Raw genomic sequence first — 72,089 nt, 5'->3', positions numbered from 1 at the left:
GGGACATATTAGAATCATTCTTATGGGTTGAAGGGGGTCATAGGTCAAAGGGGGACCTTCGACCCATTACATGATGGCATATGTCCCTAGGGGTCTTAGGACCCCTAGGGACATATTAGAATCATTCTTATGGGTCAAAGGGGGTCATAGGTTGACCTATGACACCATTCGACCCATTACATGACGACAAATATCCCTAGGGGTCCTAGGACCCCTAGGGACATATTAGAATCATTCTTATGGGTCGAAGGGGGTCATAGGGTGACCTATGATATCCTTCGACCCATTACATGATGACATTTGTCCCTAGGGGTCCTAAGGCCCCAAGGGACATATTAGAATCATTCTTATGGATCAAAGGGGGTCATAAGGTGACCTATGACCCCCTTCGACCCATTACATGATAACATTTGTCCCTAGGGGTCCTAGGACCCCTAGGGACATATTAGAATTGTTCTTATGGGTCGAAGGGGGTCATAGGGTGACCTATGGCCCTTTTCGACCCATTACATGATGACATTTGTCCCTAGGGGTCCTAGCACCCCTAGGGATATATTAGAATCGTTCATATGGGTTGAAGGGGGTCATAGGGTGACCTATGACCCCCTTCAACCCATTACATGTCGACATTTGTCCCTAGGGGTCCTAGGACCCCTAAGGACATATTAGAATCGTTCTTATGGGTTGAAGGGGGTCATAAGTTGACCTATGACCCCCTTCGACCCATTACATGATGACATATGTCCCTAGGGGTCCTGGGACCCCTAAGGACATATTAAAATCATTCTTATGGGTTGAAGGGGTTCATAGGGTGACCTATGACCCACTTCAACGCATTACATGAAGACATATGTCCCTAGGGGTCCTAGGACCCCTAGGGACATATTAGAATCATTCTTATGGGTCAAAGGGGGTCATAGGTTGACCTATGACCCCGTTCGACCCATTACATGATGACATAAGTCCCTACAGGTCCTAGGACCCCTAGGGACATATTAGAATCGTTCTTATGGGTTGAAGGGGGTCATAGGGTGACCTATGACCCACTTCGACCCATTACATGACGACATATGTCCCTAGGACCCCTAGGGACATATTAAAATCGTTCTTATGGGTCAAAGGGGGTCATAGGTTGACCTATGATTCTTTTCGACCCATTACATGATGACATATGTCCCTAGTGGCCCTAGGGCCCCTAGGAACATATTAGAATAATTCTTACGGTTCAAACCTATGACCCCCTTCGACCCATTACATGATGACATTTGTCCCTAGGGGTCTTATGACCCCTAGGGACATATTAAAATCATTCTTATCGGTTGAAGGGGGTCATAAGTTGACCTATGACCCCGTTCGACCCATTACATGATGATATATGTCCCTAGGGGTGGTATTAGAATTGCTCTTATGGGTCGAAGGCGGTCATAGGGTGACCTGTGACCCCGTTTGACCCATTACATGACAACATATGTCCCTAGGGGTCCTAGGACCCCTAGGGACATATTATAATCATTCTTACGGGTCGAAGGGAGTCATAGGTTGACCTATAACCACCTTCGACCCATTGCATGATGACATATGTCCCTAGGGGTCCTACGACCCCTAGGGACATATTAGAATCATTCTTATGGGTCGAAAGGGGTCATAGGGTGACCTACGACCCCTTTCGACCCATTACATGATGAAATTTGTCCTTAGGGGTCCTAAGGCCCCTAGGGACATATTAGAATCATTCTTATGGGTGGAAGAAGGTCATAGGGTGACCTATGACCCCCTTCAATCCATTACATAACGACATTTGTCCCTAGGGGTCTTAGGACCCCTAGGGACATATTAGAATTGTTCTTGTGGGTCGAAGGGGGTCATAGGGTGACCTATGACCCCCTTCACTCATTACATGATGACATTTTTCCCTAGGGGTCCTAACATATTAGAATTTTTCTTATGGGTCGAAGGGGGTCATAGGTTGACCTATGACCCCCTTTGACCCATTACATAACGACATATGTCCCTAGGGGTCCTAGGGCCCCTAGAGACATATTAGAATCATTCTTATGGGTCAAAGGGGGTCATAGGTTGACTTATGACCCCCTTCGACCCATTACATGATGATATATGTCCCTAGGGGTCTTAGGACACCTAGGGACATATTAGAATCATTCTTATGGGTCGAAGGGGGTCATAGGTTGACCTATGACCCCCTTCGATCCATTACATGACGACATATGTCCCTAGTGGTCCTAGGACCCTTAGGGACATATTAGAATTGTTCTTATGGGTCAAAGGGGGTCATAGGGTGACCTATGACCCCCTTTGACCCATTACATAATGACATATGTCCCTAGGGGTCCTAGGACCCCTAAGGACATATTAGAATCGTTCTTATGGGTCGAAGGGGGTCATAGGGTGACCTATGACCCCCTTCAACTCATTACATGATGACATTTGTCCCTAGGGGTCCTAGGACCTCAAGGGACATATTAAAATCGTTCTTATGGGTCAAATGGGGTCATAGGGTGACCTATGACCCCCTTCAACCCATTACATGACGACATATGTCCCTAGAGTTCTTAGGAATCCTAGAGACATATAAGAATCATTCTTATGGGTTGAAGGAGGTCATAGGTTGACCTATGACCCCCTTCGACCCATTACATGACGACATATGTCCCTAGGGGTCCTAGGACCGCTAGGGACATATTAGAATCGTTCTTAATGGTCATAAGGGGTCATAGGATGACCTATAACCTCCTTCGACCCATTACATGATGACATTTGTCCATAGGGGTCCTAAGGCCCCTAGAGACATATTAGAATCGTTCTTTCGACCCATTACATGACAACATTCGTCCATAGGGGTCCTAAGGCCCCTAGAGACATATTAGAATCGTTCTTTCGACCCATTACATGAAAACATTTTTCCCTAGGGGTCCTAAGACCCCTAGGGACATATTAGAATCATTCTTATGAGTCGAAGGGGGTCAAAGGGGACCTATGACCCCCTTTGACCCATTACATGATGATAGATGTCCTAGCTAGGACCTCTAGGGACATATTAAAATTATTCTTATGGGTGGAAGGGGGTCATAGGGTGACCTATGACCCCCTTCGACCCATTACATGATGACATTTGTCTCTAGGGGTCCTAAGGCCCCTAAGGACATATTAGAATCGTTCTTATGGGTCGAAGGGGGTCATAGGGTGACCTATGACCCCCTTCCACCCATTACATGATGACATTTATCCCTAGGGGTCCTAAGGCCCCTAGGGACATATTAGAATCGTTCTTATGGGTCAAAGAGGGTCATAGGTTGACCTATGACTCTCTTCGACCCATTATATGACGACATATGTCCCTAAGGGTCCTAGGGCCCCTAAAGACATATTAGAATCATTCTTATGGGTCGAAGGGGCCTATGACCCCCTTCGACCCATTACATTACGACATTTGTCCCTAGGGGTTCTAAGGACCCTAAGGACATATTAGAATCGTTCTTATGGGTCAAAGGGGGTCATAGGTTGACCTATGACCCTGTTTGACCCATTACATGATGACATATGTCCCTAAGGGTCCTAGGACCCCTAAGAACATATTAGAATCATTCTTATGGGTTGAAGGGGGTCATAGGGTGACCTATGACCCCCTTTGACCCATTACATGATGACATATGTCCCTAGGGATCTTAGGACCCCTAAGGACATATTAGAATCATTCTTATGGGTCGAAGGGGGTCATAGGTTGACCTATGACCTCGTTCAACCTATTAGATGATGACATATGTCCTTAGGGGTCCTAAGACCCCTAGGGACATATTAGAATCGTTCTTTTTGGTTGAAGGGGGTCTTAGGTTGACCTATGACCCCCTTCGACCCATTACATGACAACATTTGTCCCATCATATTAGAATTGTTCTTATGGATTGAAGGGGGTCATAGGTTGACTTATGACCCCCTTCGACCCATTACATAATGACATATGGACCCCTAGGGACATATTAGAATCATTCTTATGGGTCGAATGGGTCGAAGGGGGTCATAGGTTGACCTATCATCCCATTCAACCCATTACATGATGACATATGTCCCTAGGGGTCCTAAGACCCTTAGGGACATATTAGAATTGTTCTTGTGGGTCGAAGGGGGTCATAGGGTGACCTATGACCCCCTTCGACCCATTACATGATGACATTTGTCCTTAGGGGTCCTAGGACTCCTAGGGACACATTAGAATCGTTCTTATGGGTCAAAGCCTATGACCCCCTTCGACCCATTACATGACGACATATGTCCCTAGGGATCCTAGGATGCCTAGGTACATATTAGAATCGTTCTTATGGGTCGAAGGGGATCATAGGTTGACCTATGACCCCCTTCGACTCATTACGTGATGACATATGTCCCTAGGGGTCCTAGGACCCCTAGGGACATATTAGAATCATTCTTATGGGTCAAAGGGGGTCATAGGGTGACCTATGAACCCCTTCGACCCATTACATGATGACATTTATCCCTAGGGGTCCTAAAGCCCCTAGGAACATATTAGAATTGTTCTTATGGGTCGAAGTGGGTCATAGGTCCCTTCGACCCATTACATGACAACATTTGTCACATATTAGAATCATTCTTATGGGTTGAAGGGGGTCATAGGGTGTCCTATGACCCCCTTTGACCCATTACATGATGACATTTGTCCCTAGGGGTCCTAAGGCCCCTAGGGACATATTAGAATCATTCTTATGGGTCGAAGGGGGTCATAGGTTAACCTATGACCCCCTTCAACCCATTACATGATGACATATGTCCCTAGGGGTCCTTGGGCCCCTAGAGACATATTAAAATCATTCTTATGGGTCAAACGGGGTCATAAGTTGACCTATGACCTCCTTCGATCCATTACATGACGACATATGGACATATTAGAATCGTTCTTATGGGTCTAAGGGGGTCATAGGTCAACCTATGACCCCCTTTGACCCATTACATGACGACATATTAGAATCGTTCTTATGAGTCAAAGGGGGTCATAGGTCCTTTCGACCCATTACATGACGACATATGTCCCTAGGGGTCCTAGGACCCCTAGGGACATATTAGAATCATTCTTATGGGTTGAAGGGGGTCAATGGGTTATGTATGACCCCCTTCGACCCATTACATGATGACATTTGTCCCTAGGGACATATTAGAATCATTCTTATGGGTCGAAGGGGGTCATAGCATGACCTATGACCCCCTTCAATCCATTACATGATGACATTTGTCCCTTGGGGTCCTAGGACCCCTAAGGACATATTAGAATCATTCTTATGGGTTGAAGGGGGTCAAAGGTTCACCTATGACCCCCTTCAACCCATTACATGACGACATATGTCCCTAGGGGTCCTAGGATCCCTAAGGACATAGTAGAATCATTCTTATGGGTCGAAGGCGGTCATAGGGTGACCTATGACCCCCTTCGACCCATTACATGATGACATATGTCCCTAGGGATCCTAGGACCCCTAGGGACATATTGGAATCGTTCTTACAGGTCGAAGGGGGTCATAGGTTGACCTATGACCCCCTTCGACCCATTACATAATGACATTTGTCCCTAGGGGTCCTAGGGACATACTAGAATCGTTCGTATGGTTTGAAGGGGGTCATAGGTTGACCTATGACCCTGTTCGACCCATTACATGACGACATATGTCCCTAGGGTTCCTAGGTTGACCTATGACCCTGTTCGACCCATTACATGACGACATATGTCCCTAGGGGTCCAGGGTCATAAGTCAACCTAGGACCCCTGGGGACATATGTCATCATGTAATGGGTCGAACAGGGTCATAGGTCAACCTATGACCCCCTTTGACCATTACATGTCAATATTATATTTAATAATTATATTATATTGTATATTTTAATATAATAATAATATATTATTAGATTATATAACAATAATAATCATATATGTTACTAGATTATAGATTTAATAATAATAATAATATATATCATATATATCACTATATTATATTTAAAGCTATATTATATTTAATAATAATCATCATCATATATATTAGTATAATGTAATAATAATTATAATATTAATGTTCACACATTCATGAAATATATAATTTCTTCTAAAATTATCTAAAGTTATTTTTTTTGTTTATTTCCCTTTAAATTTGTCTCCCTCTAAATTTAAAATTTTAAAAAGCTTGCCTTTTGAAATTTCCCTCTAAAAATGGATGGGAGCTGACTGAGCCATATCAGATATCCGATTAAGCCTGGTATTTACCAAGCCTACTCGGTCAACCCAAAAAATGTGTCTGAGGAGGGTTTTAGTGACACTCAGACTTCGGGTAGCCATTTGACAATGCTATTTTGATCGAAATTGAATGAAACGAAAAGGGTTTTTTAACATCGCTCTCAAGATTCCATCGATATAATTGTTGTCAAATTCTGAGTTCGATAAGTATTTATTAGTTAATTATCAATGAAAATTAGTGTAAAGGCTAATTGACATACTAACTGAAAAATAGCTATAACTTTCAAACGGTATAACGTTTTTTAAATCTAAAAGTTGTGTCACATTCTATGCTTCGCCTAGTATAAGAAAAAAAAAATTTAAAATTAAATTTGGCAAAATTTTCTATTAGTTAAGGTGGTAAGACATGGGATTTTTTTTTTCAAAAAAGTTTTGGTAGAAAATTCATATTTAATTATTTATTTGGAATAAAAATATCAAAAAATATGCGTCACATCCGAGCATGAGTCTACTTTTTATATCTATAATTATATTAAAAAAATATTATCATTTGATTTTGATTAAGGTGGTCAGACATACACCTATTTTTTATTTTCGCCTTGAAATTTTTATAGTACTGCATTAAAATCCAAACTTTTGACCAATCAATTTTTTTTTCTCCTGATAAGGCCTAGTAGTTTAGAAACTACATTCAATTTCCTACATATTATTTTCTTACAACTTTTTGATATAAATTTCATAACCACTTTAAAAGTATGTGTCAAGTTGACATAACCCTGATTTGCTGATTTTTCACTACCACTTAAGGCCATAGTTTGGTACACCATGATCTTGCACATACCTAGTTGTCAAAAAAATCCATAGTTGAAATAGCACCCATAGCAAGTGCCAACCCATCCAAATATCCATATCACCAAAGGTATACCACGTGAATCTCACAAAATCAACATATCCAATCTGTAACCTGCAATTACAAGCCTCAAGAGCAATACCTATCACATATAAACCAAGAAGCCCCCACTGCACAAGATAATGTCAAATCTATAACCAATCCACTCACAACATCTCATAGAAGTGAATCCATCTAGTCTTAAGGATATCCACAATATATAAACCAATAACTTGCAACAAAAATCTCTCATAACAAGTCTCCAACACTCTCCCAAGTTCTTCATTACCCACAAAGGAAAGAGATAAAGGAATAACCATGCCATCTCTCACATGACATACATGAACACAAACTAGTGATCACAATCTCTAACTAATCCCAAATCCAATGTAAGTGAAACTAAAAATCCAAAAAGATAACCAAGACCAAAGAGATACCATGCATATAATAACTAGTATCATGTCCTACATACACCTCTAGATGTAAATTGTGCCAAGTAAGATATTTTCCATAAAACCCCAACCAAGAAGCCACAAAAAAAACACCCAAACCATACCATATAACTAATCATGAATGTAAGCCTCTCACAACAAGATCAATCTCATAAACCATTCCTAAAACAAGGAATATTCATTCCTAATCCAAGGAATATGCCTAATATAAAACCATCTCCCAGACTCAACCAACATAAAAACATGCGCATAAGGAGATAACCAATGGTAAATCATCTCTCAAATGAACCCTCCAGAACTAACTTGTGTACATATCTCAAGATCCATAGCCATGTAAGACAAGCATAAATATAATGCACCTAAGAGAAACAATAGACTATATCTCTCAAATAATGATCTCCCAAGTAGACCAAGAGTGGGGAATGAGAATGCTCATCAAGATATCCAAGTTTCTAACTAAGACTCGTCTAAGAACAATCTCTTCTCAAGTCCACATCAGGTGAATGCCCCTCAGACTTCCTATTAAAACCAAACAATTATCTTAACAAATATATCTCTAATTACAAGAGAAATCAGCATCACCACAGTCTCTAAGTATCCATGAGCACCTATAAAAAATCAATCCATGTCAACTCCAAATGCAACATAGCAATATCATGAAGTATCCAGTTTATGATCAATGTACTCAATACCAAGAAACTAAATCAAAATCATTGTCAAAGTTCCAACCATGGCCTCGCGAACATAAACATGACAACATAATCCAATCATCTCAAAAGAGAGAATATGCTCTGTATGAACATACCATAACATCTCAAAACTTTAAACGCTTATCAATAGTATACCATGACATAATAATGAAACCATCATAATTCTATGGATAACCTATCAAATGAAAGCATAAATGACACCTTTACCAAGAACACCATGAGTCCTCTAGATGCAACCATCTCCATACACCATGAAGAAACCATTTCCATATACCATGAAGAACCATCTCCACACACCATGAAGATAACCAAGAACCCCATGATTCCTCAAGATCCAACCATCTTCGCACACCATGAAGATAATGAGTACACCATGCAAATGTCAAAGATGCTTCTGCAGCAACAGTATCTAAGACAAACTTCCAACATCTACAAACACTCAATAATGGCATCAATGCCAACAACTCCCACTCAACTGTGGTACCGAGTCACCCATGGCATCATCATTCCCATCTCCTACATGAAGATCCTTCATGTCTACACACACAACCAAAGTGTCGATACCCAATAAAACCAAGATCTCCAAACCAAACCAGGAACCAATCATACGTTGTCACCTCATCACTATCACAAGCTCCCACTAAATTGTGTGTCCAAGCTATCCATGACATCACGATGGAAAAAACATCCTCTAACCATGAGAATCAACCAAGACATAAAACCATCAAATAATTCAAAGTGCACATCATGAGCTCCTCAAAAGAAATCAAATAACTATGATTCTCAACCAAGAAGATATACAATCATAACCAAATTAGGAATCCAAACCAATGAGCACCAATTAATTACTTGTATATCTAACCATGTCATTCCAAAATCCATGGCACCATGATCACATCCATGAAATGAGCAATTAACTTTCAAACTGTCCAACCTATCAGCATAAAATAGTCAACCACAATCCTCCACCATGATTGTACCTAGTAACAACATCTCATCCCCTCTACATGAAGATAAATCAGAAAATCATGTAACTAAGGGCATAAACAACCCAAATTCAAGTCACTAATCTAAATATGTATCATTGATAAAAGATCAATGGACAAAGACAACCCATATCCAAGCCATAAATGCAACCTGTAAGTATAGACCACTTACAACATTGCACGACTTGTAGACCCAACAAGTCTTCATATATATCCAAACTAAAACACTGATAGTTATATCATCATGAGACCAATCTAAAATATAAGCTAAGTATACAATGACATTAAACCTCAAATCTCCAAAATATACAATGTTATAAACTCACAATATTACTCAGAAACAATATATATCATAAACTATTCAGATCAATATATCACCAAATAAACCATGTCAAACCTGCACCAAATATAAACCAATGTGTAGAGCTCCACCAAATATGAACTAATGTGTAAAGCTCTCCAAGAGCTTTCTATTGGCTATTCAAAGTCCAAAATTTGACTCAGGATGCCCAAGTTATGCCCAAATCCATGCTCAAAATAAACAACATATGTCTTTTGGGCTCTTAAAACTTAACAAAATGTCCAAATCACATAATCAAACCTACTCCATATTGTAATGCTCTGAATTACCTTTCCAACAATTATAAGAAGTCCAAAATCCAATATCTGGATAGAAAGCTATGGCTATTTTACCAAGACAATCTTTTTACCATTTTCACTGCGGTTTATTTTTGCGACGAAAATTTTGACGAGATTAAATTTGAGGACCATCACAAACTAGAACTAAAAACCTTTTGCATTTTCTATCAACATATCCAAACTAGGGCATATTATATATCAAAATTTATAAAAATATCAACCCGGATCCAATGGTCAAGTTTGTTTTTGCCTACGAGGTCATTTGTGCAAGCTCCCCCCCTAAAACTCTCATTTAAATGAAACATCCAAAAAATCTATTTGACCAACTATTTCACATGCCCAAAAATCTACCAACCTCCCATCATAATAGAAAATCCAAAACTCTCTGATCTGTAATAAACAACTTACAAAACTCATATATCTCGCCCTTTCTTGTATCCTCTCATGCATTCCCATGGATTTAATCCAGGGTTATAACAATTTAACTATAGCTCTAATACCACTTGTAAGGAAACTTGCAATAAGAAATATAATTGTTTCCAAATAACCCATAAGAGATCCAAAATAAATATACATTTGAAATCCACATGCAAGAGAATAGACAACATACCGAGAAAAATGTGACACAAGATATACCTTGGGAATCCCTTATTGGGGGAAAGAAAATTCAATTTCCAAAAGCATCCATCACCACATATTATTTAGCAAAAATATAATTGCAATACAACTATAGAAGCCTTCAAAGCCATAGACACCATCAAGCAATCCATGTGAACAAGCATAAATCCACACATCTCATGCCATGCTTTCAATTTTCACAAATATTCCCTTGGCTAACCTATCAAGTCTTGTCTTGCTCAACTTTTTTTTTCCTTTTGCCCTTTTGTCTTATATATTACTACAACAACTACCTTTGTGCCTACTTATATAGTAGCAAGTCCCACAAAACCACCAAATGGTATTACATAAACTATGTGTTAAAACCATGTGCTACATAACCCATTAACTTCACATTTAATATTGGACATTTAATTCTTTTCTCCAATATTAAATAATTACATCAAATATTATCACAATGTTACAATACAATACATAAATATATCTCATGTGAATCTCTACATGTTGCACATCAATTTAGATGCTCCTAGGTGCAACATTACATAATAAAATAAAATAATGCAATGTGTGCAACACCCATTATCTCGACATTGTGCATGCTTCACGTGTGCACTCTTTTGAAGAGGACTTAATACTACAACAGGCCACCCACCTACTCATTCTTAAACACTAAATAAACTTGTGCTTTCTTATATAAACTTGTGCTCACACAAATAACACCAAATTCCTAGAGGTATCAAAAGATATAATAGCACAAGGATGTTGATTTATCTTGTCGCCAATGAGAAGAGTCAAAGATCTCAAAACCCATTTATCTGAGTCAAGAGAAGGCAACATGGCAACATATAGGCAAAATCTTATTGTTAAATCTATAGCCAAAGTCCAACACACACTACCATAGTATAGGATTGTGAAAAGGCTAGGGGCCTAATTTTCTTATATTTCTTTCATAGGTGGTCTAGTATGAAGCATCACCAAACCCTAAAGCACCAACATGACATAAACTCAACCATTCTAACATTGATTGGACAACTAGTGTGGTTATTCCCCTCTTCAAGAGTGGTGGTAACAATAACTCTTGTAATTACCACACTATTATGGTTACCCAAATTTTGGCAAAAAATTTGGGAGCGTTATAGAGCATAAAATTAGTAGTTGGGTAAAAGGTCGGGAAAAGAGCAAGCAGACAAGCTAGTTTCAAACCTAGTCATTCCACCACTGACTATGCGTCACTCTTTGGCATTTAACAGAGAAAATATGGGACAATCAAGGAGAAGAAGCTTATTGTTATTTTGTAGACTTCAAGAAAGCCTTTGACACAATATCAAAAGACTAGCTATGGAACAGAATGGAAGAATTAGGTATCCCTAAGAAGTATAGAGTGATAGTGCATAGATTAAATGACATTGGTGTTCTGGTAAAGAAGGAATATTTAAATGTTTTGTTAGTGACATTGGCATTAAACTATGATGTCCTTTATCCCCAACCTTGTTTGGGTTATACATTGACAAAATAGAAACTTTGAAAAATAAATTAAAAATAAATGGGGAAGGTGTTCAAGTGGCAAGGTATGTGGTAGAGCTTCTTTTGTATGCTAATGATCTTATTTTAATATAAAAATAACTCAATTATTAAGATATCATTTAGGCGCCTTAGAGCACTTTTGCCAAAAGGTTGGTATCCAAATGAACATTAGAAAAAACAAAATCATGATTTTCTCTTTAAGGAGAAAGAAAAGGCATAATGCATTCTTTTTTAAAGGTAGCCTATTGGAAACTATGAAAGAATACAAGTATGTTGGAATTGACTTCCAATGTAAACTCGGTTGGGAGAAATGTAAAGCGAAAAGGATATAGGGGGTTGGAAAGCCTCATATTTAATGCAGAATAAATGCAAAATAGTTTAACTTCGGGATTGGAAAATCAAGAAGACTCTTTTGGGTTTGTTATTTACACGGGTGGTTTTGTATAGTTGCAAAGTATGTAACAACATGTCAAACTATGGGTAAAGACAACTAGAGAAAATTTAGAAGAACCTAATCACAACCAATCTCAAAGTCGAAGTTAAAACCTCCATACCTTATGATATTATGTTAGTTAAGGTTTAATCACTTCCTTTGAGGCATCAATGATAAATCTGTCACTTATTTTAAGAAAGTTGAAAACATGCATCACCAATGTTGGTCAAAAAATGTGTAGGACAAGGTTCTTTGATTATAGAAAGAAAACTTGGATGAAGCATAATAAGAAATAGTTAAATAAATGGAGCATTGATCTACATGAGTGTATTAATACAAATGTGGAGATGAAAAATTATCATGTAGAAGTTTTGAAGTATTTGTGGACTAATAAAATTGGTCAAAAAAAATTTGCTTTATTCAAGAATTCAACCCAACCAAGGAACATGGTGAGAACATGTATTTAGTGGCTCCTATAAAGGGAATGCAAGGCTGTTAGTGGCAGAATTAAGGACAAGATAACGTCATCTTGGGTCTAAGATGATTTGATGAAAGAGGCCCAAAGAAGCTTGAAAGGAGAGAACATGCATATTTTATAGTATAGGTGAAATTAAAACTGAAAGGCACTTATGAGATCCCTAACTTATTGTTAAATGTAAGGATCTCTAATAAAGATAAACTATTATAGCAGACTATACAAATTCAAATTAACTTGCTTGTATCTCAAACTGACGGTGTTTGAATGGTGCAGATCTTCAACTTTGAATAGCAATCTATGTAAGATAATCTTCAACCTTGAATGCCAATGGAGGATCGATGAACTTGTCTTTATTTTATCTACAGGGAGAGCAATCATTGGTACTGGGTATGCCTTGTTATTGATATATTTCCCAACAACTGCTTGGCATCATATATATTAGAATAGTCATGTCCTTGTAGAAACATGACTCTACGTGGCCAAAGGCCACATAGAGGTCATGCCTCTACGTGGACATAACTAATCACTAGTTTCCACCATAACAAATGTAATATGTTTCCTTTGCAATTGGCGGCAGAACAGATAAATACAAGGCCCCAATAACAATAGTCTTTTCAAGAACAAGAGCTCGATATTGATGAAGTCATTTTGTGAACAATGACTTAAAGTAAAGTTTAAATCAATCATGATTTCAAGTACTTAATATTACTTCGACTTATGCTATACATCAACACTCCATCTTAACAAGGGAGAAGTAATAAACTCTTTAAGAGATACCAGAATAAAGAATATCTATGCATAACACATTATTTGACTTTAACACTGAAATAGTGACTTGTCAAATAATTTTAATCACCATGTTATGAACGCTATCATGACATAAATTATTATCTCTAATTGTCCAAAATAATATCTAAAGTAATCATACTGCATTCATTATCACTGACTTCCGACATTTCCGAAACAAAACTGTCATAATAACAGGCCTATCATTTGCAAGATTGTCACTTTACAAAGATTACCTTTTGAATATATACGTCTCTAAAAGATCATCATCTTTCATTACATATCTGATGCAACTATTCAACTTAAAAGCATAAACACACATAAATTGAAACTTAAGTTCGATATTCAAAAATTACAATTTGATCATATCAAGTTTACTTTTGAAATATTCCAATTTAACATTGGCAAGAGGTTCAGTAAGAATATACGTTGTTTGCTCATCAATCTTGATATACCATATCTCTAATTCAAAAAAATGAATTTATAGATAACTGATTTATTTGAGTACAACATTGCATGTCACTTATGTATTCAAACTTTGGAAATGTATCACTCCTTCTGATTCCTCACTATGGTATTCTCATTCCACTTTATCTATTTGTTCAACAACTGAAAATGCAAGATTTTCATCCTTTTCATACTTAACTTCTACTATGGCTGCTTGAATTTTCTCCTATTCTGGACAAAAGTTGTGTGACCAAATTTGTCAAATTTGAAGCATTGTACTTTGGACCAATTTCTTTTCTTGTATTATTTGTTGAATTCATTGTTGTCTTGCTGAATTCCCTTTCTTTTTCCTTATCATTGGTACTGACTTGAAGAGCTTGAAATTTTCCCTCTTGATTTGAACTAATTCCTCTCATAATTAATCTTGACTCTTTTTGAGTGCATTCATTTTTTTGTAATTTAAACTTAGGAAGTTTTGGTAGAGAACTTAGTCCACAAATAAATGTCTCCCAAGATAGTGGTAGTCCTTTTAGGGTTATAATGCTAAGTTCTTTGTCATCTACTTCATTTCCAATTGTTGCAAATTGATCTTTCAATTCTGAGATTCTTAGGAAATAGGATGTAACAATTTCTCCATCATTCATCTTGATGTATAGTACATCTTGCTTCGATGTTAGCAATCTACTTGTGTTATTAATTTTGAAAGTATTCTTTATAATGGAAAACATCTCAAAAGTAGTTTTAAGACTAGATATAGAAGGAAGAATATAATCCTTCACCGAGTCTAATAATTTTTCATGGCCTTATTGTTATGCCTTTTCCATGTTGTTTTATCTGGATCATTTTCAAAAAAATATATGTTTGACTCTGTGTACTCTTCTAATTCCATTTCTCTTAGTACTATCATGACTCAAATTTTCCATGATGAGAAATTTGATGCCCCCTCAAGTCTATTATGTAATCTTACGTGATTAACCATTTTAAATTTGAGGATAAAATTATAATATTGATAAATCATATATTTTTATTTTTATTCTGAATAACAAAATTTCCTATCAAGAAGGCTCTGATACGATGTTAAATGTAAGGATCTCTAATAGAGATAAACTATCATAGCAAACTGTACAAATTCAGATTAACTTACTTGTATCTCATACTGACGGTGTTGTTTGACTGGTGCAGAGCTTCAACTTTGAATAGCCACTTGTGTATCTTCAACCTTGAATGCCAATGGAAGATCGATGAACTTGTCTTTATTTTACCTACAATGAGAGCAATTGTTGGGACTATATATGCCTTGTTATTGATATATTTCCCAACGATTGCTTGGCATCATATATATTAGAATAGAGTGACGTGCCTGTACATGGGCATAATAAATCACTAGTTTCCACCATAATAAATATAATCTGTTTCCTTCGCAATCGGCAGCAAAACAGATAAATACGAGGCCCCGATAACAATAGTCTTTTCAAGAACAAGAGCCCGATATTGATGAGGTCATTTTGTGAACAATTAAATATGTGTGTAGGTATATATATGTATATAATTTCACCAGTAAAACAAAGTTCATATAGATCATGATTTCAAGTACTTAATATTACTTCGACTGATGCTATACATCAACACTTATGATGAAATTCGAACTGATATATGAAATCTTCATAAAGGGTGACAACATGCACAATGTATTTGAAGAGGATAAAATCAACCAAACTGTTCAGTTTGTTTTATTAAGATTCATGACAGAAGATTAAGCATAGAAAGGAATGTGATTGCTTAAGACCGAGAATAGCTTATGGTCCCTCAAACCATTTGGTCTTGTGAATCTCACTAAAACCAATCATTCATTCATTCAAGCAAGGATGCCACAGCTCCCTACACTGACAACGGAATCTTCCTTTAGCACGCGAGTGCAAATAAAGCCACGTGTTTTTATTGGAAATATATGGTTATTGATGGTACCTTTCAAATAATTCGAGCACATCTAGAGATGTGTAAGAAAACAATCTGCCAGTGATTGGCCAATGTTATTTTAACAAAACGGTGTCATCTGATTCCTATTTGCTGGATGAAATTTTTGAAGATTTTGTTCTCTACATTTAACTAAACTAAAAGCCGATTTGCCATACAGACTGCTACTTTGATTGTTTTATCAATTAAAGCGGGGAAAAAAATTGTACTTTTTCGACTGATGCAATAACGACTGTAAAAATCATTTTGCATGTCTAATGTGGTCTCCAATAAATCAGGAAAGGTTATTTTGTGCGACACACGTCTCATTCTTTTTTCACATTTGATTTAAGTAGCAGCAAGTTCACTCTCTAAATGAAATTTATATTTTTACCCCTACTGAAGCGTTTTTTTGTGAGCTTTTCATTTACTTGTGAAGCCTCCAAAAAGAAATTTTCGACTAATGCAATAACGACTGTAAAAATCATTTTGATGGTCTCCAATAAAGCAGGAAACGTTATTTTGTGCGACACACGGTTCACTATTATTTGACATGATTTAAGTAGCAACAAGTTCTCACTTTCCTAAATGAAATTTATATTTTTCCTTCAGTTACTTGCGAAGCCTCAAAAAAGAACTTTTAAAGTTGCATGATTTTGTTAAATGAAACATGGCTTCAGCATACAAATGACCTGGGTTTTGTATCTGCAAGGGACTAGAACATCTAATACATAATGCAAGATTATGAATAAGCAATTATTATGAGCTCCCAATTCAACAATGCCTATCAGCCAATAAAAATGTACAAATACTCGTTCTGATCAGTAAAAATAAGTATTATTGCCCTGCCAATTTTATGCTAAAAATAAAGCAAGAATTCTAACAATTGTTGCCCACACATGCTGTTCTCTTCACAATTTTTTTTGTGTATTATTGGGTCGAGGTCTACTATTTTGATATTGCGCACATAATTAATGCTATACATGGATCGCAAGATCAAGTTACGCATTACAAGTAGTAATATTGCTACATAATTGGCGACAAAGAAACTATGGCCATCAACCATGGGATAAAAACACATCTTACGGCAACAAGTCTTAGTTTTACTTCCTTCTTCCAAGTTTTCCTTGTAACTTATGACAACATAATTAATGCTATACACGGATCGCAAGATCAAGTTACGCATTACAAGTAGTAATATTGCTGCATAATTTGCGACAAAGAAACTATGGCCATCAACCATGGGATAAAAACACATCTTACGGCAACAAGTCTTAGTTTTACTTCCTTCTTCCAAGTTTTCCTTGTAACTTATGACATATATCAGAGCAATACGATGATAGATTAGTTCCAAATAAATCATATGCACAGCTTGTGGTTGTTGCACGATATATACGAACTATCAATGCAAAAATCAACAAAGTGAGCCCATCATAACCAAATTGTGCAAGGATCAACAAACTGATTCCTTTGGATTGAAGTGGATGGAAACATTCATTTTTAATGTAGTAATCACGTGTTTTGCACAGTAATGCCTCCGTGTGAAAAAAAGGTAGCACAGGATGGCATGATGACTGAAAAATATGATGTTGAAACTACCACTGTAAAATATCGACAGTTGATCTAAAACAGTATGGCATTAGATATATGGGCTTCTCAATCAAGCATCCGATGATACAAGGCAAGTTCAAAAGTACACATTAGCTATGGTATTTGAAAAACAATCATGTTAACAGCTGCCATTACCTTTCTGACACCTGGCAGAGACAAAAATGTATTCAACATTTCCATTTTTTGATAAATAAAAACAAACATGATTTAGCATTGAATGTGAAGGCGGATGGACCAGAATGTCATTGACAATATCACATTCTAGTCATACAAATATTACGTCATGCTCATTGCAAGTTCTACTTCTCTTCCTACTTCAAATACAAAACAATCATGCCTTTACACAGATAAGTAAACTAAATAGCTATGATAAGAAAAAATAACTCCGCAGAGCATTGCAATAATTGACGACTAGTTATAACAAATTCAAGTGCATCAAGGCTGTATACAGATACACTGAATGATAATGGACTACTGTCATTTTCAACTATTAAGAGTAATCATAAATGCTAACATAGATTATACCCAATAAACCAAAACTAATGAAAATACAAGTTTAAAATACGGAAATAATAAAAAAGATTACTAACAAAAGATAAAATGAAAAGGATTTGTTAAAATCCACAAATAATCCTCCCACATTAACAGTAAAGGGAGTTCTCTATCTTTCAGTCTTAATTCTTATAAGAAGATCCTATATTGGTAAATCCATAAACAACTAAGTAAAAGCATGAAACATGTCGGTCTAAACGGCCATAACGTTTCCGGGACATGATCAAATGACCATAAAATTAACCTGTCAACAGCTGAGCTTGAAAATCATTTTGGCACCTTCTGAAAAGCTAGTCACACTCCGAGACCTGATGGTTTCAAGTTTTACAGCCATATCCTCAGTAGCAAGTGATAAACATCAGCCTTGAACAGAAGCATGGAAATAAAACCTGTAAAACTTAAAACTGCTGCAAAAGTTTCACTTATCATATTCTTGCTTCAGAAGAATAACACTGATAGAACCAGAAGCTGCAATCAAACTTGGATGGATCATTTGCCTCTTCCCAACCTGCAGAAATATACTGTGCAATTAAAACTTTGCAATGTGAGAAAATAGAAACTCGGTCTGCACAAAGGTGGGTACATATTCCATCATAGAACAAATCTTCATAGATATAAGACTGGAAAAAAACAGAGTGAATGAAGTACATTGAAAATGAAAAAAGCAGTCAAATGATGGACCAACTAGAACCATAATCCCAGACCCCAACCAAAACATATTTACAGAGAAATTCAACTATAGATCAGGAGATCTAACTTCTTCCAGTCAATTAGAATATCTAGTTGATACATGATGAAAAATCATTGGTATTGAAAATGAAATAAAGCATTTTATAGCAGCAATTAGTTATTAAAATTTAACCCAGATATAAGACTAGACTGGTAACCAGAGTGGATGCTTCGAAGGAAGTAGCTGCTACAATAGTTGTTTCTGTGTAACTAAATTGTAGATCCATTACAATAATATGCTCGCAACTTTTCAATCAAATGAGTCCAACAAAATTTATTTATAAAGCTTTAGGCATACATTTAAACCTCTTTACCTCAGTGTAGTGAGCAGTTTGTGGACACCATAATGAAATGAAGATTAATATCTGGAAAAGGAAGGTTGGTGGCAGCTCATGGTTATGAGATCAGGCTGAACTATTTAGCTGATACTTCATGAAATGTAATCGTACCCAGCTAAAAAAGACATAACAAATTAGTAAGATTCTTAATCCAAAATAACAATAGGATATATAGATATTATGATTTAAAATATGACATTGTCATTTGGAAATGCGTACCCTGAACTCAAAGAATGTAGGCTGGAATCAGCCATACACCATGGCTAATAATCCATATAGGCTTCTACATTGCCCTTAAAAGAGGAATTTCCTGCAAGAAAGAAGATTTAAAAAGAAATATAAATTACTTTTGGTTCATTAGGCATCATGCTCATCAAGTATATTCCTTAGTCTGAGCTGCGGAGTATTATATGATGGAAACTAATAAATTACATTAGAAACAAACAAAGATTAATGAAGAATGCCAAGCAGTGTCATTTAATTTCTGCTATTTACCTCAATGCAACAGACAACTAACAAGATTGTTACTGGATTTTGCAACAAGAACTACAAACATACTCCCAAGGTTATGTGTCTCATAAGTTTTATAAAAATCATCACATCCACCGATCTAACTACATATAAACCCTTCACCCAAAAGAGCGAAGATATATTCCGAATTTTGGTACAGCTATTTTCATCTCTGGTGACTAATTTCTACAAGCCATCTCATCTTGAAAGCATTTCTTTCTTAGAAAATTTAATCACTAGGCAAAATCATCGGTTTGAGTCTTTCGAAAAATTATTTTGTTCTGGTATAGAAAAATAAACAATTTACAGAGAGTGATAATCACAGCAAACATTCATTGAGTTCTGTAATTATAATATTAGAGACAAGTAATTTTTTTGAGGGAAGTACTGTTAAAATTGTTTAATCAAACAACTTTCAAGTTTCAGTTGTTATTTAGCAGTAGATTTGATTATGTGACACAGAAGATACTTCAAGTCACAATTACCAAATTTGTCAGTCTGGCTCATCCAAAGTTAAAACATATTTGAGCCAGATCTGACTTGTTTTGGTACCAATGCTTTGAGCATCCTTTAGATCACACTGGTTTATAGAACCTATTAAAAGTCCAAAACTGTGTCCACGTGTTTAAAAATAAGGGGAAAAAAATTATTAGACATGAAAACTATATACTTAATCAATTAAATGTGAACTAATGCATAAGACGTAACAAATGACAAGTATTAATAATTTCGAAGTAATCATTAATCATAAAACTTAGTAGAAATTTATAGAATATTGATAATTTTTTGAAGATTTTAAATTTTGACATAATATCAGACACCTTTCCTTAAATGAAACATAAAACTAAGCTCTAGAAAAGCAAATTAAAATACATATTATTTAAAAACCTGATATAAATTATACTGATCAAATAAAAATGTCAATGGAGTTGGTGCTGAAATGATTAAGCCATTGTATTCTTACATTGGAGATACAGGTCAGAGCTGTATGATTAAGCAATTGATTAATGCCCACTACAAGATCTCTGTGTCAGAGTATGTGTTGCAACAGTAGCCATGCGGTTTGAACAGAGCATCCTCATGGTTGATTGGCCAATGTTGGTTTAGTTTGAATTGTGAGTGCCACTATTGGACATGTTGGTCCCTGGTGGATAATTGTCCACAGAGTAGGGCCCAAAACCAAGCTCTCACCAATTGATCTAAAAAGTTAAAAAACAAACCTAACTTCAAATATAAAAGAAATATTTAACATAAATTTTTAAAAAATACAGAAGTGTGTTGCTGAGTGTGTCAACCTAAAATTTGAAATTTTCATGTCATATTAACGCAAGGTTCTTGAAAGTCTCTGCAATGCGCATACATGTGTTCATAGTCTGAAGCCTCCATTTGTGAACTCTATTATGGATGTTTTGATGCATTTCTGATTTTCAGATACCATTGAGTTCATTATGACTTAAGGTTATTCACTTTTAATGAGAAATATTTAAAATTATTTTTTGAAATAACTTTAATATTCTTCTAACATGCTTCTCGATTATTTCTCATTAAACATGTTAATATAGAGGGAAAATAATTGGAAGTCCTTCAAATTGTTTCCTCTCATTACTATCACACTCACATGCCTAAAAATCCTAAATTTCTAACCAAGAAGGTTTGAAGTTTTCAAAGAGTTAGGCATTCATTAGGAATGCTCAAAAATCAAGCATTCACAACAAAAAAGCTATGTTACCAGATTCGTTTCTGGAGGCAGTGGAGTCTAGTTTGGATATGATCAAATTCTCTGTGAAGTCTACCAAGGTGGTAAAATTCAGCCCAAAGTCTGTCAGACAGACCCGTGTCAAATTTAGGCGAATTTGAGACAAATTTCAAACACCGCAGTAGGACCCAGCCAGACTTTGGCTGAAAAGGTCAGCTTTTCAACTATTGTTTTTGTCTAATTTAGTCCATTCAACCCTCCAACCCTAAAATAGACCACTAGAAACTTAAAAAGGCATAAAAGGTAAAACATATGTCATTTGGACTAAAACATTAGTATATATGATGGTGTATTTTGTATGTTGCTTTACTATTAGCATAGTGGTGTATTAACTTATTCATTGCTGCATATACATATGTTTTTGTATAGACAACCCAATACAAATTTGAACCCACTGCAAAAAAAAATTGAAAGAATTTTAAACCCAAATCCAAAGGGGTAACTTAGCCAAAAAGGTTAGAAATGCTCATAAATCAAGCATTCATAACCAAAAAGGTTAGAAATGCACCAGAAGTGAGTGTTCCCTAACCAAAATGGTTAGAAACACTCAAAAACAGAGTGTTCCTAACGTATATGCTTAAATTGCTATTTTGCTTTGAATCTGGAGATTCTTGAAATTGTAACTGCCAAAGAAGTAGAGATGTGTGGGACCAAAATCCTCAACCTTTGCCAACTTCCTTTCTGTGCATGCCAAAATGGAGGCTAGAGAAAGGGTATCCATCAAAGTGTTAATGGTAAAGAGTTTTCTTAAGATGTTGTGGTTACAGGGTAAGTCCCAAGGTTTGAATTCAAATTCAAGTTTATCGATCATAAAATTCGGATGAAATTCAGCAAGGGTAAAAAATCAAAAAATATTCAGCATTAAATTTAACTTATATAAATTTATTTATTTTTTAATATAAGTAATATATCCACAAAATTGTCAAAATAATTTGTTATTGCTAAATAATTAAACTAAATAACTCAATATTATATCAAAATAAAATAACAGTATTATATTAAATATCCTAAAATTCGAATGAAATTCGGAAAGGGTAAAAATTTGTTGAAATTTGAACTTCATGGATGAAATTCAATGAATCCTGCAACTTAGGTTACAGGTACCCTTGCAGACAAACATACAAATTATGGAATCACAGATAATGTATGTGACTGTTCGCAGAATGCCATGAGAATACATCATCACCGTTTCCTGGATTGTAATGATTGTGGGAGTTGCACAAACTGCATTTGTCAAAATGCTCTTGAGAAACTTTCAAACAAGTGGACAGGGGTTTCGTTAGAGATTGCAGTTGGAGATGTTAGGGTTAGACATATATGTGAACTGTATAAGGCACTTTCACAACTGAATTGTTTTGCAGAATGCCTTAAAGACATGTCTTTTCATGGAATCAATGATAGAAATATGAGCGCAATGAAATTGCTCTGGCCAGCCTGTAAATATAATGGGAAGGCATAGATAAGGCATGAAAAGGCTTGACTGAATGCCTCAAAGAGATGCCTTCTCATGAAGACTGGAAAAGCTCTATTTACTGTTAGATACAAATGCTATTCAACAAAATGTCATGGGAAGGAAACATTGACAAGGCATTTGAACTGTTTCCGTGAGATATAACTGTAAACTGTGGATTCATGAACATGCACGCAAACCATTTGATATAATGACAAAGCAAATACAAGAGCAGAAAAGGCAATGAACTATTTGTCAAAATGCTCCATGGAAATGTGGTCTCGTGGCATGTGTAATGAAGGCTCAAAATACACACAAAGGTCTGTTCAAGAGACTCTGATAAGTTCAGACAACTGCAATGCATATGTATAAAGCCAAAATGTTTGCCAAAATTTCACTTCTCGTGTCAAATTTGGAACCTTGTGTTAACTTTTTATGATCAGAAATAAGGCAATGCATAAATTAAAGACATACACAATAAAACACAATAGATACAACATGTACACAATGAATTATCCTGGGAAAACCCTCCAACTTGAGGGAGAAAAACACAGCCACAAATGTATCACTTACATATTTAATGAATGTACAGAAGACTGATTTACAATTTGCCCAAGCACATGGCTAAAGTGAAGTGATTATAATTGCACCTATCAATATGCAGACAATAATAAATTCCTTGGTATCAATCTAATCTTAAACAAAAGATACCAAACTGTATATCTATGCAATTCCTCCTAGAAGAATATATAATTATCTTGGCTCTTCATTGTCTTGACATTGCAAGGAGAAGACCCCTGGGCCTCTGTTGCCCTGTCCCGTATCTAACATCAACACTCCCTCTAAGCTAGGGAGGTATTTTTCCAAAAGTCCATGTCATGGAATCTCTCGACATGACACCCAAAATGGCTACACCCATTTGTGGAAAAGAATTTATCACAATCTCTCAACGTTATAATGTCATGGAATCACTCAACATGACATCCACCATGGCTAGTCCAATGTGTGAAAAGAAGCATGTGCGCCAATGCTCATCATGAAGTCATTCAATGTGATGTTGTCATGGAGTCTCTCAACATGTTGTCCACCATGTCTACTCCTATGTGCGGAAAGAAGTGTGTGCACAAGGGCTCATCACGGAGTCGCTCAAAGTGATGCCATCGTGGAGTCTCTCTAAATGACATCCACCATGGCTACTCCCATGTGTGGAAAGAGCATCATCTCTCCGGGGTTTTCACCGCTTATTTCTCCAACTCAAAGGAACATGCATTTTAACAAGCAGCAAGGATCATTGATGCTGAGACTCCCTCTCAGCAGAGACTCCTTTTCAACAAGGGCAACATTTTCCACAACACCAAGGTTATCTCAAAAAATGTGCCATTTTTCAATGAATCACAATTGGCACCAATGTTTGACCAAACAATCCAACTAGGAGCTTTCGAAGCCACACTGCTTCTCAAGTTGCTACACATGCTGTAATGCATTCAACTTCTACAGTGCTTTGTGCCACAAAGGTCTACTTCCTAGTACACTAGGAAATCAAGGCAGACATAACTAATTAGCTATTCTCAAATGATGCAGTAACATCAAAGAAATTCATGCATTCCTTCACATCAATAACTTAGGGCCCGTTTGGTCGCGGGCATAGGAATGGAGAATAGGCATGTAATATTGGGAATAGGAATGGCTATTCCAATAACAGGTATTTTTTGGAATGGGTATAAGCTCATTTTAGAGGCAAAATGGGAATACGTATTCCTATTCCCTATTCCAAGTGACGAACCAAACAGAAAATGGAAAACGTATTCCAACTTTTCTATTCCTATTCCAGCAACCAAACGGACCCTTAGTAATGCAGTCTCATACCAGCAAAAGAAAGTATCAGTCTTTATTGATAAACTTGTTGGTATAAGTGCCCAACGCATTTATACCAACATTCACTGAATGAACATGGGTATCTTGGGCTCTCCACAGACCTTAAAACTGTTATCGCTGCACTACAGCTTCCACATGGTGTTGGAAACTATACCAAACTCAATCTTAAAGCTGGTATTAATGAGGTGAAAACCACCATATCTAAAACATTTCATTGTTTGGATTCAACAAAAGACACTGGGGTCACAGAATTATACAAAGTATATCATCTCCATGGTCTGCAACCCTTTGAGTCAACATCATCTAAGAGAAAAACAAGGCTAAAATTCATACATTGAAGAAGTATACCAGTTTGACCAGCCGAACTACAGGAAAGTCTCAGGAGGTTTTTGCATAAACATTTCTATGATATTTTAGCTGATGTAAAATGCAAAAATAGCAAATAATCACATAACAAAAGGACCTAAGCACCTCTTCAAATCATTTATTAGTACAAGGGAAGAAGGAAAATCTTTAAAGGCACCAACAATCACTGATTAGAGCTCTTCACCCTCTAGAGTCAATTGGCAAAGCTTTTTTGTACATCTACAAATTATAAGCTTCTGCTGATTTAAATTTACTAATATTGCATAAAAAAAATATTACCTAACATGTTTGTAAATAACGGGAACTTCCATAACGTGTGTAATTTGATTGTTACAGAGTCTCGGAAAAAATAAACATCAAACATTTGGTAGACTAGAGAACATCTAATACTGGAAGGAAAAGACAAACATTGTTTTGTTCAATTCCAATTGGATATGTAGATGTGGCAATCCCTATAAAGTTGTATGATCTATGATTCAAGAATTCGATAAAGCTCCTAACATTACTGTTAAATTTGATGATCAGATTTAACATATATTATTTTCTATATAAAGTTGATACACTTTTGTCAATCTTAAATGCAATGAATGCTCTTAACTATAAGTCTATTCGCAGACTATTAACATCCCATATATTGACTAGACTGATAGACTGAATATATCAATATTGACGCAGGCAAAGAACCTTAAAAGACTTGTTTTATTGATGTGTTCATCGGTATATTTGTCCGCAGCAGATTTTCAACATAAATATCATCGTGGGCTATGACTCCATGATAAACCCACTCATTTGTAATGACAACCAAAATTTCAATCACGCCACTTGGTCAATAATTGCTCAGTCAAATACTATGTTTGTTATTCAGATATGATTGGTCAAATATTACAGTAAGATATATATAGGGATTCTATTAATAAGTATATATATGCATAATCTTTATTAAAATAATTTCTTCACAAATAATATTTGTATTTCTTCAATCGATATATATAGATAGATAGATAGATAATCTTTATTAAAATAATTTCTTCACAAATAATATTTGTATTTCTTCAATTGATATATATATATATATATATATATATATATATATATATATATATATATATATATATATATATATATCGATTGAAGAAATACAAATATTATTTGTATTACATCTCACATATACTATATGTGTGTGTGTGTGTGTCTTAATGGATTTGACTCATTTTAATCCGATTGAAGTTATAAACATCAACACTCCCTCTTAGCTAGGGAGGATAAACAATAAGATTAGATATTTCCCCAGTGTAATATCAAGAATGGTATGATTAAGGATATCTTTGATCAAAAGATACATGTCATTTAGATATCATCTCATGATATCAAGAGTAATGGCCTCAAAATATCAAGTTGCATGATATTCACCTATAATGGCCTCATAATATGAAGTCACGTGCTATTCACCGATTACTCAAAATGTCCACGATGGTATGTGCACATGTACCCTCAAGGATACACACCAAGGAACATTATATATCTATGTGGCGATATCTATCTCTTATTTGATTGATTTACAAGATATAATCTATTATGATTTGCTTAGACATCATATGATGTCCATCATAAGAGAATATTAAGTTATTGTAAGACTATCACCTTTCAATAACTTCGACAAATACAAGTAATAATCGTCTAGAAGTTGTCACTCCTATATGATGGCCACAGGGCCAAAAAAGTCATGAAAAAATACTCGTGATTAAAAATAGTTTCATTAGTAAACTGTAAAATAATCAAATATGTTGAGACTATTCTCAGTAATTACAACCATTTCAAGTTTACCTTAGAAGTGTTCTACCTTCATTTTCGCAAGAGGTTTGGTAAGGATGTCTACTATCTGGTTATCTATATTGGCATACTTCAGCTCAACTACATTCTTCTCAACCATGTCTTTGGTAAACTGTTATGGTATCTCAATGTGTTTAGACTTGTCATTAAGTGTAGAATCATTGGTTCACACATGAACTGATTAAGTGCACTTACTGCATAACAAATATCTTGAGTCTCCCTCTGAATCTCAAGAGAGGGATTCTTTCAAGGATCTCCATCATTCATTTTCATCTTTGGATCTTTTAATGTATTATCTTCATTTGTTTTGTAACTTTATTTGTTAAGGATTGCAAGGAACAATGAGCTCCCTCTCAATCCAGTCTTTCATAAACTACTTATCAACAAGAATAATATAATTTAAAAATGCTTTTAGGTATTCATCCCTAATGCACACCCTTTGTATGTCTCTTCATGTTCAATTTTTGAGTTTAGGTGTCTTCTTACCATCTTCTCGAAATAGGGCAAGTCAGATTTCACTTGCATTAGTTGACTTGTGAATTAATGGTAAAGAGGGGGAAGTACATAGCTCGTAGAGACATCCATGCTTTATTCCAATGGTTAGAGCATTCTTGATAATTGAGTTTTTTGGCCAAGCTAGTACTTTTCCTTTCATGAAGGTGATTTTGTACCCCTTGTCTTCAAGTGCTGAAACAGAAACTAAATTTCTTTTGATCTCGAGTACATACATTACTCCTATGAGTTTGAATGAGATGCCAATTTTCATTTAATAGTGCAAGTCCCAATTCCCTTCACTGGATAATTTGTATTGTCTTCAACAATCACTTCATCATCATAATCTACTATAGAATCTAGATGTTCTTTGATGCCTATTATATGTTGAGAAGCTCCACTGTCTCTTATCCAAGTGCCTAGTTTGTTAGATACTTGAATGGATAGAGTGGAGTAGAATACAAGTTTCTCTGAACCCATGTTTGTCATACTAAATTCAACGAAGGAGGCTTGATGTTTAAGTCTATCAAGACACTTTGTTGCAAAGTGACCATAGTTGTCGCGTCTATAACATTGTATTTAAGAGAAGTCGCTTTATTTCTTGAATGGTTGTTTACCAGTTGAGTCCTTGCCTTTTTTCCTTTTTCAAATTAGCGATGAATCCTTTTTCTTTTTTCCTCTAGATATTAGACTACACTCTTCTTGAATGCAGACAACTTTTAGTCGATCAAATTTGGGGAGCTTGGAATGAGCACTTATTCCTTGTCTAAACTTTTCCATTGAGATAGGGAGTCTATTTAAAGCTATCATAGTCAACTCTTTACTATCATAGATGTGACCAATGTTGGATTTAGACTAGAAATCAATGATAAACAGCAATAAGGGGCAGCAAAAGATACCCTAGGAAAACCCTTCTAGAATAAAGGGAAAAACCCAGCCACACACAACAAAAGATCATTTTATTGATAATAAAAATTCAAGTGTACAAAGTCTTTCACTTAATGCGATATATATAACATAAAGAGGAACTCTTCTTATTCTAACCGAAGATCTCTTCAATTTCCAAAACATAAACACAACTCTTCATATTTCCATGCCTTAACACATGTTGAATGACACGTCTTAATATTTTATATTACAATTTAACATAAATGTCTTTTTCAATTGGAGGTGACCACAATGGTATTAACGCCCATAGATAAAGATTTCTATCACAGCTACAAACTTCAACACTTCTCGTTTAGCGAGAGTGATCTTTAGCTGAATAGTAACACAAAGTTGCAACCAAAATGTTGATGATAAAATATAATCACATAGATCCTATAAAATTCATGGAATTGCTCGACATGAAAACCCTGTAAAAATCACAATCAACTTTCATCATGGACTCACTCGACGTGATGCTGTCATGAAATCTCTCAACATAACAAACCCGCAAGAATCACAATCACCTTTCATCATGGATTCACTCAACGTGATATTGTCATGCAATCTCTCAACATGACAATTTAGTAAGGTTTACAACCAGCATTTTATCACTGACTCTCTCAACATGATACAGTCATGGACTCTCTCAACATGACTTCCGACTCCCATCAAGAAATCTCTCAACGAGATGACATCATGGACTCTCTCTACATGATGTTCACTATGAATCTCTCATAAGTAAAGGAGTTATCGTGTTGTCCTTACAACTTTTCAATTTCATATGAATAAGAACTCATAATTTTCAAGAAAAGAAGTCACAACTAAAACTCTTTTCTAACAAGAGTTTCAAATTCTACAATACCAAGCATGTATAAGATTGATAGGGATTCCATTAGTACTCCCTCTTAACAAAGATCATCGCAAGAAGATAGTTGACGAAGCCATCGTCTAAAGCTAAAATATCTCCCTCTTAATTAAAGCAATATCCTCATCTCATTGCTTCTTATTGCATCCTACAACCAAGAGAGATAAGATCAACTTATCAAAAAGTACATTAATTGCAGCAACATAAATTCACGGACTATACAAAATAGGATGCTTATCTATAAACCAAAGTCCAACTGTTGTAACCATCTTTGTCGGAATTATCTATGTTGAATTTTTCCTCCTTTAATTATAATGTTTCATATGTATAAGAAACATTTTTTGTCAACTAGAGCCTCTACATATGCAGGCCAATCTTTGACGATTATCACAGCCTCAGAAAGAATGACTATGCTTCCCCATTGAGAATTAGAATCTGGACTCCTAATTGTCCATCATATCCACTACAGTGCAAGACCATTAAAGTTGCATCTGCCTTCCAAGCAGTTAGACACAAAGCTTAAGATTAGCAAAAAGATTTAGAAATATGATCCAACAGAAAGACTAGGCCATCCCAATCAGCCCAAGATTACACGTGATTGAAATCTACAATGACCCCACACTTTTCATAAAATTTTGAGTTTCATCTGCTAAAATTTCTGTCAATCTAGAAATCTAACCCGATCTTACGTAGGTCGAAGGATAACACAAATATCAAACAAAGGTCACACATGATCAAACAAAGGAGTACATAAAAAATATTAGACTAAAATGTGATACACATAAAAATAAAACTTAGAATGATCTAAAACCAAAGGAAATAACAATGAATACATTTGCACTCCAATCTCCAATACGAGTTCCTGACTGAAGAAAACAATAGTAAGCACAAATCTCTATGGGCCAAATATGAGAACCCTAAACCATTCAAAAGGAAATACTTCCAACACCTGTGTTGTGTTGCAAGCATGAATGTTGATGATATTTCTATAGGGGAGCATTGTTTGATATGTTATATTCATGACTGAGTTTGTCATTGATGTCAACATAGCAGTTTTCTGTGGTATCTAATAGAAGAACAGCGGAAAGATCAAGTTGGTATTGACAGCTAGTTGAGTACTCTTAACCATCTAAGGTTATGATAGATACTTCTGAGTATCTGGTATATGCAGTGAACATCAGACAAAAAAAGGATAAGTCTAGAAGAAGTTAAAGTAAATTTTGGTGATGTCTGTTCTGAGATAGAGTTTACAGGGGCATGTTCTGGTAAACTTGTTATATCTCTTCGCAGAGTTGATATTCTGAGGATCGAGGTTGAGGACATGAAGCAGACATGTTGATGATGATGTGGCTAAGTTCGCTTGTCATAATATTGTGTGTACGGAAAGATATTCAAGTTGTAAGGCGGAAGATTAATGTTATTGCTATGTGTAACGTGTTCTTAGTGTGGTCCAATAATAATTAATTGAGAATGTCTAACAGCTGATTCAAGGAATTGTTTTGAGGACTCGATATAAAGGAAGGACATTTTCCTTTATCATGGTATGGAATGATATGGTTTTCCGATTGATGATAAGCAGCAGTAAGAGTGGAATGCGAAGTTGAGAAAAACAGTGCGAAAGTGAAGGAAACTTCATTGCCAAGGTTTTGTTGAGTGATCTGAGGTTTGATATTTGGATCCGAGGTTCATGACCCAGTGTACAAGGTCTGACAGTGATTGGTTCAGTTGACAGAACAAAGGAAAGAACATAACAATAAATTACATATTTGAGCAGTGAGCTCTTCTTGTAGTTGAAATTGCATGTTTGGGCAATGGGCTCATCTTGCATTATTGTACTACAACTCATAACAGGGTCGCCACAACTCCTAATAAGGTTGGAATTTCCTAACAGGGATTCAAAGTCTCCTAACAGGGACTCTATGTACTAAATGTTATAATAGACTCCTAACAAAGTCCATCCTCTAACAAGGAATATTTATATTAGTACATCATCTTGTAAGCATCATTCCCACCAAGGTTTTCCCTCTGATCAAGGGTTTCCATAGTCAACATATCTGGTGTAATTGTCTATGTGCATTTTATTATGGTTGTTGTTTACTGCGGTTGAATGGTTAAGTTTGTTTGAAGAAGATAAATGTTTTAATTATCAAATAACTGATTCACCCGCGCTCCCCCTCCCCCCCCCTCTCAGTTATCTTGGTGGACTATTGTTTCTAACATGCTGCTCATGGAAATCCAACGTTCTCAAAGACAAGAATGAATGGTATCGCACCAAACCACATAAAAGAATGCATAGACCACATAATCAGAAAATATAAAAGTAAACTGTCTGCAAGATATGATAGTGACATATAATATCAGTCACCGAAAGTAACAGAAAATCCCCTTTCGATAATCGCCTGACAGAAGTCTTTATGACATTGCGCAAAAAGATAAAGACCTGAAAACTTTTAAAGTGCCTTTAAAAAGACTAATAAAATAGTGCAGAGTGTCCTCCGCTACAACCAAAGACCAAATCGATATGTTTAAAATGGCATCAAGAAATCCCTGTGAGCAACAAAATTAAGAGGGTCACTAAGATACAATGGATAGACTGACAAAAAAATAGCCGACGAAGCAAGAATCTGGACATAACTGCCAGCAAGGTCAGAAACTGTTATTCATACAAAACGATAATCTTTATTGTCGCCAACTCATAAAAATAATGGCTTGAAATAGATTTGAACTGCTGTTATAAAAGGAACGGAAGTCAAGAGATAATAAGGCCATGCGGGAATAAAAAGAGACATGGAGAAACATACAATCACACTGAAATAAAATAACTTGTTATGAAACAGAGAATTGTCGCTGGAAATATCAAATGATACAAAGTGAAAAGCTGACTGTTACACTAGACCAGACGAAAGGAAAATCCAGCAAGCGAACATAACCCGATAATAACCTAATAAAATTCTCAAAAATAATAACCTGATAAAATGTTATATCATGGTGGTTGAACTAGAACTTATGAAAAATATCTTGAGAAAGGAAACACTTTTACAAAAGAATCAATGCTTGAATAAAAAAAAGAACAAACAAATCTAAAGAATGATTTACCATCCATTATGCTCCAATGAACCGTTTGCAAAAATGTTAGAAAAATAACTGGAACCAAAATTGGAAGGGAACCCAGCAATCATGCTGCTACCAAGTAGGCTTTGATTCCAAGTTGGATTTAACCCAGAAATCAATGATAAACATCAATAAGGGAAACATAGCACTAAAACAAACACCAAAAGATACTCTGGGAAAACCCATCTAGAATGAAGGGAAAAACCCAGCCACACACAACAAAAGATCATTTATATAAAGATTCAAGTGTAGAATGTCTTTCGCTTGATGCAATATATATAACATGAGAGACTCTTCACATTCCAACCGAACGTCTCTTCAATTTCCAAAACATAAATACAACTCTTCGTATTTCCATGCCTTAACACATGTTGAATGACAAATATCTTAGTATTTAATATTGCAATTTAACACATTTAATATTACAATTTAACACAAATGTCATTTTCAGCTAAAGGTGACCACAACAGTATTAACGCCCACAGAAATAAAGATCTCTATCACAGCTACAATCTTCAACAACCAATTGTGAGAGTTGGTTTCTTAACTCTATCATCCTCATAAAGTATGAGGTTATTGTCTCTCCTTTATTCATTTTAATTAGAGTGTTTATTTTTTATAGTAAGAATCATGCTTGTGTTGTTGATCTCAAACATGTTTTCCAAGGCTTTGAACATATCATATGCACAATCTAACTTTGTGATAATTGGTAGTAGATGATTTTTACTCGCCCTACTAATAATTCCATTGCTCTAGTGTTGTCCTTTTCCCATTGACTTGTTTCGTCATTCTCATTAGATGCAGGAGGATTTTATAAGACTGTTTTTAACTCATGCTTTCTTAGTATTAGCATCATTCGCAGTTTCCAAGCTTCAAAATTGAAGAACCGTCAAGTCTATCTTCAAGTATGATTCCATTCATCATTTTGTAGGTACAAGATTTCCAATGGAATATATAGATTTAAAATCTGATCTTGATTGTTTTTCAAACCTGCTCTAATACCATGTTAAATTTGATGAGACACTTTTGTCAATCTTAAATGTAATGCTCTTAATTATAGTCTGATTGCAGACTATAATATCTAATATATTGATTAGACTGATTTTAGACTGTAGCAAATCATATATATATTTCACACAGTTATAAAATACACTGTGATAGACTGAATATATCAATATTGATGCAGAAGAAGAACCTTAGAAGACTGTTTTTTTATTGATGTGTTTATCAGTATATTTTTTCCGCTGCAGACTTTCAACATAAATATCATCATGGATTCATGATCCACAATGGATACAACTCCATGAAAGAGTCACGATCCATCGTGGGTCGAAACTCCATGATAAACCCACTCATTAGTAATGATAACCAACATTCAAAAACGCAGCTTGCTCAATATTTGCTCAGTCAAATACTATTTTTGGTTATTCCAATATGAACAGTCAAATATTGAAGTAAGATATAAATAAGGACTTTTATTAAAATGTGTGTGTGTGTGTGCACGCATATATATGTATTATATTTGATAAGTATATATATGTGTGTGTGAGTGTGTGTGTGGGGTGTGTGTGTATATAAATTGTATGTATGTATGTGTGTGTGCGCGCATATATATATATGTATTATATTTGATTAAGTATACATATTACACCTCACATATACTACATATACATATCTATATATATATATATATATATATATATATCTTCAATTGGTTTGACTATATATGTGTGTGTGTGTGCGCACGTGCGTGCGTGTGTCTGTATAAATTCTATGTATGTGTGTGTGTGTGTGTGCACACACACACACACACACACACATATATATATATCTTCAATGGGTTTGACTCATTTTAATCCAACTGAAGCTACAAACATCAACAATTACACTAAAACTTCTTCTGAAAATATATCCACCTCGAATCCACCAATGGTAGGTTTGAAGTTGAGAAGTTGTTGCAACCAATTTGTTCTGATCAGTGTACTATTTGAGTGATCATTATTCATATTCTTGAACTGAAATGACAAACCAGTCATTGACAAATTTGATTGGACCACTATGGGTGTATTAGACCTTGATTTTTCTTTACTGGATTTTTCCTATAACAGATATGTCAGCACAACAATCTCCCTGAGAATATATTTACACACATTCTAGGGTTGGGGTTAGCTGGCTTGCAGTACTTTGTGAAAGACATGCATGCCATATGCCATCCCTCTTACTGTCACCTTCATATCAGCAGAATTATCCTCTTGACTAAATGATTCTCCTTCTGACCGACTTTTACCATTCTGCTAGCAACTGCCATCAGCAGCCTAAACAATGACTTTCTCTAGCACCGTTGTTTTAGATAATACCCTTGGCCAGGCTGATAACATTGGCTAAACTTGAGATTCCAATCAAGGTATCTACATTTATAGTTTTCCCTTTGTCATTTTAATGGCTTCCTTAATAGATAGTTATTTATTTCTTTTTCTACTTCAGAATAATAACAAGAAAATACAAAAATCATAACTCTTCCTAAAGTGATTTACTTGAGAGGTAGTTAATTCTTTCCTTTTGTGATTATTAAGAAATCAAATTACATCAGAAAATTGAAAAATAGAAAGTAATCTAATCTAATCTATAATAGAAAGTACATGATTTGAGCACTAATGTCCAGGAATCTGATGCCTCAGAACTTTCATAACTACTTGCCATAATTCTTTGATCTCCCTCCCACTTGTAGAATGCATATGTCATATAGATCAAATTCGAGACATCCCGACTCAAATTTAGGGACAAGAGAAAATTTGTTGTTTCTATGATCAGATTAATGACAAGTCAGAAAATGAGACAATTCACACAAATTTACATGGCAGATATTCTGGGAAAAACTTCCAATCTTGAAGGTGAAAAACCCAGGAACAATATCACTTGTATATATTGAAATGACTGGTTACAATAAGGCCAAATTATAAGACCATTCACAAGGTCCAATTGCAACTATCATAATATGGTATTACAGAGATATATATATATATAGTCTGAGACTATATACAACTCAGTTTCCTTACTACAATCTTTGATCTAAATATGGTATTGATTGCTGTTTATACATGATCTGTAATGTCCAATATCAATCTGCAATTTCAATCTGGAATAAATTGTTGTCTTTGGTGATTTGGGAAGACAAACCAAATGACATCTTATACCCCTTAAGAGTCATGAGGATAGATAGAGATGCAACTATTCAGTGGTAATTGGCACTTAATTACTATTAATGATTCTACCAGGATTTGAAATAAGCAACAAAACATGACAGAATAATGAACAATAAGGCACAATTTATCCTGGGAAAGCTTTTCACATGAGGGAAAAACCCAACCACACCAAGAAAAGCCCCTTTATTGAACAATGATCTATGTACAATGCTTATGAAAACTAACTTGAATAATAATCTGAGTACAATGCTTATGAAAGCTAGCTCCATATAGAGCGCTCTGCTCAACACTTGAATGCCACAAAGGATACAGAATAAACAGCAGACAGCATATATATAATATACATATCATAACATCCAAGAACTTGATGATTCCATTATACATCTACCAAGCAAAGGTGTCTTCATATAAATTTAAAAAGTACTCAAATGTTGCACTAAGGTGGAGAATACAAAGGGCAAATAGAAAAAAGAAAGTAAAAGTTGAACATCAAAAGTAAACAAAATATCACCTGTAGCTACAATCTTCAACACCCCCTCTTAACAAAGGAGATATTTTTACCAAAAATATCTCATGTCATGAAATCTTGACAGTCACACTGGTTGCACACATTTGAGAAACAAACACAATCTCACATCTCGGAGTGATCTCAACATGGCATTCACCATTACTACTCTGAGAGGGTGATGATGATCACAAAAAGATTAAATGGAGAGGGTTAAGGATAGGAAATTTAGTCTTATATCCAAATAGAAAAGTCTATGGCAAGAGCTTTCAGTTGTGGCTTTGAGAGATGAAGAGAAAATAGAAATTCATAGCTTCCAACTGATTGAACGAGAGATTGGATAAGAGTATATATTTGAAATCAAGATCACTAAGAGACCATGGCTACTATGGTTCTTGGCCTTTCAAAAACTTCAGCTCTCGAAACTCTTGCTTGTTGCCCTATGCTGTAATGGAGAGATGTTGATCGCTTGGGTATGCTGGAAAGAGACTATAAATGCCTGCTAAATTTTCTATTCTTGTCTTGATTGTAACTGTAACACCCAATAAATCAAGGGTAAAGCAGAATTTATAAAGTTTTGAGTTTAATAACCATTAGAATTTGGAAACATAGTAATGATTTGGGCACAAATGAGTGGGAAAGGTAAATTTTGCATGCACAATAGCACCTTTCTAGCACATGTCCAAACACTATTACCCAACCTGGTAAGTGTTCCTAAATGTGGCTCTCCGTGCATTATCTATCTATAATTAACAAAAGGCCCAAAAACAAGTCAAATTATCCTCGAACATATCTAGGGAATGGACAATAAAATGAGAACAAAACCTAAAACTAAAGTTACCAAGGAGGCAATTTCTGACCTATATTTCTGAAAGAAGAACCTCACTTTTCTTGTACATATACATCTGCCTGAGAGAAGAGAGGTTTTAGAGCTAAGAATAGCTAACACCATGGAAAAATATTAGTACAAGAGTTTTGAAGATTTCATAGAAAGTAATTGTGCCAATGAAGTTTACCAAGTCTTTAAACTCCCCATCTTGGGTCTACTTAAGTCCCTATCCTATCTAATCTTGACTACTCCCACAACCATCTCTCACAAAATAATGCAAGCCCAGGAGACAATTAATACACTATGAATCAACCCAAAGTGAGTATCTCTAAACCTAATCTCTTCCTTTATGTGCTTTGTGTGATATCCTGAATGTTGTGTGCTTCATGTTTTATGTAGCATACTTACTTATTTTCTATATTCTATATTCTTTTTATCTATAGTTCTTTATAGGTCTTGTTATCTAAATTCTTGCTTCAACATCTCATGACACCTCACTGTTATTAAGGCCTATATAAAGTTCATGTATAGTTTTGCATCTAGATTCATTCAAAACAGCTAATCCTTACAATACAAACTATTTTGTGGACTACCATCAATTATCGTGTTGAATCAAGAATTTTCCTCTACACTTTTCCTATTTAGAATGTTATTGTATTACAAAGGACTATTTCAAACCCAACCTAATAGACCTGAAGGCAATTGATTCTTACATGGAAAGGCCAGCCTATAGATTGTTAAGGCAATTGAGGAAACAGTAAAGATGAAGGACCCTTCCAAGGTAATGCAAGTCATCACACACAATCCCAAGCACATCCAATTGTTGACAGATTGCAAGACCAAATTTTCGTGATCCCAATTGAGTATCTCAATTTTTACTCGAGGCTTTAAATCAATTGCAGCCATATTTCCATAGAGCAAATGTGTATGATATGGACATAAATAAAAGCTCACAAAAAATTTGCCCGTTTTTTATCCTCCCTAAAATCAATTGCTTTCTACAGAGATGAATGCATGTAATATGGGCAAAAAATAAAGAATTGTATCATGCCCAAACCATGAACAGGCAATTGGCAAGGCTGCCACAACTGAAGGTGGCACTAAATCCAAACTTGAAATCGCTACCACAAAAAATTCTGCCCTCAACTTTGCCTGCCCATGCAAGGTGTAATTTAGCTCTACTGTAAAATACTCATGCAACAGATAACTTAGCTCTAGTGTAGAAAATGATGGGGAAATCCCATGAAGAGAAAAACAAACTCATGCAACATGTTGAAAAAAAATCCTCTCCATAGGCTCCTAACAAAATTATATCAATCCTGCATTACTATTTGTTCTAGTTTGACCTTCCATATAATATCAGAAGTTTCTGAGTTCTTAATGCTATATTGATTTTATTCAATATTTGCTGGCAATAACATGATATTTAGCATTGTAAATCTCACTAGGTGTCCAAAAAACATACCTATCATCATGGTTACTGGGAGACCCGTCTCCCCCCTAAAAGTCGCGTCTCGGAGACTTTTCGCATCTCCGGAGACCTCAAAAAAAGTTGGAGACTTCATGACGAAGTCTCCTGAAGTCTCCCCGTCTCCTAAACCAAAAAGTGAAGTCTCCCCAAAGTCTCTTGATAAAATATAAATGTAAAATATAATATTAAATAATTTTATATATTTTAGCCCTCATTTTAATGTTTATAATGCAAAAATTAAGACCATTGACAATTTAAATGATTAAATCATTTAAAATATTTTATTTAATAAATTAATAACTTTAAAAACATTAGAAACACTTTTAAAAAAATATTTTTATTTGACAATTTAAATAATTAAATCATTTAAAATATTTTTGGAGAGTGATGATTTTTTGGAGAGCATGATAGCTGAAGACCTTGAGATGGATGATCACAACCTTGTGGAGTAGATGATAGTACCATTGACATACTAATACTAGATATATTTCTGTTTTTTGTTTATTGTACAAAGTGTTCATTTTTGTTTGCATATCAGCAATTCAGCATCAAACTATACTTTTTTTAATATAAAATTTGAATATGTAATGATAATCTCAGCGATTATCAATCTGATATGATGGTGATCATATGCAATATTCGAAAAACAAATATGTCTATGAGATACAATATTGTGATCATGTGAGTTTTGAAATCTTTGACTCTATGAGTCTATTTTAATTTTTAATGTGACATTACTATTATTATTTACTTTAGTCTTACAATATTACTATTTTCAAATTTTGTATTTACTTTTAGTATTAGACTCTTTAAACTATTAAAAAAAAAATTAAAAAAAATTTGCCGTCTCCAAGTACCCCCCCGTCTCCTATTTGAAAAATTGCCGTACCGGAGACCTCGAAGTCTCCCCGTCTCCCGGTGACCTTGCCTATCATTAATAAGGAGTCTATGCCCATTGTAGAAATTTGTCAAACTACTCTAGTCTTCCTTCTGTGGTTTCGATAAACACACCTGCCCATAGTTGAATTGATCTCTTGGATGATTTGAAGCAACTTCTTCAGATGCCTAGCATTGATGCTATAATTTATTCCATTAACAGTACAGGTTAATTTTCTACAATTCATTCTACTGTTATCAACAATGTGTTCCTTGTCCAACTCAGCTGACAAATAGGTTCAAAAGGATTGAACACTTATATAGGCATAACCAGAATCAATTGACTTTTAGATATCAAATTCAAAACTGAATTAACAGACAAACTGAACTTTTTTTTACCATGCACTGCAATTTATAACGATGCTTCAACTTCCAGCTATAGCATACATGATGATACTCCCTGCACAACAAAAATGTCAACTTCAGGAGACCAGAAATATACACCAACATAGAAACTACACGTTTCCTGCTAGCGTGTAGGAAACATGTCTCATGCATAACATGCCTGATTACCATAACACAACAGGTAGCCTAGACTAAATTTATCAATGCAAAACCCTTTCATGTTCTCACATACCTTGTGTTAATACCAAAGTTGCATTTGCAGATATGGAGGCTATAGCACGTATACGATCACTTAAGAATACAGCTTGCATGACTGCAATAAATTCCAATCAAGAGATCTTAGCAAAGAGGCATTTTATAATTCAAATGTCTTATAGAGGCAACAACTACTCTTGTTCCAAAATAAACGTTGTCCTACAAAGTAGTTTAGATAGACAACCTGATAGTTGCAATGGATTTTCATCTACTGGATCTTTGTCACTTCCACCAAGAGAAGTACTCACATTAGGAAATGACAGCAAGTGAATTGAGTGGCGTCCATCTGACACCCAGAGTTTCTGTGATGCTGGAAGAATAAGAAATGAAAATGAATCATAAAAATACCTGTAGAAGATATGATTTTAAAAGAGTTGTGCAGAAATATCTTACTGGTCAATGAGGTTTCTGGAAAAGTTGCAAGCATATTCACTTTCAAAGAGCACTTCAGGTGCCTCAAAAAACATTGTCCAGCAGTAACACAATCTTGCTCCTTCTGACCATCAATAGTTGACACAAGATTATGCAGGCTCAAAATGTGCAGGTCTCCTGCAGAATCCAATACAACAAACTTGTTTTGTGACAGAGCATGGATTGCGATGGCCCTTAAGCGCAATGCTTTATTACCTTCCTTGCCTGCATCCTCAAAAGGCACAAAAGAAGAACACACCTTGCCCAAGGTGTCCCTCATTTTTTGTGAAGATCTACACTTCCCTACCAAAGATGGGACAGGAGCATGAGAAGTCCCTTCCGATGAGTTAGTACTCCCCAAAACTGATGAAGCTCGGGCAGAAGTAGAAGCTGAACAAGGAGCAAGAGAGCCTGAAAATGACGATGCTGCTGAAGAGGAAGATGATTTCTGAGAAAGTTGCTGTTGAATAGATGAATCATCTAAAGAAGCTGTAGTGGGAAATAACTGGCCATTCCTTCTTTTAGAGGGAAAGCACTTTGCTTCACACTGGCGCATAATACCAATTACAAGGTTTCCTGCTTCATGAAGAAGAATCATTCACTGAGAATAGAAGCTAATGAACAATTAAGTGTGCACATAAACAGAAAATATGCTATCTGCACTGCAACCGTGTATGAGGTTTCTTATGCAGATACCAACAATAATGCATACATGTATTGAAGCACTTGTAGAAATGAAATCCTGATGCGAGGAACTCAAATGCAGTATTCAAGTTTCTGTAGTATCCTCATTTCAAATACAACATTTAGCAAAGTAAATTGAGCAAATATGGAACATTGTTTTATTTTCAGATTTTCAGCAGATACAAGCTCAAAGGTATGGTTTAATCCAACACCACTATGCAATAAAGGAAATTTGGTATAATATGTAGGCTAATCAGAACTTGATCTATTTGCATTAATTTGGCAAAAGAATTTTGCTTGACGAAAATCAAACACATCTACACTGCACATACCACTAGCATAAGGAAATGCAACAGAATGCTGATTATCATATAAGAATCTAGTAATAAGAAAGCATATGAAAGCCAGTACACTGCGAAAATAAAGGGAGCAATTGCATAACTAGGGTAAATTCAGTAAAGCAATTTTTACATCAGCAAAAATGCATTGCACGTTCATCAAGATGCATCTAAATGCAAAGAAATATAAATTTAGAGGCTCACCAACTTCAAACCCCACGTCAGTGACTCCCTGGGAAATGGAATTTGAACAGTTACATTGAGCACCGTTGACTGAATTCACCATAGCATCTCCAAATCCTTCACAAGATGCTGGTAACAATCCTTTGGGTGAAGACACCTGAGGAACAAAATCCGTATTGGCTCCATTGCAATAGATCTCTGACACATCCTTACAACCTCCAATAGCATCCTCTGTGACGCCATTTCCAAGAAATTTCTTCAGAGTCAATCCTGCCTCTTTGCCACCATCCACTTTCTCATCCAAATTCTTCTCGCCAAAAACAGATAAAGTTTGACTGTCGTTATTTTCCTCGCAAACCTTTCCAACATGGGCCTTTTTAAGGTTAACTCTTTCACCTCCATTCAATGCAAGTGATTCCTTACAGTCAATCTCAACATTGTACTTATTCAAAAAATTATTCAAAATAAGCTCCTCTCCCACAATGGCCTTCTTTCCTCCTTTCATCAAACACATTGCTTCCTTGCCATATTCCATAGAATTTTCCCCATTCGAATCCCTAATTTTCGTGCCATTCGCCATAGAATTCAGCTGTGAGTTGCCCTCTACAGAATTAGCCTGCAAATTAAGATGATTAAAAGCCCGACAGCTGTCCATGGAAATCAACTCTGTATTTCCCTCGACAAAACTAGCCTGCAAATTAAGCTGATCCAAAGCTTCAAGTTTCTCATTCTCCAAAGACTCTATGTTATTAGTCTGCAAGTTAAGCTCGGTCAAAGCCCCAAGTTTCCGGCCATTCAGTGCAGAACACAGCTCCATGTCGCTCTCTAAAGAACTGCCCTGATCCAAAACACCTGTTTTCAGCCCACTCTCCACACAACTCCGCTGTCTATTTCCCTTATCCAAATCTTCAAAGTTGCTCATAGTTAACCCCTGTTTGAACTTTTCTCTCACCAGTGTCTTTTTTTTCGACCTGCCTTTCACTAGGGGACGCAATGCCCAAACCCTTACGCCATTCTCCTCCCCTAAAATCATATGCTGCAAAGAAACCCTAATCGAATAAACGGGCCCGGTGCAATCCACAACAGAGCACTTAATTAAACTAATGCATACCCGAGGGCCATCAGAAGACCTCAATGTCTCCGAATTGCTGTGGATTCCTCCATTTACGTGATCCGATTTTAGAGAAGTCCCTGCCAATTTGCCTGAAAACCCTTCCAATTTACCTGCAAATTGTTTTGATTCAAAATTCTCACCTAATTTCGACAATTCTTCATCAACTTGCTTCACCTTCGCCGCCATGACCCAAATTTTCCCTACAGAAGCCGAATACACAACAAAAACATTCACTGACGCCGCGATCTTCGCAGCGAAACCGTGAGGCAAATCCAAAATTGCTGCTGCCTCTTTTCCCAAACCCTGTGACAACTTCGACACCTTGCCAACATCCTTCATCTCCACAAGCGACCGGCTGAAACTCGAATCCCCTTCACGTGACCACGCCCTGATAACCGTACGAGAACCGCCCCTGGCAGGCATTGTGGCCAAAAAGACCACCGTCCCTTCAGCGACTCCCCCTTCTTTCCTAATCCCACGGTCATACTGAGCGGCCCCAACCCTGCGGGGCTTTGTTTTCTGAGGCAACTTCAACTTTCGTTTCTGCAGAAGCCGAAGAAAACATCCATCCGTTACAGGCGCGGGGATTTGAACAGCAATTGACGGGAATTTCAAGGAGTAGAGCAGACATGTGGAATCTGAAAGCATTAGAGCCAATGACTGCGATGAAGGATCCAACCACACCTTGACCACCTTTGCCGGGTGGGTTACCTCAGCTAGACTCAGCCTGCAAGCCTGCATAACATCCCTGCATCTACACTGCAATCCTACTCCTCAGATCTCCTCGACTAAGAAGGTCCTCCGCTGGATCTGGAATCCCGAACAGACAAATAAACCTTACAAAACCAGACAGATCTTAAGAAATTTTCGTTACTCCCCAATTCTTCTCCTAAGGACGCATACAATTTCAGAGATGTTGAAAAATATGGAGGGAGGAAGACGAAGGAAATTGAGCGACCGGGCGTATGGGTTGGGATATTGTGGTCACATGGGGCCGTCTCGTTAGCGAATAGCCGTCAGGAAATCTTTGGGATTGGGTGCGGCGCAGGGTTAAGCGGTGCGCATGTCGCGGGTCTAAGCTCCCGCTCCCCGCGCGGAAAATGCTCAAGCTTTAAGGAGGGAAAAATATGAAGGAATTTGGGTCAATAATTTTAATTATAGTATTTGCTAAAATAAATTTAAATGAAACATGTTAGCATTAAGGAGGAGGAAGAAAAAAAATTAACTTAATATTAAAGGAGGAGGAAAGCCTAAAAGTTAGTTGAGGAGGAGCAAAAGTCTTTTCATTTTGGACATTCCCCGTACCCTCCACGAACCAACTAACTACATGATCCGTTTTTCTCATTGGGCGGGGGTTTAAAGAAGTGGGCACTTGTACTAATTTGATGTTGAGTATATCTTATGGTTACTCATGTTTGCTACTTATTTCTTCGGGGCCATCTAAAAATAGAATGTTCAAATAAAACTCTTAAATATTCTTTAAAAATAGGGAAAGAATCTTATACAATTATGTTTTTTTTCTCAATAATTATTTTTAAATCTTAAACAATGGTTGCTCCAAAAATATAAGGGATAGATTCTAAATTATTCGTGTTTGGTGGTTAAAAATTGGTATGCGACAGCTTAAATTTAAGCACAAGTTGCACTTAAGAAGCCACATAGAGACACAGAGTAAGTTGCAACAAAGAGCAAAAGAGTGTGTGTATTAAAAAGTAGAAAATTACATAAAGAATGTGACATTGAAGTCATATATGAGACCCTAAATACATTGTATATGAGTTACAAAATTATATGGCATTAATGTGTTAATGAATTATTTTGCACCAATCGACCAATTCTAAGTAAGTATTTTTTCTAGGTAAAAATAATTTTAAGCCTTATATATTTTTTATTAATTTTTATATTATGTAAAATATTTATTTCAAAAAGGATTAACATTCTTATGAATATAAGGAAGGGGAAGTTCCTTCCCATAGATCCATGAAGCTAACAACACGAAATGTTATGGGCCTAAATGCCCCTAACAAAAAGTGCTTGCTCAAGCACAATTTAACATTTTTTGAATAAGATACATTATTAATACAAGAATCAAAACTTAACAAACAAGAAGGAGAAAATGTTGGAAATAGGGAAAGCAAGATGTTTTGGGGGGGGGGGGGGGGGGGGGGGGGGGGTGAATCAGGATCTATAAAACTTCTACTACTTCAACCATGAACCACGTTCATACTTAATTCACTATACACATCTCTGCCTTAACCTTAACATGCATCTACATATAACAACATGTAATGTTAGATCTAACATCTAATAACATGAATAAAACATAAAAGCAATAATGAACACATGACAATAGATATGGTAACGCAAATACCCTTCAAGATGAAGGTAAAACTACAGTGGGGATGACACTTATAAGATATTCACTACTGTAGTTGTTTGTTAGGGCTACAAAGTTTGATCACTTCCTTTGATCCACCTTGTGAGGGGTCTACCATGTTAAGAGCTTACAAGACTGTTAAGTCTACCTTGATTAAAAGATTTTACATCACAATAAAGTGAGTACTATGTTAGGAGATTTACAAAAGGTCTGTTAGAACCACTTTGTAAAGAGATTCACCTGATCCACTAGTTAGAATGAAATCAATATCATAATCCTTTGACTTACACTTATTGATGAAAGATCTTCTCTGTCCAATATACAATCACCTTAATGGGGTAGATATACTTTATCTCCTCTCTGCACTGCAATGATCTAGATTCATCCTTTTTGTTGCTTAGTCCTTCTAATTTTCCAATTAAAACTAATCTCATAACATAAGGATTAATGATCCACAATTACACGCGTAATTTCCTCCATGGTTTACTCCTCAATCATATAAATATGCTTTCAGCTCTGCAAAATGGTTTACCTATGAGCTTGTGCCATTCCAAACTCAAACACCACAAAATGTATTACTCAGCTTATATAGCTTCTAGCACTCAGCTCTTCTTATTCTAACTTGATGTCCCTCGTCATGAACTTGACTCGGCTATAACTAATTTTACCTTCTGGATTGCTCGATGCATATTGCCTCCTGAATCACTTGGCAACCATTGAAATGCTCAACGATGCTTGCGCATTTGACAACTATATTTGTCTCAGCACCAACTAAACTTCTCCACTTCTCTTCTTAAAGCTCAGCCTGTATGAAGACTCAGTCATAGTGATGACTGACCAACATTACCTTGTAAATGACTAAGTGTTTTGCACTAATAGACAAGTTTCCCTCTATGGTCAACAACCTCCCCCTTTGGCACTAGTGGCAAAAATGCTTGTCATTATCAATCAATACATATATAACAAAACTTCAAAAATTGGAACTCCCCCTTAGAGTATACTCCATACCTTAGCTCGGTCACTATATACATGACTATGTTCCTTAATAGAAAAAAATTGCCTTTCTTGTGATTTCTAATATCTCTAATCTCTCTATACATTCCCCCCTTATTTTTGTCAGGATTGCCTTCTGATTGTAAGCTAGGGTTTGGGAATTAAACCATACTTAGATAAAAATGGTTTATTCCATGTTGCAAGATAAGATCCATAGTGGCATCCCAATTAGCCTTGAGTGTTTCAAGAGTATGGCATTCAATTTTTAATCTTGATGCTAAATCTACCATATTATCTGCAATGGATAAATTCTTATTTCTTTAAATCATATCATTGGTAGTTTGCATGTGTCTTTGTATGACCTACAAATGAGGTGTCAACAAAGACTGAACTATTATAATCTTTGCCCTTATTTTTCCTTCTTCCTCTAGCAACTCAAATTGCTTGCCTTGCAAAAATTTTAATTTTGAAAAATGAATTGAAATTGAACTTGTGTCAAATGTCAATGTATCTCCACTCTATTGTAAATCAACATCAATCTTATCCATCAAATCTCTTATTTCTTTAGTAAATGGAGGAATATATCCTAGATTCATAAATAATGTATTATATTTTGTATAATCTTCTCAAGATCATTTACAAGGGAAGAAAGTTCAACCTATTTAACTACAATACAATCTATGTTGTAACTTTCTCCATTACCTTATTCCCAAAATTTCTCTCTGACCTCTACATAAGCTTTTCTCTTGTATCAATGATAGGGTCATTCAACTTTTCCACAAACTAAACCAACTATTCAATGACTAGGGCATGTTCATTTAGGTTCTCAATATCAATAGTTTCAATCAATACATCCTTGATCTCATGCAATACTTGCCTCTACTGATATTCTCTCCTCTTTCCTCTTGCTTGTTCTTCCTTGCAAATATCTTGGTCAATGTTTTCAACTGATCAAGAGTCAAATTGTTTGTCTCGATTAGGGATTGCAATCACTTCATCTAAGGTAACAAGCTTACCTTGAATTTCCACTGGAGACTTGATTTTCTTTTTCTTGATCCTCTTCCCCTTTGATTCGATGGTGTTGGAGTTTGGTATAGTCAACCGTAGATCTTCAATTTATACACTTATACTCGGTCTAGGTGTCTCCCTCGCTTGTGTCTTCTCTATAATAGTTGTTTGACTCTCAAAAGTAGTCACTTATTGTTCACATTCAGTCTTTTTATCCTTCTCAACATTTTTAATGATTTCAACTATAGAACTTGGTTGTCCAGCCTCCTTTTCTCCCTCAATCAAAGGTCCTGGGGTACTTGGTCTCTCACCTATAATGGACTGGTCCACTTAATTATTCTAGCTCTTGTCATGCTTCTCCTCAAAAATAACATTGCTCTCACTGCCATCATTCTTCTATTCTGTCATTTGAACATTTTGTTCTTCATTGGCTAACACATCTTGTTGCTTGGCCTGACCTTCTCCTTGTCCTTGTTCCTGACTAACTGTGAAAATGAGAATAATAGGTATAATAGATGCAGTTTCTACATGTTGAATGGACTCATGCACATTAGCTTCAAGATAATCTTTTACTTGCACAATTATAGGATTGGGGTCCATTAGCTTCTCACGAGCTAGCAACTATACAAACTCGGTCTATATAGGATCTTCACTTTTTTCTCTTGGCTTAGTTGTGACATTCCCTTCACTTAACACATTCTTCTTTAGAATCTTGTTTAGTTCATCATCAATGACCATTGTCTCTATTTTCCCTTTATTCCTTTGCACCAAATCATGAAATGTATCAACAAGATTATCTTGGCCATCATATATATCTTTAGTATTGTCCAATTCCACATGCTCCTGTTCATTGTTTTATGCTTCTTCCTTCTGCACATCTTCAAGAATTAGTCCATACATCCTTTCCATATCATTTTTCTTTCCTCCACAATAGGTTCAATTTTGTTTTTCAAAATTTGGAAATCCCTTCTCTTAGGTATAAATATGTTGTTGAATTCTTTCGTGGATTTTGCAATTTGTCTCTTATTTAGCTCAAGCATAACTTGGGTAAGTGTGCCCTCTTTGACTTGTCTCTTAGTTGTTAATGCATATTTAAATTTTCCATCAACTCTACCATACAAGTCATTGGGTATCATATTCCCTAACTCTAATTATGTGTACTTAAAATTTGTCATTATATCTAACATAACTTGTTCAACTTTATTCTTATCTTCATTGCTCAATTTGTCGTACTTAATAAAATGGAATCCAGGTAATCCTATAGTTCCCCTAATATTTTCACATACCTCTTTTATTGTCTAGGGATTTTTATGAACAATCACTCTAAACTGGCTTGTATCTTCAGAATCTATCATTTCTTCTTCATCATCATCCCTTGCTACGACAAGCATTCTCCTCAACTTCTTCACTAGTTTGCTCAGCTTGACTCCTTCATGATTAACTTTCCTCTTTGTTGCACTCTTGCCTTGAGCATGTTTTGTAACTTTTACTACTCATTTCCTCTGGGGCTCAACAACTACAGTAGAAGTTGCCTTTGTTCTCTATCTTGTTATTCTTTGAGTTTCAAGGGTAGGCACTAGATCTTTCTTCTTGCCTTTTCTAGTTTGTGGCTCGACCACAACTATCTCCTTGTCTTTACCTTTGACCTATTCTTCTTCATTTCTTCCTTCTTCTTCTTCATCACTGGATAGGTCTTCACCTTTGCCTTATGTGATATGTAATTGTGCCTCCTGCTCGACACCCTCACCCAAAACTCTCTCCAAATTTTCAATCATCCCTTTTGTCTTCTTGTTCAACTTGGGAACCTTTGTTTTTATCATGATTTTAACCTTTGTAGTTTCATACATGTCAAATGGCTAAACTTCCTTATCTATAGGCTCATCAAGAAATGTCGTGATTGTTGGCACTGCCTCATCAATGTCGATCTCATAACCTAGTGGCTTTAGTCATGCAATTCTAGGTATGACTACTTAGATGTAGGTTTGATCATCATCTACCAAAAAACAAATGTTTTCATCGTATATGTCAACTAATGACTTAGGGATCCTTGACCTATTTTTCATTTTCTGCTTGAATTTATTGAAGTAACCATCCAAAACAAACTCAAAAGTATCTCCTAGTTGACTCATAAACTCATTAACTTGTAGGGTGATTGGCTTCTTCTTCTTCAATTTTTCTTCTAGCTGGTGTAGTTGGAGCTTGGCTAGATCATAAGAATGACCTTGCTTCATGATTTTCTAGGCGACACCAATCGCAACACAAGGAACATTATCTAGTTGGCTAGATTGATAGAACTTCTAAGCTATTACTCTCATAGTGAAATTAGTCTTTGCATCCTGAATAGTGGAAATAGTCATTCCCTGCTTGTTCCACACCAAAAATGTATTCGCTTCAATCACATATTTTCTTTGACATCTAATAGTATTTATTTTGTCAATTGTAAGATAACCAATCACTTGATGAATAATTTGCTTAGTAATCTCCACTAGTCCACCCTCTAGCCACAACTTCATTTCATGAGCATGACTTCGTACAATCTTTATCCACTCCACCTTGAAAACTTTAGGGAAATCTAGGGCATAGGTGATCCTAGCCTCAACAATAAGTTTGTGCTCATCTTTGAGCATCCCATCAATGCACAACCTACCACACACATTCCTTAGCTCAAAATCACGTGTCTCACCAATCTTACATGTGTAACATGACCTGACATCATGAATGATTATAACCCTAGGTGGGATGGATGATAAAGCACCAAATGCATCACCCTTCAATGCAATCTCAATATATGGTCTAAATTTTGGTGATTTTACTGCTTCATTGCGAATTAAATGCACATCATTAACCTTTGATGCCTTTCCCTTTTCAATTGTAGAACTAGATGTCATTTTTGCATAAGGTTTGAAGAATTTGAAATTTATTTTGCTTGGTATAACCACAACCTTCAAATTACTCCTAATTTGTTGACAGTGTGCTATAAGATCTTCACACTAATTGCTCAACTTCACTCTAAATTCGCTCTTCTTCACTTTGCTCTAAAATATTGAATGCAAGGTGTTCAAAATGATTGACAAAATTCATTATAAGGTTGAGAATTCAATTCTTAGGGCCTCATAAATGCTTCGTACATATTGTGGGTATATGACAACTATCTCAGCCTTCACTACGAAACTTGACAAACATACTTTGCACTTCCTTCAACTTGGCCATTACCACAACTCGATCAATAATAGTGATCTCACTCAATCACATTACTCATTCATCCTTTAATATTGACACTCAGACATTATCAACTCAGTCTCCACACATTACTCACTACAAACATCAAATCTTTGTTGGATACAATTGTTCAATTGTGTGTTGTCTTAGATGTCACACAAATGTCATATCAGTCATCAGACAGAGTCTACCGAGCTCAGTTGGTTAGCAAGGCAAAGGACAGAGTCTGCCGAGCTTAGTTGATCAGCAAGGCAAAGGACGAAGTCTACCGAGCTCAGTTGATCAGCAAGGCAAAGGACAGAATCTACCGAGCTCAGTTGGTCAACAAGGCAAAGGATAGGGTCTACCAAGCTTAGTTGGTCAGCAGGGTAAAGGACAGAGTCTACCGAGCTCAAAAGGTTAGTAAAGAAAATTTACAGTGTTTACCGAGTAAATAGTTGTTATTGAGCTCACTCGGTCATCAAAGGGAAATATGGAAGAAACAGTTCTTACTGAGCTCTCATGGAGAAAGAAGGAATTTAGCTCTTATCGAGTTAACTCGATAACTTAAGGATTTTGCAAAAGTTGTAATGTTAACCGAGTCAAGACGGTTAACTCAAGAAATTTTTGGAAGCAGTATCTACCAAGCAAGGTTAGCCGGTGAAGGATTTCATTAATTTTTGAAATAACGTCTATTTGTCTAAAGTAATATTTGTAGCTGACTGGTGTATGGTTTATTGGTAAATGTAACATGTGAATGAGCCAACTTGATAATCTGAATGATATAAATAAGAAGTCAAGTTGTGAATTCTAAGTGTGAGATGGATTTGATGTGATAGGAAGATTGATTATTGTGGAAGCGAATTTTGAAGAATGATCAGAGATCATTGAGGAAAAGTAAAGCTATACCTGATCAAGGAGGATCTAATGATGATGAACAGAGACCTGTAATCAGCAAAACCAGTTGCATCTTAATTCAGGTCAATTCATTGTTACATTCTAACAATTGTAGCAGTGATTTCAAATCTCTTAAAAGAGTTGGTTTAACAACCATTTTGTAAATCCTCTAACAAGGTGACAGTTTAGTTGAATTGTTCTAAAGATTTCTAGCAAGGCCACTCCTAACAAGGTGATTAAATCCTCTAACAAGGTCACACCTAACAGTGTGTATTGTAACCTTTAATAGCGTTGGCTCCTAACAGGGTTCACTTCAGAAGAGTGAAAAATTGGTAGCTAGTTACTTGGTGGTTTTTCCCATATTGGGTTTCCATGTTAAATCAAGTGTCTCTTGTGTTTGTTTTATTTAACTTTTGCATGCATATTAATAACTATGAATGCTAGATGGTTAGTAACTAGTTAACCTACCGAGTTACAACATTCTTACAGTGTTTACCGAGTATTAGCAGTAAATAAGTATTAAAGACATCTAAGGGATCTGTGAATTATTTTTGTGGTAACTGATTCACCCCCCTCTCAATTACTCCATCTACAATTCCAACAATTTTGTCCTACTTCATTTTAACTTATGTTGATTTGGACTTTTGCAATTTCAATATTAGGAGCTGATGTATGATTTAGCAAATTTAAATGTAGTTCCATATATACCTCTTCATTTAGTTTAAGGTGGGGAATCACCTAATCCATTGGATTGGGTGATCACAACTTCACCATTTGAACTGTTGCCTTCTTTGGTTTTCTTCTTCTAGATTCAATTCATTTGGTTCCTTACTTCTTCAGCATTAACCTTTTTCCTTCCATTATTTTCTTCATTATTGGATACCAGTGCTCAATTCATACAGTCCCTACTTATGCGACTGACCTTCTGGACCAAAATTCCTCCAGTTTCTTGATCTTCCTCTGAAATGTATCCTTGCACAATTTTTTGCAATGTGTCCATACTTTCCAAAAAAATGACAATTGACCCAAGTATTGTAATCCCAATTTATAGTGTCTAAGTGTTCTTTACATTAGATCTCATATTTGCAATCTTTGCCTAGTTTTTTTGCCTTGACCTTTAGGTGTCTAAGTGTTCTTTGCATTAGATCTGCAATTTTGTGCCTTGTGACCATACTTCTAACATGAGTGACAATGGCCTTAAAATCTAGATGTAGCTTGTGTCTTATTGGTCTTTGATCTACATCCATGCACTTGATGTCCATGCTTGTTACAATTGAAACAAATACCATTGAATTTAGGCTTATGATTTGACTTACTAGTTTTTCTCCTGCAAAAGTTTGTTGTATGACCTTACTCTTCATAGTGATGGCATGTAGGCTTCTTGTTCTTAGCATTCCTTTCAATAGATGATACGAACTTGGTGTAGCCTAATCCAATAGTGTTATGAGGTGCTTTTTGTGCTTTCAATTGTTCGTCAAATTGTCTTATAGCCTCTCCTGATCTATTCATTCTTTGAATGATCTCTTTTTTATCTCTCAATTTAAATTTAAATTTATTATTCTCAAATCTCATATTTGCAATCTCTTCCACCTTCCTAGTAATTTCATGATTAGCACTTAATAACTAATTGACCATGTCAAATTGATTGTGAGTTAGCCTTTGTACCTCATTAATCCTCTCTTCAAAACATGAGCCATCTGTCTTTTATCTTCTTCAACCATTACCTTGTTGTCTTTAGTCTTTTTCTTTTATTTGGCAACTTCACATAGCTTTACTGACTGTATTTCATGTTCTCTTTTCAATGTTCTCACTTCTTCATTCAGAATGTTATTCCTTTCTAATAGATTTGTTATTGTTGTATCACTTTCACTCGATCTACCTTCATCACATAAGTCCTCAATGCTTTATTCCTTGTATTGTGTGTCATTTTATTGTATTGTCATCTCCTTCATTCTCTTCAAGGATTTCTCTAGTTCTGCCTTTGCATCCTTAGCTTGTTCATATGCAAGTTGAAAATCAAGCTTTTGGTTCTCAATCATCACCTTTCCCAACTTGTAGGCTTCTATCTCCAAGATCTATGACTCTTAAGTGGTTAGACTTCTTCCTTAGAGAACTCATCTCTACTACCAATTATTGGAAATCTAATAGGGAAAGTAAGATGTTGAGGGGGGGGTGGTCAGGATCTATAAAACTTCCACTACTTCAACCATGAATCACATTCATACTTAATTCACCCCACACATCTTTTCCTTAGCCTTGACATGCATCTTCATATAAAAACATGTAATGTCAGATCTAACATCTGATATCATGAATAAAATATATAAGCAATAATCAACACATGACACCATATATGGTAACATAAAAACCCTTCAAAGGTGAAGGTAAAACTGCGGTGTGGATGACAACCACAAAATCTTCACTGCAATAGAAATAAAGTGTGACTATTAGGGCTACAAAGTTTGATCACTTTTGATGATCTACCCTATGAGGGGTCTACCCTATAAAGAGCTTACAAGACTATTAAGATTACCTTGATTAAAGGATTTTACATCATAATAAAGTGGGTACTCCATTAGGAGATTTAAAAAAGGTCTATTAGAACCACTATGTTAAGAGATTCATTTGATCCACTAGTTAGAATGAAATCAATACCATGATCCTTCGGTCTACACTTAATTGTTGATGATAGATCTTATTTTTCCAATATACAATCACCTCAATGTGATAGATATACTTTTTCTTCTCTGGGCACTTCTTGGTCACCTTAGTCCTTCAACCTTTGGTTCACCTTCAACAATGCATCCTATCTCTTACAACTTCACCTACCTTAACAACATGAAATTAGGTATAAAACCCTCCTTAAATAGCCATCTGACAAAGCTTCTAGATCTCGAGCAATGATCCAGATTCATCCTTTTTGCCGCTTAGTCCTTCTATCTTTATGATTGGCTAATCCCATAACATAGGGATTAATGATCCATAATTACATGCCTAATTTCCTCCATAGTTGACTCCTTGATCATATAAACACACTTTTAACTCTGCAAAATGGTTTACTTATGAGTTTGTGTCATTCCAAACTTAAATACAACAAATTATATTGCTCGGCTTATATAGCTTCTAGCACTCAACTCTACTTGTTCTAACTTGCTATCGCTTGGCATGAACCTCACTCAACTATAACTAATTTTACCTTATGGATTGCATAGTGCATATTGCCTTTTGAATTAGTCGGGAACCATTGAAATGCTCGGTAATGCTTGTGCACTCGACAACTATATTTACCTCAACATTAACTGAAATTCTTCACTTCTCTTCTTAAGAGCTCAACTGATATGATGAATCAGTCGCAATGATGACTAACCAACATTACCTAGTAAATGATTAAGTGTTTTACACTAATAGACAAGTTTTCCTTTAGGGTCAACAGAAAAATTTAGGAGAAAACTAGGTACTTGGAAAATGGAACTAGTTGATTTAGTAAGGGCCTCGGGTGGGATTGGTATTATATCGGACTCAAGGATGGTAGATTTCACTCCACTTGTATCCAATAATAATTGGATTTAGGGTGGGGGGGGGGGAATAAAAATCTTAAAAAGCAAAATCCAATTCCTACTTATTAATGTGCATGGGCCTACACCAAAAATGACTAAGAAAGAAATTTGGAACGAGAACAACAATTATTTAGAGTTAAATCTACAAGAAAATATTTTCATTGGGGGAGATTTTAATGCAATAAAAAGAAGGTGGATCTATGACCATTGACCAGGTTATGTTAGATTTCAAAGCACAATTCACAAAAGATAACCTTATTGACATTCCAACATCTAACAGGGTCTTCACATAGAATAATAAATGAGTTGGCTTATGTAATATAGAAGAAATATTGGACATATTTATATTGAAAGGAAATTTAATATCTTTTAATCATCCTCTCAATACAACCATTTTTTCCCAATGCAGAATATGATCACTATCCAGTTAAACTAGAAATTTAAAAAAATCATAAAACCATCAAGAAATCTATTTAAGTGTGAAAAAAATGTGGTTTCTAGATAAATAATTTCTTAATAATATATATCAATGGTGAAACAAAGAGAAATTTGAAGGATAAAGGATGTTTTGTTTCATAGCCAAATTGAAATCATTAAAATAAAAAATGGAATAAAGATCATTTTAATAGCATATTTAATGGAAAATTAGAGAGTGCAGAATTGAGAAATTTAAATGAAGAAATCATTAGGGTAGGAATAGATAATGAAAAATATATCAAAGAAAAAGAACTTCTAGCTAAATAGGAAAATATCCTAGCAAAAGAATAAATATTCTAAGAAAAAAAATTCAAGAGAAACATGGTTGCTAGAAGGTGCTAGAAATCCAAAAAAAATCATAATAGTACTATTAATACGAAAAATATTAATAGAATAACAAAGGATAATTTGATCAAATAAAAAAAAAAAAAGGATAATTCGGGAAGGGTAATTGAAAACCCAAATGAGATAGTGCAAATCTTTGTGAATTGTTATACATACATCTTTAATAATTTTGAATCATCAAATTTAATAGCTCAGAATAAGATGTTCGGATCTATTCCAGAAATAATAATTGCATAAGATAATAAAAATTAAATAAGAAATTTCCCAAAGAAGAAACTAAAGATGCCCCTTTTCAACTTAATCCCGATAAATCTTTGGGCCCTGACGACTTTCAAGTCTTTTTCTTTCAAAAATGTTGGGATATTTTGGGAGACGACCTTTGGAAAGCTATTGAGGAAACTAGGAATTTTGGATCCCTTCTAACTAACATTAACAATACATTCCTAACTTTAATTCAAAAGAAAACTAAACATATGGATCTAAGAGATTTTGGACCCATAGCCTTGTGTAATACAATCTAAAAAATACTCTCAAAATCACTAGCCAACATACTAGAAAAGTAATAGCAAAGCTCATTTCAGAGGAATAGACAGGTTGTGTTCCCAATAGGTCAGTTCTCGATAGTATTATCATAATCCAACAATTAATTAATTATATACAAATTAATAAGGAAACTTGTATGCTAATGAAGTTAGATATCCAAAAAGCCTACGATAAAGTGGATTGGAGATTCTTATGTAAAACACTCGAAGCTTTTAGATTCTCTTGTCAATGGGTCAACTTAATAGATAACTGCATTTTGACACAAAAAATCTCCCTGCTTATAAATGGTACTCTTGAAGGTTTGTTTTGGCATATCTAGAGGAATAAGACAAGGGGATCCTATATCACTTTTTTCTTCACTATTATGACATAAGATTTTGGCAAAGCTATAATAAAGGTAAGCTTTTGGAAAAGCTATAATAAATGCTCAAACTAAAAATAAAATTAGAGGAATCACAATAATTAAGGAGGTCTCTAAAATAACACATCAACAATTTGTAGGTGATGCAATTCTTCGAGACGAAAGCATTTTGGAAGAAGCTCAAAATTTTAAGCAAATAATAAATAATTATATGTAGCATCATGTCCAAAACTAAATGCTAACAAATCAAAAGGTAAATGCTAACAAACAAAAGATTTCATTTATTAATACCAAAGAGGAAGTGGAGAGCTAAATTTGTAGAATAATGGAATTCAGAAAAGGAACCTTTCCATGCAAACACCTTGGTATTCAACTTGAAAAAGGCATTAGAGAAAGTAAAGCTTGGGATACAATTTTAGAAAAAATAGATTAAAAAATGGAAAATTGGAAAGGAAAATGGTTAACTATAGTTGGTAGAATGACTATGATCAAAGCAATACTTTCAACCATCCCCACACATCATATGTCATGTCTTCCCCCACCCAAAGGTGTAAAAAGGAAATTAGACTCTAAACTTAAAAACTTCTTCTGGCAAGGTATTGAAGATAAGAAAAAACAAGCTTTGATAAAATAGGAAAAAATATGTAGACCTAAAGAAATTGAAGGCGTAGGCATAAAAAATTTGAGTTGGAAAAATGAGGCATTAGGGGGAAAAATTATTTGGAGAATGTTTAAAGAACATAATAGTAAATGGGCCAAAACTTTATATAATAAATATGTAAACAATAATAATCCTTTGTCTTAGTCCCTCTGAAAGATATAGATATTATTTTAGAATTTTAATATTGTAATTAACTGGGGTATGCCCCCTTTTACTAATGTATAATATAGGACTTCGGTCCCAAGCAAGATTGGAGGTTTTCTTTCCCCATTCTTTCCTACCAGTGCTTGCTAGAACGGTGGATAGCTTGTACTTTTGGTTTAATTAATAAAAATTAATCATGGCCGTGGTCATTTACCGATAAAATAAAAAAATTAATATCCTTTATCTTTGTTCAGAACTAAGAATCCTCCAAAAGGATCAAGAATTTGGAACTTTATGTTGAAATGTTGCCCACTAATAACTAATAACTTAACTTTGGATGTCAGTTTAGGACAGGATACTTTATTTTGGGAAGATTCATGCGATGGGCTCCCTTCTCCAGATAGTGTAAATCTACCTATAAACCATCAAAAACACTATTTCGGCTATGTGGGGTAAGAATATGAGTGATTAAAAAATTAAAATTAACAATAATCAGTATGGAGGATGGCAATGGAAAACCCTAGATGAAACTCCACTTCCATCATAGATAAAGCACATTTTTAATAATATTTTTAAAAATTAGATAGGAAAATCATAAAGATAGGAAAGATAAGTTAATTTGGGGAGCCTCGAAGGATATAAATTATAAAGTCAAACTAGGGTATGAAAAGATAATAAATTATCAACAATAGGATAAGATTGACGTCCATCTAATCTATGTTGGGATTTGACATGCCTTCCGAAAGTAAGTATCATCCTTTAGGATGCTCCTCAAGAGAGAATTCTAACAATAGATAGATTTATCAAGTTGAGTTTTGAAGGACCATCTAGATGCCTACTTCACTAAAAAAGTATCTAAAACATCTGAACACCTTTATGATTGTCTCTTTGCTAAGAATTATTGGTATTGGAAATGTAAGAAATTAAATTGGCAAACTGCATTCCCTAATAACCTATTAAATTTTTAAAAAAGTTGTTTGAAACATGGTTGTTCTGACGAAAATAATAATTTATGGAAAATATCCCCTTCCATATTCCTATGGGAATTATGCAAAGAAAGGAATAGAAGACTTTTCATAATAAAGAGATGGACATAAAATCCTTTTTTAATAAATTGGAGGCTTGTATTATTGTGGTAGCTAACAATAATCTCAGGAACTTGTATAAGGAGGAAGGTTCCTTTTCAAACTGGGATATATATATTTGTAAAAATTAGTTTAAACTAATTAATCCACTAATGATACACACAAAATACAAGAAGATTTCTAGGAAAGAATGTAAATGGGAACCTCATGGTCAAAGTTAAATTTTGATGGGGCCTCTAGAGGTAATTTAGGAACTACAAGCTTAGGATGCATTTGTTAGAAAGTAAAGTCCACCAAGATAACTAAGAGGGTAGGGGGTGAATTAGTTATGCAAAAAAACAACTCTCAATGCCTTCTTTAATTATGAAACATGCAAACAGTAGATGCAACAACCATACACAAAATACCATATTTTTTAAACTATGGAAACCCTTGATCAGAGCGAAAACCCCAATGGGAATGATACCCACAAGATAATGTACTAATATAAATGTTCCTTGTGAAAGGATGGACCCTACTAGGAGTTAATGAAATACATTCAGTACATATATGTTCTTGTTAGGAGGAGTTGAATCCATGTTAGGAGATTCCAACCCTATTAGAGGTTGAAATGAAGGTAGAAGGACTCTTTGTCCAAACAACTTCAGTACTATCCTTACTAAATAATAGAAGTGTATATCTACAACTCTCTAACAACAACTTCTCTTGCCAAATGCAATTCCTTGTAAGCTCACCACGCCTCAACTACACCAAGCTTTACTTTGATCCAAAAACTCTGATCCCAAAGATATTTGCATGTAGTTTTGCACAATACATCAAATAGATATGACTGTATATCACACTCACATTATCTGCACCAGATCTCATTGATAAGTTTGCATATCATAAAAATGATCTTACTAATGATTACAACCAAGGAAAAAAATCATCTTTCCTTTATACCAAGTCCTAAATCAAATTATTGAGTCAGCCTTGAGGTTTTCCTTGTTAGAATTCTTTAGAATAATTGAGAGGGGGGGTGAATCAGTTATTCAAGGTCCAAATGCCCTATTAATACCTTTTTACTACTTTTAATGAATCCATACCCTTTTCATCTATTCAAACTTAAATCAATCATATAAGCAAGTTATAGTAAATCAACATGCAAAGATAAAACACTCAAGATCAACACATGACACAATGATTTACGTGGAAACCCAATTTGGGAAAAACCACTAGTAACATGCTACTTGATTCTCACTCTTCTGAAGTGATGCCCTGTTAAAAGCCTGCCCTGTTAAAGGCTTACAACACACTGTTAAATGTGACCTTGTTAGAGGATTTCACCAAATTGTTAGGAATGGGCCTGGTTAAAGGTCTTTAGAACATTCACTTGGAATGTCACCCTGTCAAAGGATTTTTCTAAGGGTTGTTAAACCAACCTAAGTTCATAGGATTTAGACTTATAGTTACAATTGCTAGAAAGTAACAATAATGGTCTTTTGATCTGATATAACTTACAACATGCTTTGCAGATTTCAGATCACACTTTCAGTTCAATCCTTATGCTTGGCTTTAATCTCTTTAGCTCTGACTGCTTGTCCTCCTCTCAAGTTTCGTCTCCTTGAGTCTTCTAACTCATTCTGTCAATGCTATCATCTTTGTGGTTGTCTATACAATAGAATTTCTATGCTATCTTCTCCTAGGCACATTCTTTAGCATTTCATGCTTTTATGCTTGACCACTGTCTCTTTTTCCTTCTATCACCTCTCGCTCTCTCTTTTTCTTATTAACTTATGTCTTCTTATATAGAAGTCTGATCTGCCTTTACCGCTCAATTCTCCCTTTTCAATTTTTGGGTTTCAAAATTGATTAGGTAGGATACAATGTATCTACCCCATATCTTGTTTTCTTCTTGAAACTTCGCCAGTTGTATCTTAAAAATGTTCTACATGGTGTTCTGTGCCACCAACTCATCATTCTTATCTTTCTTTTAATTCATAGATTTCTAGATAACAACCTTGTCGGCTTAGATCTGGCGAATCTTTGATTTCCTAAATAATGCAGCAACTCGGCATTATTGAGTTACTGGTGCTCGGTACCTCTGTGTTACTCGGCACCTATACCAGCTCGACACTTGAACTTGTTCGACACTTGAACTTACTCGGCACTTAAACTTACTCGGCACTTGAACTTACTTGGCACTTGATTCTACTCGGCACCACTCGACATCTAAAGTTTACTCAGCATTAACTAGAACTTGCTCGGCTCTTACTAGCTTGCCTGACTCCTTCTCTCTAATGAACTTAGTTTGAGCTTTACAAAAGACTTAGTTAAAACCTTAAATCTTTGATATGTTTTAGTGTGCCCATTCTTTGTAGTATGTCATCAAATACATTCTTTCATCAATGGCTTAGCTGATCTTTGTACTTCATTCCAACATCATAACTTCAACCTTTCTCTAGGTATTTTAGTTATATCTTATTAATTGCCTCCACCTTGAAAATTAACTAATTGATAGTATTTGGATCACTAAAGCAATGGTCATCCCAGCAAGTAGCAAGTTTGGCATCAATGACAAAACAATGATTGAGGACATTCTTTACTAGTTCCATATTTTATTCCAACAATCTCCCTCAACTTTTCTTATAATTATTTCAATCATTTCCAACAATCTCCCTCTTTGGCATTGATGGCAAACCAAACTGATCAAGTAATCAATTCAGTTACCACCAAGATTGTATACGTTGTCTTGTTGTATTTCACTATTGATCTCATATATCTCCCTCTTTCATATATATATATCTCCCTCTTTCTTTGCATTTGATCAGTTTCCCTGCATATTTCTCCCTCTTTGACATAAATGCCAAAGATGTAGCATTTTTATCATGCAAAATATAAGCTTTAGCTTCTTGTTGTTTTTCTCCCTCTGTCACCATGCTTGTGACTGATTTGGAGTTTTTGTACCTGTTGTCATCCTTCGCATCAACCTATTAATATTTCAATGATTTATTCCTGTTGATGCAAGGCAGCTTCCTTGTTGCCTTAAATTGCTTGAGTTAGGGGTATGACCCCCAATTTGCCTCTAAGATATTCATAGGCATCCTTGGGCAATGGTTTGGTGAAGATATCTGCAGTTTGTTCCTTTGTGTGAATGTATTCCAACTTCACTTGTTTGTCTTCTACCAATTCTCTGACATAATGATACTTGATTGCAATATGCTTGGTTTTTGCATGCATCACTGAATTTTTGGATATGTTTATAACACTTGTATTATCACAATACAATATCACCGGTTTTGTTACTTCTTCTTTCATTCCATTCAATAGATGTGTGAGCCATACAATGTTTGTACAATTGACTACAGTTGCCACATATTCTGATTCTGCAGTGGATTGGGATATACATGTTTGTTTCTTGCTAGTCCAAGTAACCAGCCTTTTGCCTATAAATAATGCACCTCCACTTGTGCTTTTTCTGTCATCAATGTTTCCTCCCCAGTCTGCATCTGTATATGCATTGAGTTCAAAATTTCCATTCTTTTTGTAGTATAGACCAAAATCATTAGTCCCTTTGAGATATCTCATTATTCTTTTTACTGCTATGAGATGATTTTCTTTAGGATTAGCAGAAAACCTAGCCACTATTCCAACTGCTAATGCTATGTCTGGTCTACTATGCACAACATATTGTAGTTTTCCAATCATGGATCTGTACATTGTTTGATTGACTTCAGTTGACTCATCATTTCTGGACAGCTTATTTCCTGTGGCCATTGGTGTGCTTACTGGTTTGGATTCCTCCAATCCAAACATTTTAAAAATTTCTTTGATGTACTTTGATTGTGTAACAAATATTCCATGTTTAAGTTGGTGTACTTGCAATCCAACAAAAAATTTGATTTCTCCAAACATAGACATTTCAAATTCATGTTTCATTTTGTCAGCAAAGCCTTTGCAAAGTACTTCCTTACCACCAAATACTATGTCATCCACAAAAATTTTAGATACAATAATGTCTTTACCTTCTTCAGCTTTGATGTACATGTTGCTGTTATCATCAGTTCTTTTAAATCCAATTTGCACTAGATACTTGTGAAGTCTCTCATACCATGCTCTAGGTGCTTGTTTCAAACCATAGAGTGCTTTATGTAGCTTACACACCATATCTCTGTTGTTCTCATCAACAAATCCTTCTAGTTGTTCAATGTAGACTTCTTCTTCTAGTATACCATTTAAGAAGGAAGATTTTACATCCATCTGATAGACTTTGAAATCTTTGTAGGTAGCATATGCAAGTAAAGTTCTTACTCCTTCCATTCTAGCAACAGGAGCGAATGTTTCTCCATAATCTATTCCTTCTTCTTGAGCATAACCCTTGCATACTAATTTGGCTTTATTTCTGGCAACCTCACCATTCTCATCTAGTTTGTTTCTGAATACCCATTTGGTACCAATCACATTCTTGTCAGTTGGTCTGGGAACCAAACTCCAGGTTTTGTTTTTCCTTATTTGATCAATTTCTTCTTCCATAGCTTTATACCAGTCATCATCCTGTAATGCACCATATACTGTCTTGGGTTCGGATTTGCTGATCAGACATGATTCTTGTGTTAGTCTATTCCTTGTCATTGGTCTTGCATCTTTGTCACCAATTATCTGCTCAACAGGGTGATGTCTTTTTACATATTTGGATAATCTTGGCTCTTTCCTTGTTTCCATGTTTGATCTTTTGGATTCAGGATCACTATGCACTTCATTGTCAGGTTGTTCTTCATTATGTATACTGTCTTCCGAATCAGATTGTGCATTTTCTTCATTTTGTAACTCAGCTTCTGAATGCAACTCGGCATTCACTGGTTGTGAATCGGCTGAAACTGACACTTGTTGTTGATTTTCAATTTGATTGTCATCATCCTCATCAGCAGTCATTCCTTCATAAGAATATACAAAGGTTCTGTATTCTTCCATTTTCTTTGGTTCTTCAGCTTGGACTTCTGTGTGCTCATCAAAATTTACATTTGCACTTTCCACAATTTTGTTAGTGTTAACATTCAAACACTTATATGCCTTACTTCTAGTGGAGTAAGCAAAAAATATACCTTCATCACTTTTTGCATCAAATTTTCCATTTCTAGTATCCTTCAGGATAAAACATTTGCAACCAAAGACTTTGAAATGTTTTACATTGGGTGAGTAACCATACCATAATTCAAAAGGTGTTGTGTTTGTACCTTTCTTGACTTGTACTTGGTTCAGTGTATGAATAGCTACAGTTACAGCTTCTCTCCAGTATTTTAGAGCAACATTCTTTTCCATCATTAATGTTCTGGCACAGTCAATCACAGATCTGTTTCTTCTCTTAGCAATTCCATTATGTGGGGGAGTTCTAGGAGCTGACGTTTGTCTTTTAATTCCATTGTCATTACAGAATATCTCAAATTCTTTTGATGTAAATTCACCACCTCTATATGATCTTAGACATTTTAGGCTTTTTCCAGTTTCCTTTTCAACTCTAGCCACATACCACTTAAACATTTGAAAAGCATCAGATTTTTGTTTTAAGAACATAACAGTCATCATCCTGGAATAGTCATCAACAAATAGCATTATGTATTTATCTCCTCTATAGCTTTGTATTTCCATTGGGCCACATAAGTCAGTGTGAACTAACTCAAGTATCTCTTTAGATGTATAGTTCTTGCTTTTGAAACTTGATTTTGTCATCTTTCCTAGCTGACATTGTTTGCACATGATATTATCAGGCTTTTTCAGTTTTGGTAGACCTCTGACTTTCTTCATTTTACTGATGTTGACTAGATTATCAAAATTGACATGACATAATCTTCTATGCCATAACCATTCATCATCAAATTTTTAAAATAGACAAGAAGCATCATCCATATTGAGGTAAAACAAATTACTCTTTGTTTGATCTCCTTTTCCTATTAGTTTACCATCAGTATCATAGATTTTTGCAGTTTTGTTTCCAAATTCCACTTTGCAACCTATATTGCCTAACTGTGAGACACTCAGTAAGTGTAGTTTAATCCTTCAACATAGTATGCATTATCACATGAAATCTGTTCTTTGAGCTTAATGGAACCTTTTCCTTTGATTTGACATGGAGCATCATTACCAAATCTAACACTATTTCCATCATACTAAGTAAAGTTGACAAACTTACTTTTGTCTCCTGTCATGTGATGTGAGCATCCATTGTCTATGATCCATCTGTCATTCTTGTTTATACATGTCACCAGTGTTGTGGCTTCTTCTTCATCACATTGGTCCTTCATGGCTACATAAACAACTTCATCATCATTGTCATCAGAATTTTCTTCAACAATATAACACTTCTTACCTTTTTCTTTGTAATCTCTTTTGTCATCATCTCTTATGTTCTTGTATTTATTGCTTTCCTTGGAATCCTTTTTCTGTGGACATCTTGCAACAATATGACCTACTTCATTGCAATTGAAACAGATGATAGGCATCTTACCTTTAAATTTTCCTTTGCCCCTGTGAAATCTTCTAGCGAGAAATGCTTCCAATTGTTCCACATCTTCCTCATCAGTGCTACTGTCACTAGATACATACTTCATTTTTCTTCCTTTCTTTGATTTTACCTGTTCGACATCTTTCAGTGATAACTTTGCCTTAAAAGCAGATTCAACATTTTTAGGTTTGTAGTTGTCAAAGTTAGATACTCAAATGCTGTGAGTCTACCTATTATACCTTCAAAGCTTAGATTATTTCCTGGTATGCATCTTAGTTCTTGTATTGCTGATACTCTAATAGCATAGATAGGGAGCAAGGTTCTTAAGAACTTACTATTAACAGTATCCTCATCCAGTTGACCATTCAAGCATCTTATTGCACTTACCACTTCCTTTATTCTTGCACCATACTGAGCAACATTCTCATTTTCCTCCATTTTCATGTCGTCAAACTTTCCTCTGAGACTTTCTCTTTTTCCTCTTTGTACATTCTGATCTCCTCCATAGATGTATGATAGTGCTTTCCACATTTTGAATGCAGTGTCACATCCTTTGATATCATCAAATTCAGCATAGCTGAGTGTAGATGCAATTTCCAACATTGTCTGATTGTGTTCTTGTTTGTTTTTCATGTCTTCTGCAGTAGGAGCACCTGTTGGATCTACATGTTCAGTGACAATTGAATTTTGGGAATAATCTCCTATGGATCCAAGATGTAGCTTCATCAAACTTTTCCATGCAACAAAGTTGTCTTTGTTGAGCTTGGGAACTTCTCTTTTTGGCATTTTGATCTTTTCTGCTAGTAATCCCTTTAAACTGGATCAGCAGTTCGACTCTGATACCAATTGTTAGAATTATTTAGAATAACTAAGAGGGGGGGTGAATCAGTTATTCAAGGTCCAAATGCCCTATTAATACCTTTTTACTACTTTTAATGAATCCATACCCTTTTCATCTGTTCAAACTTAAATCAATCATATAAGCAAGTTACAGTAAATCAACATGCAAAGATAAAACACTCAAGATCAACACATGACACAATGATTTACGTGGAAACCCAATTTGGGAAAAACCACCAGTAACATGCTACTTGATTCTCACTCTTCTGAAGTGATGCCCTGTTAAAAGCCTACCCTGTTAAAGGCTTACAACACACTGTTAAATGTGACCTTGTTAGAGGATTTCACCAAACTATTAGGAATGGGCCTGGTTAAAGGTCTTTAGAACATTTACTTGGAATGTCACCCTGTTAAAGGATTTTTCTAATGGCTGTTAAACCAACCTAAGTCCATAGGATTTAGACTTACAGTTACAATTGCTAGAAAGTAACAATAATGGTCTTTTGATCTGATATAACTTACAACATGCTTTGCAGATTTCAGATCACACTTTCAGTTCAATCCTTATGCTTGGCTTTAATCTCTTTAGCTCTGACTGCTTGTCCTCCTCTCAAGCTTCATCTCCTTGAGTCTTCTAACTCATTCTGTCAATGCAATCATCTTTGTGGTCGTCTATATAATAGAATTTCTGTGCTATCTTCTCCTAGGCACATTCTTCAGCATTTCATGCTTTTATGCTTGACCACTGCCTCTTTTTCCTTCTATCCCCTCTTGCTCTCTCTTTTTCTTATTAACTTATGTCTTCTTATATAGAAGTCTGATCTGCCTTTACCACTCAATTCTCCCTTTTCAATTTTTGGGTTTCAAAACTGATTAGGTAGGATACAATGTATCTACCCCATATCTTGTTTTCTTCTTGAAACTTCACCAGTTGTATCTTAAAAATGTTCTACATGGTGTTCTATGCCACCAACTCATCATTCTTATCTTCCTTTTAATTCACAGATTTCTAGATAACAACCTTGTCGGCTTAGATCTGGCAAATCTTCGATTTCCTAAATAATGCAGCAACTCGGCATTATTGAGTTACTGGTTCTCGGCACCTCTGTGTTACTCGGCACCTATACCAGCTCGGCACTTGAACTTACTCGGCACTTGAACTTACTCGACACTTGATTCTACTCGGCACCACTTGGCATCTGAAGTTTACTCGGCATTAACTAGAACTTTCTCAGCTCTTACTAGCTTGCCCGACTCCTTCTCTCTAATGAACTTAGTTTGAGCTTTACAAAAGACTTAGTTAAAACCTTAAATCTTTGATATGTTTCAGTGTGCCCATTCTTTGTAGTATGTCATCAAATACATTCTTTCATCAATGGCTTAGCTGATCTTTGTACTTCATTCCAACATCATAACTTCAACCTTTCTCTAGGTATTTTAGTTATATCTTATTAATTGCCTCCACCTTGACAATTAACTAATTGATAGTATTTGGATCACTAAAGCAACTGTCATCCCTGCAAGTAGCAAGTTTGGCATCAATGACAAAATAATGATTGAGGACATTCTTTACTAGTTCCATATTTTATTCCAACAATCTCCCTCAACTTTTCTTATAATTATTTCAATCATTTCCAAAATTCCCAACTTACAATAATAATATAGGACCAACTTAAGATATTATATTACATGTTACATTGTAATATTATATCTTTTTTACAATTACAAGTAATTTTTCAACTCTTAGTCTGCATAACTTTTCACTCATCGATCAACTGAATATGCATGTTTAACCAAAGAATATTCAACATATCTTCAACCTATGTCTTAGCTCACTCAAACAAATTTTATCCCTATTAGGAGATAAAATCCAAAACACTGTCTAAAAGTTGCCTTCACCAAATCCTTCACAACTTTGTCCAATCTTCATATTTTTGTATCTGCTCTTAGCAATAGCATCTAAAAATATTCTAGAAAATAATCCCACGTGCGCATAAGTTGATCTTTAATCCTACAATTGCACAAAGCCTACTCTTTATGCTGCTCTACCAATCTCCATATAATAACTAGTACTTTGACATCAATGAAAAAATTGTTCATGAATGCAACACACAACCACTAAAACATGTCTCCAATATTACTAGGATACTCTCCCATAGGAATACCATCAAAATTCATGCTAAAAATCTCTTTCTTTGGAACTTATGGCAACATAGATGAACAATATCTAAGTTCTACAAATACAAAATGTATCTCTATTGCATCTACTCCCCCATTCATGATGACCATGAATGTCCTTTGTATTGTAACCATCATGCACAAGGAAGGTGTCAATCTCCCCCATAAATCAACATATTTTCAAATCCTCTTCATTGATCAACATGAATATCTCCTTTAGGAACATCTCTCCCCCAAAGGATAATCTTCCATAGAATGTTTTTCCATGTGTTATTCTCTCTCAAAAGATTTTTTTCAAACACACATATCCTTAGCTTGTTTTTCATATGTTACATATCTAAGTACATGCCTAAATGCATTTCTAAATACATATCTAAATACATACCTCTTCAATGGATTTAGATAGACCTTTGATTTTTCCTCTAACAAATCTCCTTCTTCTAGTTTTGGGGGCACTGGGCTCTGTAGCTTTTGCTACCTTTTGCTTTGCAGATTGCTCAGTACTAGCAGCTGCCCTGGTCCTTGGCTTTTCTTGTGTGGAGGAGGGAGGGGTGCCATTTTCGACTTCTTCTTTGTTCCTTTATCTTTCTTTCTTAGTGACATGACAACAACCAGGGCTTTTCCCTTGTCACCTTCTTCTTCTTCCTCTTCCTCATTACCATTGTCTTTTTCTTGATCTTCACCAAGACCTTGTGTCAACTATAATGGTTCTTTTCCTTTACCTAGGGTGCTTAGTTTTGCTTCTAGGTCTTCAATCATTTTCTTCTTTTTCTTTTCTTTAGAAGTAATCTTAATACTTACAATTATTCTTGCTTTAGCTTCTTCATATCTACCAAAAGTTTCAACCTCAATATCTATCTCTTCTTTCAATAGTGCTTCAATGTTTGCACTTACTACATCATTATCTATTTCATAATCAAAACTTTGTAACCAAGCCTTCCTCGGCTTCACTACCTATACAAAAGTGTCATCTGTATCCACAAGAAAACACATGTCATTGTAATACTTTGTGACCAACTATTGAGGTGTCCTTATTCTCCTTTTCATCCTTTTCTTAAACTCATCAAAATATGTATCCATTACATTCTCAAATTTTTCTCCTAATTGAGTAATGTACTCATTAATCTATTTTTTTGCTAGTTTTTCTTACTCCCATCCAACATTACCAATACAAGGAAAATAATTTCATATATAAAAGAAAATACATGCAATGACGAATTCAAATTTACACATTGAATTCTTCACTTTTTCTTATGGATGACATATTTTTTGCAAGTTGTAGTCTTTGTAGCTCGGCAAGGTCATACTCATGATCTTTCATTACAATCTTCCATGCTTGATCCACAACCACACAAGGCACACTATTCAATCTGCTTGATTGATAGAATTTGTGAGCTATGATTCTCACTACAAACTCAATTAGTGGATTAGAAATTTTTGTGATGAAAAAATCACTTCTAGTCCACTCGGCTCTAGTGTTTGCCTTAACTTCTTCTTGGCTCAAACCTCACATGGTTTTCTTGTTGTCTATGGTTGGATAGCCTATAACACTATGAATCATTTTCTTTGTTAGCTCCACGGGTAGATTTTGTAGCTAGTACTTCATGTTATGGATTCTGCTAAAAAAAAACTTTAATCCATTCAATCTTGAAATTCTTTGGGAATTCTAAGGCACAAGTTAACCCTTTCTTTTTAACAACTTTTAATTTGTCCTTTAAGATTCCTCCATTGCACAACTTCTCATATTCTTCCCTAATCTCACAGTCTCCTACTTCTCTAATTTTACACATGTAACAATTTCTAACATCATGGATCATAGTGACTTTAGGTGATATCGAAGATAGTGCACCCATTAAATCTCCTTTCATCACAATTTCTAGAATAGCACAAAACTTCAGTGGAGGACAACCGTCACCCTTCACTAGTTGAATTTGTTGATCTCAGATTGGTTTTGATAATTGAGTGTCAACACACTTAAGATATTTACTAAGTTCATGTCAAGCTAGTAACACATGCCAAGTATAATATGTATAGATGTCGAGTTGCAATGAGTGTCGAGCCACTCATGTACCGAGTCACTCAAGTGTTGAGCAAATAGACAGTGTCGAGCAAGTTCGAGTGCCAAGTGAACAATAGATGCCAAGCAAGTTTAGGTGCCAAGCTAGACAAAATTATAGTAAGTGTCGAGCATTAGTATTATCAAGTGTTGAGTAACATAGAATGGACATAGTTATTTGTGAAGGCACAAAAAACTATTTAAACCATTTTTTTGCTACCTTATGGATAGATCTCAAAGCTTAGAGGATGAGATAAAATCTATTTGATTCTCCATACAATCAACATGCAACCAATCAGAAAAATGAAATGGTAAAGAGGCAAAAAGAATGAATCTCAATTGTAGATTCATACCTAACCCTAAGTCACGAAATCTTTATAAGGAAGTTGAAAACCCCATATTTTATAGGTTGAATGAGATGCATGTGAGTGAAGAATAGAAGGAGAAAAAGGGGTGAATTATTTAGAAGACATTCAAGGTGACTTAGAAGAAGGACAGAATTGCAAAATCAATTTTTAGAATAGAGGATTGAGAATACAACAATTTCATATCAGATAAGAAAGGATCAAGATAGACTAAATTGAAGATCTAAAATTAGCAATACCAGATTGTAAGTAGTCTGACCAAACATTCTACTATACTTTCTAACAGTTATATCAACAGAATGAAATCCTTTGGACTAAGGTTGACTGAACAGTCATTGATAAATCTTTTAATAGGGTGACATTCCAAGTGGATGTTCAAAATCCTTTAGACAGGTATACTTCTAGCAGGGTGTGAAATCCTTTAATAGGGTAGGATCTAATAATCCTTTGTAAGCCTTTAACAGGGTAGACCATGGTTCATGGTCAAACTTTGTGACCTTGACATGTTACATTTATTGTTGCAGTAGTAAAAGTTGTGGGTGTCATCCCCACCCCACTTTTACCTTCTCATTTAGAGGGTTTTTAGGTAATCATATCTGGTGTCAAATATTTGTGTGAATGCATTTACTTTACATGTTATTTCATTATGCTAATGCATGTATTATTTTGAAGTTAAAAGTTTTATTGGATAAAAGTTAGTACTTCTAATTCACCCCCCCCCCCCCCCCCCTCCCCCCCCAGAAGTATATTTCCCATTTGTAATTCCAACAATTGGTATTAGAGCTAAGTTCTCATCAAGAGAAGCCTTACAACTTAATGAAAAGATCTTGAGATGAAGGTCTACAAACTGGGAAAGATTATAGAGAAACAAGGAATTGAGATCTAGCTCATTTTGCACTCACTAGAAGAAGCCAAGGAGGAATTAAGAAAATCCTTAAAGAGAAGGAAATACATTTCCATTGTAGAAAATGACACTAGGTACAAAGTGATTGACACCACCAAGTTCTTTGCTAATGGAGACACAAATGAGTTTGATGCAAAAATAGTATATCTAATGGAGAAGAATAGAGCTCAAGCAAAAGAGATCAAAAATCTCAAGATTGAGCAAGAATCACAAGCCATGATGCTATGTGAAGTAATTGAACAAAAGAAGAAATCTATTGAAGACAAGGGCATGATTGAAGAAGACAAAAGGGTCCTGACAAATAGACTAGAAGAGAAGTCAACTGAGCTTGCCAGAATCTCCAACATGTAACTAGACACCCTAAGCCAAATGATGAATGCTCATCATGAGTTGAATGTCAAATACATTGAGATCACTACATTGAAGTTACAGAATGAACAACTGCAAAATTATTTGAGAAGAGAGGAGTTTGTTGAAAGCTTCAACAAGCCAAATGAAGCCATCAAGTACTTCGAGCAACTACTGAAATCTCCTAGATCTAGTAAAGACACATTAGGACTAGGCTATACTAGCACTAAAGAAGGATAATCATCTAAGACTCTTGAAGAAATGAATGAAAAAGGTAAGAATTCTAAACCCACTTGTCATTTTTGTGGTAAGAAGGGTCATACAACTAATGTTTGCAAGAACAAGAATGCTAGTCAAAATGCTAAGCCAAAGAACATGACTCATTATCACAAGTGCAACAAACAAGGTCATCAGGCACATGAA

The 72,089-nt window shown here is 35.4% G+C and overlaps 1 protein-coding gene across 2 annotated transcripts; it reads right to left on the bottom strand.

Moving 5' to 3' along the window:
- Nucleotides 1-18,346: 18,346 nt before the first annotated feature.
- On the bottom strand, nt 18,347-43,871 carry LOC149579964 (uncharacterized). Of its 2 annotated transcripts, none has more exons than XM_089788087.1 (8): nt 41,759-43,871; nt 40,515-41,108; nt 40,306-40,431; nt 40,099-40,179; nt 39,861-39,921; nt 19,615-19,705; nt 19,372-19,510; nt 18,347-18,836 (listed from the first exon to the last, which is right to left on the bottom strand). In XM_089788087.1, exons 1-5 carry the CDS (start codon nt 43,590-43,592, stop codon nt 39,887-39,889), a joined length of 2,670 nt encoding a protein of 889 aa, XP_089644213.1. In that variant the 5' UTR covers nt 43,593-43,871; the 3' UTR covers nt 18,347-18,836; nt 19,372-19,510; nt 19,615-19,705; nt 39,861-39,886. The 2 variants fall into 2 exon arrangements, with proteins under 2 accessions (XP_089644213.1, XP_089644205.1); XM_089788079.1 differs by having other exon boundaries at nt 40,515-41,111; nt 41,759-43,748.
- Nucleotides 43,872-72,089: the final 28,218 nt, after the last annotated feature.

Source organism: Cupressus sempervirens, chromosome 1 (assembly GCF_028749045.1).
Source record: "Cupressus sempervirens isolate cs-2001-9-10 chromosome 1, ASM2874904v1, whole genome shotgun sequence".
Classification (NCBI taxonomy): Eukaryota; Viridiplantae; Streptophyta; class Pinopsida; order Cupressales; family Cupressaceae; genus Cupressus; species Cupressus sempervirens.
Note: the sequence above shows the minus strand (reverse complement) of the source record. Positions and strands in the feature narration are given on the sequence as shown.

Excerpts from the sequence above, each read along its gene's own strand:
- LOC149579964 (XM_089788079.1), bottom strand. The coding sequence starts at position 43,592 with ATGCAGGCTTGCAGGCTGAGTCTAGCTGAGGTAACCCACCCGGCAAAG. Across the intron at positions 40,432-40,514 it reads TCCAGAAACCTCATTGACCA|CATCACAGAAACTCTGGGTG; the intron begins GTAAGATATTTC and ends TTATTCTTCCAG. Across the intron at positions 39,922-40,098 it reads AACTTTGGTATTAACACAAG|GGAGTATCATCATGTATGCT; the intron begins GTATGTGAGAAC and ends TTTGTTGTGCAG.